Source organism: Chlamydotis macqueenii, chromosome 14, assembly GCF_036417535.1.
Source record: "Chlamydotis macqueenii isolate bChlMac1 chromosome 14, bChlMac1.mat, whole genome shotgun sequence".
Taxonomy (NCBI): domain Eukaryota; kingdom Metazoa; phylum Chordata; class Aves; order Otidiformes; family Otididae; genus Chlamydotis; species Chlamydotis macqueenii.
In genome coordinates, this window is record NC_141569.1 from 2,299,043 (window position 1) to 2,370,913 (window position 71,871).

The window sequence follows — 71,871 nt, forward strand, 5'->3', positions numbered from 1 at the left end:
TGTGCCTTGCGTGAACATTGAGCTTAAAGTTACTCTCTTTTCAACAGTGTCCGACCATCTTCTGTCATCAGTCAGAACAAATCTCTGCATTGCTGGAACACCTCATTGTGCAAATTTCAGCTGGATCAGCTGATGGACCAGCAGACACAGCACAGGCCTTACACCAGCTCCAGGATTTTATGCTGGCTTTGACATCCATGTCCAGAATGGAGTGCCACATTCAGAGGAGCCCTGACCAGCCTCTAACCTGTCAGTATTTTATTTTTTTTTTGTCAAGCCATCAAAAACTCTTGGATGAATTTGGACTGGTAGAGTGGGTTCATGTCAGATGAGTTGTCTATATCATAAAGCTGCAATGTTTTCCAGCTGGTGTTAGTTGCCCAAGCCCTGCGTTATCAGATTGTCAAACGGTGACCTTACCAAGACGTTAGCAATGCGCAGGATGCTGCAAATGAGTGAAGCTGCTGTTAGGGAAGCATCAAAGTGGCACTGGGTCTTGGATGCCGTTGCTTAGTGGATGAAGGGTCCTGCACAGCCGTGCATCCATTCCCCTTCACCTGAAAAATTCATCCTTTGCACTGGGAGGTGCGGTCGCCATGAAGGGATTTCTTTAGCCCTCTCTCAAGTCCGTTCCTCGTGGCTTCATGGGCTCAGCCGAACCCAGCTCCAAGCAGACTTGATCACTGACACCTGTGATTCATATAATTGCTACTACTCGTGTTGCGGTCTCACAGAGTGTTGTCGCTGCCTTTGATTTGACTGCCTTTGAATGTGAGCTTGGGATCCGTGAGGTCAAGGTGTCGCAATATGACAGAAAACTTCAAAGCTCTTGGAGGTAATCTATAAATGCTGATGAGTCCTGGGCTGCATCCTTAGACGGCCTGTGAAAATGGTTCTTTTTTACCATTTCATCTTCATGTTCTTTCTACAGGCATTCTGAAATGGATGATGCCTGGAGATATTTTCTTTAGCTTTTGCTAGATGTTCATCCCCCATCAACAAGAAATGTCTGATGTGTTTATTTCTGTGTGTGTGATCTTCTAATAGGTTGCTTTTACCCCTTTGAAGGAAATGCCATTGACTTTCTCAAGAGTTCATACTCCTTCCCCCCGTCCTCCTTCAGGATCTTTGTTTCTGTTTTCTGCATTGGCATAATTTCTTTCCTTCATGCCTTTTCCAAGAATTCTCACTTATGCCCCAATTTTAGCCATTCTGTAATACCTTGAGAGATTCAGAAAGAGCAAAAGTTCCCCAAACACAAAACCTTTGATATTTCCAGCCACTTCCTCCTTTCTATCTAGGTCAACATCTGTTTGGGGCATAATGCTCAGTGCGTGGTGAGCTGCCTTTCTGGTCGCCCCACGCAACCGTTCCAGTTCTCCTGGAGTCCAGCATATTATCTGCTGTGTCAGACACCACTGAGATGCCAAAATGTATTAATTACCTCAAACAGCTTACGCAGAGCTTTGATTTCATAAATATGCAGATCTTCTCGCTTTCTGTGATTTCTTCAGCATCGCGGTGGTTAGAGTGCCTTGTCCTAAGATAAGTTTTCAGTTATCTTTGCAGTCTTGGATCTGTACTTCACAGCAGTATTAAGATTGAACTATTGCCACTGAATAATGCTCACAGAGGCACCTTTCCATAATCCATATTGCATGCGAGTATAATTTGAAACACTGAAAGGTGCTGACTATTTTACTCTCATTTTCACCAGGGACTACTGGCTCAAAGCCTCTCCCTGCAAAGATGCCTCTGCTTCACATACGTGAGCTTTCTGCGGGTTACATGATAAAATGAAGCTGATAAGTTCTCTGAAAGTGGCTAATGAAAATGTCGGAGGATGGAGTACTTCAGAGATGCTCCACTATGTACTCAGAGATCTCTTCCACATGATCCTGATAAATTTATAAAACAAGTGAGGATATTTGATGCTTTGCATCCTCATGGATTTTCACACCTAGGAGCCCAGGATGGATCCGACATTCCCTTTGTGACTACACTGCTGCTCTAACCGGCCATCTCAAGTGTTTCCTTAGACTTGGAAAACTTCTTTCGCTGCATCCCAGGTTTCCCATCGCTACAAGCCCTGTCACCAGACACACCTGCATGTGCAGCCATGCCCTTGGAAGACTTTTGGCTTTCTGCCCCTTTCCTTTCCTAAATGTCAGTCCACTGGTTTCTGGAGTGGTGCTTGGATTTCCCTGTTCCTGAGACTTTTTCCATTATCTTCCAGGTGTATGTCACTGTTGTTGAGCTAGACTGTGCAACCACAGGCTTTTCTTCAAAACATCAGTCTCTCCTCAGTCTGGAGAGGTGAGCCCGTTTTGATTGACTGAGGCTGCTCTTGATGTAGCTCCCTTCTATCAGCAATGAACAGTCTGCTTTGCCTGCCTACACTTTATCTTTTTTTTTTTTTTTAAATTCTGGATAGGAATGATATGTTGTCTTAAATCCTTGCTGACTGCTTAAAATTCTCCCACATCTTTGGAGTGTTTAATTATTCTCCTTCAGGAACGGGTTTAAATTGACTGACTTCCTTTAAGGCTGTGATTTCACATGTAATGGCAGTGCTGCTTAAATTATTACAGCCTGTCTCCCTCCCTTGTGCAGCTGACTGACCTGGGAAAAGCAGCACTTCAAAACCAGCGTTTTCTCCTTCAGCTGGGTTTAATCTGGTGGACTACCTTGTCCTGGCCGCTCCCCAGCCACACAGATGCAGCAGGGCAGGGGTACGGAGCATCCTCCTGCAGCGGAGGTGCCGGTTTAGGGTGGCATAAAGTGTGGGTGGTATTTTGGCCTTGGTTTTGTCTCAAGCTCCCATCACCGGGGGGATTGCTGATGTTCATTAGCAGCTAATTGGTGCTGGCGAGCTGTGACTTTCACCCCACAGCTCCGCAGCTACTCTGGAGGCAGCAGCTGATGCTTAATTGCTAAGTCTGAGTGAAGCCGTGGGTTCACAGAGATTGCCCAAGTTCTGTTATCTGCCTTTGCTTGACAATTACGTGTGGTTTTGATTAGTAAAATTTTGATGGGTTTTACTGTTCAGTTTCTTTGATGTTTTGAGAAAGCTTTAGCTGTGCTGCTGAGCTGCTCCTGCAAAGCAAGCCAGAGCGTTACTTAGGCACAGGAAAATGGGAACTGCATCTGGACCGATGCTGCTCAGCGAGGCCGTTCGCAAAACAGGTTTTTGTTCCCGATGGTCACCATCTCAGGGAGAAATTTTGCCCAAGAACTAGTTTTAATTTGTTGATTTGTCTGATTGAATCAAATTTGACTGTAAAATGGCACATTTTTACTTCCTAATCTATTTGCATGGGTATCTTTGTGGGTAAATGTGGAAAACAGTGAGGCCACTGCTGTCTGGCTGCTAGTTAGTGTAGCTCCATGGTCCATTTTGACCCAGTAGCTCTCCCCATCCCAGTGGCTAAGAGGTTATTCATCTGGTTTAATAGACCCAAAGCTGCTGTGTGAGGATCCAGCAGCTCAAATCCAGGAGCTCCAATCATGTGAAAATGTTTTTTTTCTTTCTTTCTTTTTTTTTTTTTTTTTTTTTTTTAAAGACATTGTGAGACTGGCAAGTTCAAGACCATGGTGTTGTGACCTTACATTGTTCTCTAGTCTGAAACAAGCCTGGGTGTTAATTCTGCCAGCTTCACCTCCGGGTCCAGGCACTCCTGTTAAGGTAATTGCAGTAAATGAGCCAAAGTCTCAGCGAGCTCTGGCTGAATCACCTCCGTCTCAAAGCAGCCCTGAAACGGGGAACCCAGCACGTCAGCTGGTTGCCTCTCCTAGTGCCAAGCTGTACCACCTTGGCTGAGGTGATGTACACAGTGTTCTTCCCCCGACCAGAGGACGTGCCTGGTGCGGGACAGGAGAGTGCATCGTATGCTGCAAAACCAAAGTCATGTGAAGTGTCTTCAGGAATGAGATGTGTGGCTGATCCCTCCTCCCTGCTCATCCATCCCCTTTCCCTCTCTGCTCAGGTGACAGCCTGGTTGGGCAGTTGTCCGTTTTTTGTGGAGGGCTCTGTAAGTCAGCACAGGGCTGAGGGCACTGGCGCTGCAGGGACACAGCTTACGCAGTGGTGTGATGCTGCTTTTTCTTCAGTTCCTCACCTGGTACTTCCTAGCACTTCACTTGTTAGGGGATTTGTTTTGATTGTGCACTGAACTGATGTTTTCAAAGAGCTTGCTAGCACAGCCCCAGAACGGGTGTGTTCCTTTGGGGTGATGGTCAGCCTACAGATGGTTGTTAGGAGGAAAGTTCAACTCCCTGCATGCATTGCCTTCCCCTTGATATTTCTGATTCTTCTGTCTTATTTCCTGTATCTACAGCATTTGTGCAGAAGCTCTGTCTCTTCTCTGCATCCTGTTCAAAGAGGAAGGTTTAATCTAAAAATTTACCTTTTCCATATGGCTATTGTCCCTTTCTGTCCTATCCTCTAGATGATGGTGCTGGGATCTGACTTAATTCTGTTCTTCCATGCCTCTTGGCTTTCTCCTCCCACTGTTTTTTCAAGTGCCACTTGCTGTGGCTTGTCTTGTTTTCTTTGAAATTTGTCCCCCAGCTGCTGAATCATCTGTCCTCAGGATAATTGATGCTGTAGAGCCCTGGCACCTTACTGTTTGTGCTGATGTGGGCCAGACGTCTGCTCTGCCTTGCCTTGGCACCCCATCTACCAGCTCCTCTGCAGGGCTGTACATCCTGCTGGATGCCCCAGCCTTGGCCAAGCATCTTGTGTTGTGTGATGCTGGGCTCCTCTTCACTGTCCAAGTGAGTGTGGATGGGATGGTGGGAGCCCTTGCCTTCAGAGCCTGCAGCTATGCAGATGTTTCTGCTCGTTTTGGTTACTATGTTATCCTAAAATTCACTATTTTTTCCTGCCCTCCCAGCACCTTTGTGCAAGGCCAGGACTCACACATGCAGCTTCTCCTTGGCCAACTTTCATAACATAAACCTTGGGATTAGCTTAGCCCAGCTTCTTAAATCTGAAGCCTTGCTTTACTTCATGTCAAACTTGTGAACCCCAACTGCCAGGCACTAAACATTTAGAATTAGACTAGGGATTTTTTGATAATTGTGATTTTTCAATTTTTAATTATGAAGACTTGCAGCCTCTTTAAGCTTCTCGTTACACCGTTACACCATTACAAAACTGGCTGAGCTAAGACCTGAAAGAAGTTTGAATTCTCTTGAGCGAATACTACTTGAGATTAGCAGAGTTCAAAGAATCCAGCTTAAAAGTGTCCCACAAGTTGCAGTTGCACTACAAGTAAAGACAGACTATGATGTTTTAGGAAAAAAAAATACAAATTATTTAAAAGGCTTTCTTATCCATAGTTCTTACCGTAGCCGGGTGTGTGCTCCTGTTGCTTGGGAAAGCAGCTCTTCATTTTATGCCCATGGCTGTCCTGCTTCACAGAAACCTGTCTGATTCCTCCCCATGCTCCTGCTATCCCATAATGTGTTTTCCACAGTGTGCTTGCCCAGGCACTTCACATACACTGAATAGCTGGGGAGAAAGTGGGGACAGGCCAGTCAGCATCCCTGCTGCTCTCCAGATCAGGTGCAGAGCTGGGATTCAGCCGTGTGTGCCACAGGGTGAGAGGAGGACATGAGAACCTAAGGGGGGTTCAGGATAAGTCCTCAGGCAAGGGCTGAGGAAAACAATTTTTAGAAGAAAATGAACCCCCTCATTTTCTTCAACTTGATTTGCACTTGAAGGTACTGCACCACTGATTGGCTTGTGATACTTGGATGCCAAAAATTGTCCTGGTCTCAGAGCAGCTGTGCTCACCCAGATTTTGGAGAGGAATCTGGTACTTAATGAGGAGAGGAGGTGCACCGGTGTGTCCTCTCAGAGTAGCTCCTCCACCTTTCTCAGACCCAGACCTGTGAGGAAGAAACTCATCAGGCTGGGAAAGGAAGAATAACGCTGCTGAGATGGCTCTGATTCGCCTCTCCCTCCCAGGGCAGAGGGGATTATTTGGGAAGTGCATTAATAAACCCTTTCCCTGGCACCAGCAACTTCCACCGGCAACCAGTCTACTTAAGGGCTAACCTGGCAGAGGATCCCAAAGATGTGAACGCTCATGATTACCGGTAAGATCTTCACCCTGAGGAAATAACGTGTTTCCTTTTCAGCCCAGGCTGAAGAATCTAATTGCACTGTTCTTCCTAATTGAAATGAAAAATGGTGCCATACCAACCTATTGAAAATATTGTAGGCTTATTAATTTACTGTGGGAGCTGTACCCTGAAATGTGAATAAAATTCTGAATAAGATTGTGTGAGGTAATTCACAGGTTTTGCTTTGAAATATTTTACCTTTTTGTTTGAATTTGTTGTTGCTGGGCAGGCTGACAGTTTGAAGATGATACCTCATTTTAGATTTTACAGATCCTGTAAGTGTGAAAATGAATGAAACCTAAGAGTGTAATGTTGCATATTATTCAATTATTATCTTTCCGCTGGGTCCAGAGAGCTGCTCTAACACTGAATCTGGGATGGAGAAGCAGGAGGTAGCAGAGAGACTCAGAGGAACCACAGGGAGAAGCTCTAGCAAGGAAACGACTGACCCTGTGAAGGATGGAGTTTCTCGAGCATTAAATGGTGAAAGCCCCAGGGCCCAATCCAGGGTTTGCAAAGTAAATCCGGTTTCCATTGACTTCATTGTGCATTTGGCCCTCCGGCTGGCTGCCGAGGAAGAGCCTGGTGGACTCGTGCATGCTTTTCTCCATACTTAGCAAAGTGGTAGCCTGACCAACTCCTTGGAAGAAGGTGGCTTTGCTGTCCGTCAGGGTAGGAATGCGTGGAGTCTTCCTCCAAATCCATTGATGCTGGATGCGTGCGATTGCCCCTGGTCGTGGCCAAGGAGGCACTGTCAGAAGGGAGACCAGTTTGTGGCTTTGTAGATGGAGACTTACTTGTCAATACCAGCTGGTGCCACCCTCTCGATGTTTCTCTTGGGGCTGCTGAGGATGTTTACCAGTGTTGGGTGCAAGCTCCTTCCCCTGGTCCTGCACCCCTCGCAGCCAGCCCACCTTTTCTGCCAGAGGGACCCTCCCCACGTAGACATGGAGCCCCAGCAACACCAGCTCCATCAGGGGCTTGGGAAGAAGACCAGCACACGTGCAGAGTGATGTTGGGGCTGAAGGGTGGTTGTTTTTTTAATGATTTTTTTTTTTTCCAAGTGCTACTCTATTTTTCTTGTTCAAAACCATACTTTGCCTTAAGGAGGATGTTTGTCACTGGATATCCCTGATGCTGCTCCCCAAGGAACCAGAACTGCAGGCGGTGGAGATGAATCAAGCCTGCCAGGATAATTGTGGCAGATAAGAAAGAATTGAAGCCTCCAGCCCAGTCTGAAAGAGAGAAGACCGCTGAGGAAAGAGCTGCTAGCTCACGGCGCTGGGAGGTGTGGTGTGCATCCAGCCTGGAGAGCAGGAACCGGCATGCCCAGCCAGAATTGGGGAGGCTCTTTCCACATGCCAGCCACGCACACACCTCTGCTGACAGCACTTGCTTTACAATGACAGGAGAGAGGGAGAAAATGAGAGCTGGCTGGGACACGGACTCCACAGCGAGAGCTCAGACACAGCATGAAAACCATCAGGAACGTGAGAGGGGAGGAAGAAACATTACCTGCAGCTCCCCGTGTGACCAAGCAGCTCTCTGTGCCTCTAATAGTTTCTCCATCAATTTGCCAGGGCTACGCTTTGCCGCGCGGAGTTGCCTCGGCTGAGTGGCTGTTGCTGGATCACCTTTTGCAAAGGATTTGTGTCAATGTAAGCTGTGCTTACAGGGTCACCGTGGAAGTGCAGAAAGCAGCGTGTTGCTGGAATTTTTTTTTTATTTTCCCAGCGTTTGTTGCCAGATACAGATTGCCATGCCGTCGCTGCAGTGATGCTGTCTCTTAGGCCAGTTATTATGGAAAAACGTCAGAAATGCGTGGATTGGCTGCTTTTTGTCTGGGCTGAGGGGAAGGATGTGCTGCTGCTCCTTTTGCGTTGGGGCAGCACCTGCCACCCAGGTTTTGGACTTGGGAAACCCCTTTCTCTGCTGCTTTGCAGCCTGGCAGAGCAGCCCGTTTGTGTTAATTGGTAAATTATGGTGATATTGCCTCCTTGATGCTGAGCAGGTATGCAATGCTGTGCACCTGAGTACGACTGTGGCAGTGGGTGCCACAGGGCAGGGCGAGGCAGAAGGGGCTGTTTCCCAGGGTGGGTGAAGGTGCTTCACAGCAGGACCCTGTTTTCTTGCCTCATCCTCTCCTCTCTGCGGGCAGGAGAAGCGGAAGGATTGCAAGGTACCTCAAAGAGAAGCTGAGTGACCTGAGGTTTAAGCAAAGATCATACACTCACACACAAAAAAAAAAAAAAAAAAAAAAAAAAGAAGAAAAAAGAGAATATTAGGGAAGCTCTGGCACTGTTTTTCTTCATCTTTCACCTAGTTACAAATTGTCATTGTGCATTAGGAGGGAGACACAGTAAAGGTATTCTGCACATTTGCTCCTCAGAAGGTTGACCTGCAGCCCCTTCTCTGGCGATGCTTTCTAGTGCAAAGGTTTCCTGAGAGCAAAGTCCTGCTTGGGCATGAAGTGCAAATCCGGAGAACGTGAACTGCGAGCCTGAGGGTGCAGGCAAAGGAGTCGGGTGGCTGGGTGAAGCACTGTGTTGCTGTGCAAGGTCCTGGGATCCTGGTGATCCCGTCAGCTGAGGATGGAGGGAGTGAGGGATGTAGGGGGATGGTTCAGGTGCCTGGAAGAAGGGGTGATGGGTGCAGGGGTGATGTGGTGTGGATGGGGGGGTGGACACATCAGTGCTGGCAGATGGAAAGGCTTCCCAACAGGAGTGCTGGATTTCACAGCACTCCTGGCTGTTTCCCAGTGCCCTTCTGTGTCTCACCACTGGCTCTGATGCACAGCAGCTGTGGTACAGCCCCCTTACAGCTGTTTGCCTAAGACCTGCTCATCACCATCATCCTCCTCTCCCTGCCCCTGCCACTTTACCACTACAAAATAGCTCTCTGGGTGGTGACGTGTGCCCATCTCCTCCCCTGTGCGGGTCTGCTCATAGCTGCTGATGCTTTTCAGGCAGGAATAATGGCTCTGAGGAAGCCTGGCTCTGCTGCCAGTGCCTTTGGTTGACAAACAGTGGGGTCTGGTGATGGTGTGATACCAGGCAGAAAATGGTAATCCGAAGGTGAGCATCCAAGACAAAGTCGTTATGCTTAGATATCTGATGGAAGTCCACTGCAAAGAGGGGAAAAATCTGAGCCCCTGTGAGCATCTTAGGAGAGAGTCCAAGCACGGGGTGCCCAGCCTGCGTCGAGAGGAGGATGGAGACATTGAGCATGGTGTACCCAGTGGGCAGGAGCAGGCTGGTGGGGAAGCTTAGGAGATAACTGGGAGACTAAGGAGCATTCCAGTGTGGACACAGTACATGGCCCAGCATGTCAAAGAATCATAGAACGGTTTGGGTTGGAAGGGACCTTTAAAGGCCACCCAGTCCAACCCCCCTGCAAGGAGCAGGGACATCTCCAACCAGATCAGGTTGCTCAGAGCCTCATCCAGCCTGGCCTGGAACATTTCCAGGGATGGGGCATCCACCACCTCTCTGGGCAACCTGTTCCAGTGTTCTACAACTCGCACTGTAAAAAAATTCTTCCTAATATCCAATCTAAATCTACCTCCCTCTATTTTAAACCCATTACCCTTCATCCTGTCACAACAGGCCCTACTGAACAGCCTCTCCCCATCATTCCTGCAGCCCCCTTGACGTACTGGAAGACCACTATCAGGTCTCCCCGGAGCCTCCAGGCTGAACAGCCCCAACTCTCTCAGCCTGTCCTCACAGGAAAGGTGCTCCAGCCCTCTTATCATCTTCGTGGCCCTCCATGTTGTTAACTTGTTCATGTCTTTAAAAAAAATTTAAGCCAGCAGTGCATTTCTACTCTGCATAAGCAATTAGCATCACATGGCTGTGGTGATTTTCACCGGGCATGCACGTCCCAAAGCCAATTTAGGGTGGAAATGCTCGGTGTGTAAACACAAGGAGAATAGCCTCTGAGCTCCTGGGGGCCCTCTGTCCTTGATGTGACGTGCAATATTTACAGAGTTTGGGATTTTTTTTTTTTACACCACAGCAGGGAACCATGCAGATATTTCTGAAATCAAAGCATGATGACTACTTTGATGCCTAAAATGACCACTTCTGCTCTGCTAATATTGAGTAAATATTGACTCATGGCTACTATGAGGCCACTCCTTCACTGATGAGTGCTCAAGGCTACTTGGATAAACAATTTCTCATAAATATTCTTGTTTTAGCACATTCCTAGAATGATACGTCTATATATGTATATATTCTCATTATGGCTTTTCTTCTGTTGAGTTTGAGGTGACATTGTGTGGCACTTTGTTAGCACAGAGAAGGAATGTCCCATTGTGAGGGTCACTTGTCCAGGGCAGAGTTCAGCTGTACAGTTCTTGGTCTCTGCTTGACCTTGTGTAATTAAAAAAAAAAAGAAAATCAGAATTACTGCACTTGCATGAGGGAGAGGACGAGCATCCAGCCCAGTCCTGACCCTGCATTGTTTACTCTGACTGCTAGATCATTAATCCTACACCTGATACTACTGGTAGCCACAGCCCAGATGTTGCAGGTGATTAACACCTGGACTGCTCCCAAAATGACACTCTTCCATTGGTGGGGATGACTGCTTGCTGCCTGTGTGCCCCGTGCCAAGGACCCACTGTCACACGTGACCACAGCGTGGCAGTCCCGCCTTTCCTGCTCAAGTGGGACACTCCAGGAGCTCTCTAGCAGGTGAGGTGATGGGGAGAAGATGTGAAAATAGCATCCTGGTTTCCAAATTTTGCTCGTTGAGCTGTAACCCTAAAATGGTTTTAGTGCACCCACACCTTGGGTTAAGTGGTGTTCCTCAGGGGTCCATACTGGGACCAGTACTGCTTAATATCTTCATCAATGACATAGACAGTGGGATTGAGGGCACCCTCAGCAAGTTTGCAGATGACACTAGGCTGAGCGGTGTGGTTGACAGACCTGAGGGATGGGATGCCGTCCAGAGGGACATGGACAAGCTCGAGAAATGGGCCTATGGCAACCTCATGAGGTCCAACAGTGCCAAGTGTTGGGGCAACAGTTGCACCTGTGTTGGGGAAACCCCCAGTATCAATACAGGCTGGGAGACGAAGGGATTGAGTGCAGCCCTGTGGGAAAGGACTTGAGGGTACTGGTGGGTGAAAAGATGGACATGAGCCAGCAATGAGCGCTTGCAGCCCAGAAGGCCAACCGCATCCTGGACTGCATCCCCAGCAGTGTGGGCAGCAGGTCGAGGGAAGGGATCCTGCTCCTCTGCTCCACTCTGGTGAGACCCCCACCTGCAGCGCTGCGTCCAGCTCTGGAACCCCCAACATCAGGAGGACGTGGAGCTGTTGGAGAGGGTCCAGAGGAGGCAGATGATGAGAGAGCTGGAGCACCTCTCCTGTGAGGCCAGGCTGAGAGAGCTGGGGCTGTTCAGCCTGGAGAAGAGGAGGCTCTGGGGAGACCTTAGAGCGGCCTTCCAGTGCCTAAAGGGGGCTGCAGGAAAGATGGGGAGGAACTCTTCAGCAGGGCCTGTTGTGATAGGACAAGGGGTGGTGGTTTTAAACTAAAAGATGTTAGATTTAAACTAGATATAAGGAAGAAATTTTTTATGCTGAGGATGGTGGAACACTGGCCCAGGTTGCCCAGAGAGGCGGTGGATGCCCCATCCCTGGAAACATTCAGGGCCAGGTTGGCCGGGGCTCTGAGCAACCTGATCTGGTTGGAGATGTCCTCGCTTGTTGCAGGAGCGATTTGACTAGATGACTTTTAAAAGTCTCTTCCAACTTTTCATTCTATGATTCTAAGACAGACCTTACCAGTTTCATTCATTAACCCTGGCAGTGAGGCTTCCTGCTGCCCATTTGTGCCTCCCACTGTTGAAACAGCAACGCAGCGCATGGTTGGTCAGCTTTGGAGCAAATTGCTTGCCTTAACGCAGAGTTACTAAGCACCTGGGGACATCTCCTGCTCTTCTTGATGAAAACAGGACCATTACCTTCATTTTACTGCAATCAGTTACTCCACTTCAAAGCGGCTGGAAACATCAGCATCCTGGGCTGGCATGGCTTTACAGGCACTTTGCGTTGATATGAATGGCTCCGCGATGGTGAACTGATATCTAGGCGAGGCTGTTAAAATTATTTAGTGTAAGCTAGTAAGCACTTAGCTTACCTGAGAAGGAAGTCTTCCAGAATAGCTCTTCTGGAACAGCTCCCCACATGAACATTCAGATCTAGAATAAAGACCTGCTTAATTCTGGAATAATTACTCTAATTGTTTTCAATGACCCCTTTCTCAAATTTTGTGAAGTGTCTAAAAATTATGCGTGTCCCTGTCACCCCGATGAGATCACACTGTTTCACAAAATTCAGAGCAGATGAAGTTACGGACTCCTCCAGGCACCCTGCTTATTTTTTAATCCATTTAGAGTGTTTTGATTCCATGGTGATAAGGGCTTTATAAATGCTAATTGATAAATGAGATAGAGTTTATATTGGCTCATACAGGGCAGAAATAGTCAAATGCATACAAAATTGCTATTATTTAAATACTTGACAAGACTATCCGTTCTGAAGTCAACGCAGCAAATAAACTCTGGGAAAATACGTCCTTCGATGTGTCATCAGCGAATATGGTGAGCATCTGGGTTCGCAGGGTGGATGGTCAGGAAACCACCAAGGAATCGATAAACAGCTGTCAGATGTCTCATAGTTAGTATGGGCAGCGTCATGTGCTTTCATCTTTCCTTCTCCTTTCTTTCCTCCCTTAGAAGGATCAGGCCATCCCAGCAGCCATCCAGGGACTCACTTGAGAAGGGGAAAAACTCTGGTTCAACTCACCCTATGGACACGCTGCCATCGAAGGAGATGTCTGGGGCTTTGGCTTCGGTCACTCAAAGGTGCTTCATTTACTGCAGTAAGACAAACATGTTTCTGGGAGTTTTAGAGTACTTTTACTTCTCTGCTGGTCTTATTAATCAAAAACACATTGCCTGCTTTAATTCTCACTAAGTTAGTAGGCACCCTAGAAGGAAGCCAGCCTGCCCATGAGAGGTGTGCACTGTTCCTGAAGGAAATGAATGGCTTGTACCACCAGCTCACCAGAAACCATGTTTATAGCCAGAAAAATATGCAAAATTTATACCAACTATTGCAGTCTTCCTTGGTGCTTTAATGGAAGAGCCTGCAAAGTTTATGAAACAGATTTATGAAATGGAAAATCAGCCTCTGTCATACCTGGAGGCTCTGTCTCTGTGGTTCTGATGGTCTTTTCTCCAGATCCCTCTGGAGATTGCAGTGACCTGATCCTTGCCCGGTGAGGTACGTGATGGCTGTGCCCCAGGATAGAAGGCCTTGCAGAGCCCCAGCAGCATGCGAATGCTCCTGACACCAGCGCTGCTGGGAAGCACCAGCATCGGTACCCCTGGGAGCCTGGGAGGCGAGCAGCCTGCAGAGCCTTTGTAAAGCTTCCTTCCTTTTCCCTTTTACTGCCTAGCCAAGACTAGCTGCCTCTTAAGTCCATGTGAACAAAGGCTCCCCAACGCTGGAGCGTGTCAGCAGAAGTATACATCAGTCCCTTTTTTCCTATCTGTGGGGAACGCAGCACTCTCTGCCTTGTTGTCTCTCTCGTTCTGGTCCTGCACCAGGCGACAGACATTGGCAATTAATTGTCTTGGTCGCTTTTTTAGCTGCAGTCTCTTGCTGGAGCCACAGCATAAAAAAAAATAGAAGTTAAATTCATGTCTTAGTCCTGCCGTACAGTTCCCTTTCTCTGCGAGATCTGGTCTGAGCACCAGCCTCCAGACGTCGGGCTGGGGAGCCAGAATGGCGCTGCTGCTATTTTTGCCCAGTGCTAACATTACTCACACTAAAAAGGAGAAGCTACCTCTCACCTCACCGTAAAATCTGGCAGGATGCTCGGCACCCAGAGCCCACCCAGCCCTCCAGGGAGGATGCTCCCTGCCTTTGGCTGGGGGTAGCAAGGGTCTGACAGCAGCACAGCCAACGCGGACCAGGGTGCCTACCACAAAAAAAAAGCTGCTTTCCTGCTCAGTGGGTGTGGGTCCGCACTTCCCCGGTGCTCCACTGGCCCCACTGACAAAAGGGAGCAATGGCAGCCCCACAGCGAGGGCACAGCGTTGTCTATGGGGCCAGGCAGGGCAGTGGCGTAGGAATGGCACACTGAGGGTCGGTGTCGAGACCAACAGACAGGCAGATGGACAGAAGACCTTATATTTCCAAAAAATTAAGGGTGAAACTTTTGATTTCTCCTCCCAGTGAGTCCCTGAAGATTTAGTCCACGGTGAAGTGTGTTGCAGACACTTTATACATAAGCGTGGTAATAAAGCATGTTGTATGAGTTACAAGACATGGTGATAAACAACCTCTGGTGATCTATCCATCTAAAAGACCCCATCAGGATTTATTAGAACTTCTGTTAATCATTTATATTTGCCTTTCTGTACTTAAAAGCCTCCGAGCAGGAAGCTTTGAACAAAAAGCCACGTCGGGAAGATGGTTTATTATAAGCCCTGTAGTCGCTAGCAGCAAAGATCTACATGCATTTTAATTTCAGTGGGCATGAGTTTGCTGCAAAGAGTTTTCTGCAGCGTCTGTGTTGGTCAGGAAGGAGAAGCAGCCACCATCAGTGTGCAGGGAGAGTGTGGATGGACGACCACCGTGAACACAGCCCGCCTGCTAACGTGAAGTCCTCCAACACCTGCCGATGCTCCAGCGGCTGCATCAGAAGAAGAAGAACCAGTCATCCTCACCTGGTTTGTTTATAGAAATTGCTGAAATTGCTGCTGTTAATAGGATCTGGGGAAGAGCCACAAGCAGCAATTATCCAGGCTTACTGAAATTGACTGAAGTTGTCCAAAAATCACTAAGACAAAGAAAATCTCCCCCCCACCATTAATCCTCTTGTCATCTAGACAAGATCTCACCAAATATATTCCCATGACCATGTGGCTCTGCACTGCCACTCAAAGACTGAATGATTGCAAACAGTCCATCAAATTCCAGACTATATCCCCGCTGCCATTTTCAGAGGTCTGTATGCTGTTTGCAGTGCTGAAAGTAGAGACATGCCAGGAGAAACAGATCCACTGGGAACAGTCTTTGGCCTGGAGTCCTTCCAGCAGCACCTGAAAGGTGTGGTTTGAAGCCTCCACGCAAGTGGAGACTCATGAAGACTAATGAATTAAGAGTTAGGTTGACAAAGGAGCTACCAAATGCCCTTCCTGGAGGGAGTTTTGGTCACGATATAACTGAAGATCTCCCAGAACCATCAAATTAGGAAATATTTGTTTTGAGGAACAGGTGACATCCAAAGCAATGTTAGAGGAAAATCAGACCCTCCACTGATTTTGTCTCTTGCCATCGCAGGTGGAGAGCAGCAGGCATTGCCAATATTGATTTAGCAGGAGGGACCTCAGATGTACTTGAGAGTTTGCTTGGCAAAGATTTTTTTTCCTGTGATTTTGACATAATATGCACTCAAGTGCAAGCAATCTGCATTAGGTAGAGGTCTAGCAGCTTCCCTCCGCTCCCACACTGACAAAAGCTGATTTTTTGCAAGTGTGTGCTGGTAACCAGAGCTGATGGCTTGTAGGTGAAAACAGATGCTGCTTGGTGATACCCATGGGATCTGCTTCTGCCCACGGCATTGCATGAAGGCTAAATCCATCACAAATTCCAGGTAAGGTCTCCTCCTTTCCCAGGGCTGCTCAATATGGAAGTTCATAGAATGAGCAGCTGCACCCCATTGCACAGTGGGTGGTGGGACCTTTGTGGTCATGGTGAGTTCCAGTAGGATGTGGGGATTGCAAGAAGATGGGTGCCATTGTTTATACAGGTCTTACTCTGAGCAGGAGACCCTCGCCCTGTGACACAGCCCGGGGCTGCCACCGTGAACAAAGGGGCATTGGTGGGGCTGAGTCCAGCAAGGTGCCCCACGGCATGAGGAGTGAAGAGACTTCCTGCAGCCACTGCAGACCAGGAGGAGCTGGATGCAGGCGTGGTGACGTCCATCCTTGGTTCAGTTTGCACAGAGGTGCCAGCCGTATCGGAGGGAGAGTGCTGCTGCTTAGAGGGAGTGCAGCCAGTGCCTCCATGGGATGAAGGACCCTGTGATGTCTTCTCAAGTGCCCAGGTGTCTCCATCACCACTGGAGCAGAGAAAAGATGATCTTTGCCTGATGGGGAGGACCAGATGTGTCAGCCAAAGCCACTTGGAAACCCAACGTTTGAGTGCTCAGGATCCTTATCCCAAACAACTTTGCCATAGCTACTGCTCTGTCTTAGGAACTCATGGCCTCTGCTTGTAAGAGCTCCTTGCTTTTCTCTTCCCTGCTCCATGGGAACTGCAGCCTTCTCTGGGGTGAGTAGGCTGCCACAGCTGGCCAGATGTGCAGATCTGTGTTGTTTCTCTGCAGTTCATGCTGGCTCTCAGCATCCCAGGGGTTTCTTGGCGTGGCGTTGCATTGCAAATCTGCATTAGGAGCATGGCATTAAGGCTGCAGCTCTGTGGGAAGTGCGAGTGCTCCAGCTCCCCCAGCGATTAGCGGGTGACAGTTCTGATAAATCAACTGTTTTGCAATAAACATGTGCACTCAGCGTTAACTCTACATGTGCCCAGCTCTGGGTGAAGAGATTTAGTCACCAGGAAAAAAGACAGCCTGCAACAGGGAGATCCTGAGCACATCCCTCTGAGGAGCTGCCACATCCCTGCCACATGCCCTGGCTCATGCATGTGCACGCACACGTGTGCCTGGCCATATGATGACACCAACACGTACAATTGTCTGGTCCTTAGAGCTGCTGTGTTACTTGCCAGCCCTCCAAGCAGCCAACTGAGATGGCAGCAAGCACTCAGCAGCCGGGGTGCAGATCCATGTGCATGTGTGTGCTTGGTGCCTTCTTTGTGTCACCGACTCAGGGAGTGGTGGGCATGATTTTCTTCTCCAAAAAGATCTTTGCAGATCTTTGCTGCAGATTGGGTGGTTTAGGATGCTGGAGCTTCAAGTAATGTATGCAGGAAGCTGTGGTGCCCATTACCCATAAGCCTGTCTCAGGGCTGAGGGCCACTGCTGGCATCTCCCCGACCTCCTTGCACACAACCTCCTGTGTCTGGGGCAGGGGACCACTGCCACACCATGGGGGGAACCAAGGTGGCAACCCAGGGGCCCATAAATCACCAAGTCTCTCTGTGCATTGAGGCAACTGCTCATTTAGTGTGTGTATGTATTTGTGTATTCCTTCTGACATTTTTATTATTATGAGGTAGTTCCCCTGAAGGGGGATGAATAATGAAAATGTAGCCTTTGGATATAGCAAAGTAGGGAGGCAGAGAGTAACTACTCAGCCTAAAGACACCTCGCTGCAGCGCACATCCCCTTCCCATGCACTGTGGTCCCCAGTGCCGGCTCCCAGTGTCCCCTTGCCCAGGTTCAGCATCACACCCACCCTTCCCTCCTTCCACAAAACACCGACATGTCATGTCTGCCCTTCTCTTGCTATCCGTCCAGTGAACTCTGGTGTCTCTTCTCCTGCCTCCAGACACCACTACCAGCGCCTCTTCCAGAAAGATGCTCATGGGCGTTCTGTCTCCTCTGCTGACCCACCTGCCTGAGCACCTGATGTGCGTTGAGGACATATGGTGGGGCAAGGGGACGGCTTTGCAGGCTGCCAGTGTTTGCCAGGGGTGTGTTTTTGAGGATGAGGACTGGAGGTGCGATGCGATGTCCCACCAAGGCATCCTGTGTGGATTTCTGGGAAGCTGCAAGCCCGTGAGAGCTACGTGGCTGTGCTCACAGTCAGGGCTAGGGTGGGCACTCCTGTGGGCAGAGGCATGGGTGTAGGGTGAGTGGGGGGAGTAACTGTCCCCCATCAGCTGCTGTCGGAGGAATGTCTCCCCGGGCACTATGGATGGGAGCACGGGTGCCAGAGGCTGGGTTTGGAGATCAGAAAAAAAATCAAGTGTCGGTTTCCGTGGCAACCCTGCCACAGAGCCGGAAGCGATTGCCATGGCCGTCATCACTGCAGAGGTGTGGGAAGGCCCTGCCTGGGTAGTGGTTTCTAGACCAAATGATCTCCCCATCATTGCATGGCACCAGGTGAGAGGCTGGAGACCTGGGGACTGGAGACAGCTCTGCAGAGGAGGGGATGGGGGCTGTAGCTACCCATCCCATCCCATCCCATCCCATCCCATCCCATCCCATCCCATCCCATCCCATCCCATCCCATCCCATCCCATCCCATCCCATCTGCCAAATCTGCAGCCCAGACCCCTCCACACAGTGGGATGCTGCTTTCTTTACTGGGGCTCCCCTTTCCCCACCATGCACCTCAGGGGAAAATGTCTTGCAGGGGGATTCGAAGCCTGTGAACCTTCCCAGGGTAGCTGGGGTGGATGGAAGGGTGTGCTGTGAAATTCTGTGGCTGCAGAGATCAATAGCACAACATAAAGCCATTTATTTCACTATAAAGGGAGCATACAGTCTAGAATTAGTTACACTAAAATGTCTGTAGCAGAGCATTAATTGGGTTACTAAATATGTCACTGCGAATGTATTTTATAGGCGGCATAAATTTCTGTGTTAATAAGGAGCATTTCTAGTCCTCACTGCGGCTGCCCATCATCACACGGGCTCTGCTGGCACAGGGCTCTCCTGGCCCAGTGTGCACGGGACACTTGGCAGGTGATGCTGCTGAGCTCCTTTGGTGCCGTATCCCTGGCAAGCCTGCTCCGTGCTTGCCAGAGGTGTCCTGACGAAAACACCCTCTGTCCTCCCACAGGGAGCAGGATGGGGGAACAAGAACAGGTCCTCTTTGCAGGGGAAAGCGAGGACACACAAGGGGTCTGGAGGGGCTGTGGCATTTCCCCATGGGACTCTGCTGCTGCGCAGTAGGAAGCACAGCCAGGGATGCTGTGCGCCTGCACACACAAGATACACCAGTGCCAGGGCACTGGGCAAGGGTTGCGGTCCCCAGACACCACGGTCAGGCTTTTGGCTGCTGAGCTGAGCCCTCTGGGGACAGAGGCTGGAGGACCTAGTACCACCGAAGATTGACCCAACCCTTTAGATGCAGATAAACCAGCACAGAGTGTAGTTCTGGACCTCACACAGTTGCTTTACTCCGCTTGTCCCACTTCAGCGCTGCTCCCCCCATCCTTGTACATCTGCTGCTATCGAGTGCTTCGTTAAGCAGAGAAATTCAGCTTTCCGGTTGCTTCAGATTATTTTTGGTTCTTGCAGTGAAAAAGTTAAAAAAAAAGAAAGTTATAAGCCTTCCCAGAAATGTGAGCTCCTTCCCCTGTGCTGCCCAAGGGGCTCCTGCCGGCGCTCGCACCGGCTGTTGGGGAGTTGAGTCTCATCAGTAAGTCACCCTGCCCGTGGCTGGTGTGGGGTGGCCACAGAAGTGAAGCAATCCCGGTTTTACATGAAATATTTAACTGTCTCTAAGTTACAGCTGGCAGACATCCACTGCAAACAAACATTCATGGAAGAGCTGAACTGTCAGTAAATGCCTATGAAACGTCTGTGAAAAGGAGGGAGGAAAATACAGCTTTCAACATTAAAAATATCGCTGAAACTTGCTCCTTTCAGTTTAAATAGTCTATAAGGGCAAATCTTTGACCCTGCAGCCCTGTTTCTTGGAGCCATTTTGGACAAGCATATGTTGAAAGGGCAGTTATTGAATTGGTGACCCTTGATTTTGATTTTTTTTTTTCTTTTTGGTTGAGGCAAACGAAGACAGAAGCAAATAGACATGAGGAAAGAAAAGGGCACAGAGAAAAAGGCAAAAATATAATTTCCCGTATACTTTGGCTTAGCTGCTGAAAAATGTCAAGTCTACAAGCTGCTCTTGTTTCAGATTTGTGAGGAAAGCTTTGGCACCGGGCTGGCAGCAGCCAGCAAATTTACCATGGGATCCAAGCCAGACACTTCTCAGGGAGGGAAACGAGATGATGGGGGGAAGCACAGGAGACAACCTGTGGACGAAGAGGTGCACACAGTGAGGGGCTGGCAGCGGGGACTCCAGGTACACAATGGTTATCTTGTGCCAAGTCGGTCACCAGAGTGAAGGAGGGTACATTGCTGGGACACCGGTCTCGACCTGGAGGCTGGGCTGTTCCCAGTTCAGAAGTTCCTGCTCCCAAGCTGTGTGCATGTCTATACAGAGGATTCCTCCTTTTACTTCAGTGCTAGTGACTCAGACAAAGCTGGAGGGGGAAAAAAAAATACATTCCTAAACATTGTTATTTCGGGTTCATGAAAAACAGATTGTTCACCAGGTAACGAGAGAACAACCTGCCAGACACATGTAGAGGTCACGACGACTGTGATTCATCTCACTAATCTAGCAGGTATCTAGAGGCATTTAAAATGTCTTTGTGCTTGGCAGAGATTCCCATCCACTGCTCCCAAGCACCTTTCCAAAAACGCATGATTTCTTCACTCCTCTGTGATTGTGAGAGCTGTTCACACAAGGTAAGGAGAAAGCAGTCAAGCACTTGGCAGGTAACCATGTGCCTCACCTGAAGACGAGAGGATTTAGACAAATTTGCATCTTATATCCTCACTCTGATAGCAAAATATGAACATGTTGTCCCCCTGTGCATTTACATGCAGCAGAGCTCCATGATGGATGTCCTGTTTGTGTCTGAGTGACTACCTTCCACTTTCTTTCACCATCTCTGCAGCCTTCATGCATAGCTGGACCAGAAGCATCTCCAGGAGGCTTCTCTGGGATGCATCTCCAGAACTACATCCCAGGAGAGCAGCAAAGCTTCTTCACGTGCACTGAACATGTAGGTCTTCACCTCTGGGGTGCTGGCAGGATGTTGGGAGAAAGCAGGAGAGATGCTCAGGGAGCCTGTGGGAACCTGAGGCTGGATGAGCATAGGATGAAATGAGATCCTGTAGAGAGGCACTGGTGTGTATGTTAAATCTGGGAACTTCAGATTCAGACTGGAGTCAGTGGGTGTGGGTGGATAGGGCATGGGTGGGACATCAGTTAGTGCGTGGACTACAGAGCAGGGAGAGTGAAGGGGGGCAGGTGGGATTATGTAGGCTGCTTGGAAAGGTAGAGAAAAGACCATCGCATTCCCTTCCATATCACATGTAGTGCCTGGAGGAGTGGAGGAAAAGAAGATGACTGCCCAGACAGCACCAGCTTTCCTTGGCATCACGAACAAGTCCCATGTGGCAGGTTATCGCCTCAGCACAGAAGCAGTGAAGGGCCTGCGGGACCTTCTTCAGGACCATGTACTCCCACCACTTCCTTGGTGTGCACATGAGATTCAGGGGTGCAGGGTAACGTCATCATTCACTTTTTCACATGGGTAGAAGGGGTCTGGCCTCCTCCCATCCTCCCCTCTCCAGCAGATGATAAAGACATCCGTCCAAGAGAAGGCCTACCAACAGATCAGATGCTGAAAATACACGTTGGATGAGATCTTGGTAGGCAAGGTCTTTTGCAGATTGGGAGATGGTTGGTAGGGTTAAATGTACTGCTCTGTGCCTGCCCAGAGCACATGTTTCAGCAGAAAGACATGGAGGTGTCCTGGTAAAGTTTTGGAGAGCTGTACTGTTCCAGCCAAGCCTCTACCATCTTGGTAGGCTGGGATTTAGTCATCTGCATGGTCAAGACAGCGTTTGGAACAGATCTGACCTAAATAGGGACATCTGATTTTAGTCAGAGAAATAACATCCTCTCTGCTATTTTTTTATTAAGGAAACCAATACAGGCTAAATCCACAGAAAAAAAATGAACCAGTCCTTTCAAACTGTCTTTATCTGGAAAAGCATGGGTCTCATTTCCATTTGTATTCCAGGGAAGAGATCTTCAGCCTGAGCTTTAATGTCAACACATTGAATTAAAAGGTTTTTCATTAGTTACAAGGAAGGTGAAAATCATCTTCTGCTGAAACGTGATTTGCAGCAGTAAGCTGCAGGGAGATGATTGTGCCGTCTTACACAAGAGGTTTCTGCTCTTCCTCCATGAACGTAAACACGCAGAAGATGGAGAGCTCAGAGCTAGGGCTTGTTTTAGCAGATGTAGCTGGCAGGATGGCTTTCAGGTGTCCATCATCACCAATCTCCATCCCCCTCAAAAATGGAGGGTAAGAGTGCTCCATGTTCTTTTGTTCAGAGCTTGGCCATATCTTGAGTCTGGGGAACAGATGTATTAATGTTATTTTGGAGTTGGGAATCAGACGGGTATCATCTCAGGGGCAGGACCCAGGGGCAAGCTGGATCCAAGGTACGTTGGTCATCAGGTATCTCACACCATGCTCATTGAGTGTCAAAGGGTTGAGAAGAGATGTGCAACCAGAGCAAGTCGCTTTTTGGTATTTTGTAGAGGAAGTGCAGCTTGGGCTGAGGATGCAGAGATGTGTGTATGCATTCATTCAGCAAGCAAAAACATGTCTCTGCAGCTGCATATACTCTATTTACACAATTTTACTAGGGTGTTTTTATTTTTTATTACACTATAAAGCAAGAATAAGTGATCAGAAACAAAAGAATTTAGTTATCAGCTGCCAAAAACAAGACAGAGAGAGAAGCATTGCAATAAATTGCACGGTGCATAAAATATTCCAGCATATTAACAAAAATACTGCAGAGCAGAAAACAGGTAATGATAAAGCTGAATGTAATTACTGAAGAAAAAAAAAGTATTTTAAAATACTGGGATATTCTCTGTTGAGAAACATTGCTGATCCACAGTTTAGTTGGCTGGATGAAATAATATCTGCATTAAGGTGAGGAAAAGCAGAAGCAAGCCTGAATTTGGTGACAAATCTTACCCAGGTCACATTTGGGAAGCAGGAGTACCAAGGCCTACCTTTTCCATCAGATCACTCCGCATTTCTGCCGTACCTTCCGAACAGGCGGCTGACACCTTGTCCTGCCCAATTAAAGTGATGCACTAAATCTCTGCAAACTGGCTGCCTGCTGCAGCCCCTCTCCGCCATTGCGGCGTACCATGTAATAAGCTCCTTCATTTTTTTTCTGGCGGAGACTACGAACCCACAGCTATACACCAGAGACACAAATTCTCCAAGCATGAATGTGAAACCCTATAGGTTGCTCAGCTTAGCGCTTTGTTAACAAAACCCAGGTGAAAACTCTTTCCGATTGTCCCTTTTATCAATTTTCCTAGCCGGTATGAGATGTGGAGGCTGACATCGAAACAATGTGCTGGTTAGAGGATTCAGAGCGCGTTGACCAAGTCATTTTAGTTAATCAATTACCCATTCCCTGGTCCTAATATCTCCTTAGATCTCATTTTGCTCAGCGAAACTGCGAACTCAAGTGCTCAGCTATACAATTTATTAATGAAAATTCACTTTATAGTAATTTTAAAAATTATGGAATGGAAACTAAAGATGATTAACAGTGCCTACAAAGATTCAAAAAATGTATATAAGATTTTAGGACTTGGTTGTGAATCAGTAAATCTAATCAATGAATAAAAGTTATATCAGAATTAATAATAACATAGTGGTAACTTATTCTAATTATTGCATAACCTATTTTGGAGGGCTAATTTTTATATCAGCATGAGCTGTTGGTCTTCAATCTTTCATTAATTTCATACATAGCCTTTGATTAGTTTGCCAATCAAGCTTTATATTTGAATTAAAAGCTCTGGAACTTGGAAGTGTCAAGTCAAGCAAACGATTTCAAAACCAGGGTTTAGGAATTTACACAGTTACTTAATTACTGCAAATGCTAAGTTCATTTACAACTGCCTTTTCCTCATCATGATACTCATGGTCACGCCCTTCTCATCAGTTTTTCTCCTTATGCAGCCTTCTTTTTTTCTAAGAACTGGTGCACCAGAAAAAAAGGTCTTATAGAAAAAAAAAAAAAGAGAATAGGGACTGTGAAATAAAGGACTGGTTTGCATTGTATGTGTTCTGAAAGTCACATCAAATTTGTAGCTCAGTTCTAATTGGTGCAGCTCTTAATTAGCAAGGTACATCTTTGCCGATTTGTCTTGCAGATATGAAGAGGGACAGGTGGATCCTCTCATGGCGTGGCCGCGAGGCACTGCTGAACTGCCTCACCTTTACTTCTTTCCCTGTCGTTGTCCGTCACCAGAACTATCACACCAGGCAGGAGCACGTATGAACATAGCCGGGTCACTCCTATCTGCACACCGGGGTTTCAAGCCCAGGCATCCTTGTAATGTGCTACCTGTGACGCGACTATCTAGTGACCTTAACGCCCAGCTCCTGCCTTGTGGATATGAATATCATGAATATCAAAGCTACTGCGGTGTTTACATTGACTCAGAAAATTGATCCCATCCCACCCACAGGCCCTAGCTTGTTTTCCAAGGTACATATCCTTGTTATTAGTAATTTATAGGCAGCATTTGATATTGCAGACAGAGCGGGGCGAGAAGCAGCGGCAGGAATTGCCATCAGCACGGTGAGATGCGTACGCAGGATGCTGTTACCTGGTCAGCTCATACTGTGTAGGACCAAAATGATACCTTTCCTCTTGCACGCAGCCGTTTCTTTCTGGAACTGGCTATAGCGTTTCTGCAGAGTTGAAACGACCTGCTACTCAAGCTGCAAACTAACGTCACCAAAAAAACACTTCATTTTCTGTGGAAGGCCAGCTGTGAAACCATACCCCTAGATCCAGGCAACTTGCTGTCTCACATGCCTTCCTCACTCACAGGTGAGAGAGAAAATGGCTTCTTTGAAACAACAGACGTCTCGAGCAGGAGTGGGAGCCACCGACACAGTGGAGATGGAAGCCCAGGAGTCCAACAGTGAGCAAACCTTGTTGGGACTCTGCCCATCCTAACAGGGCTGCAAGTTGCCATGTAGCCTAGGTACAACCCGTGCAGTTCAACCCCGTGCCATCCGGCCAGTGAAAGAGTGAACCAAAACCAAAGCCACTCAGCATAGACTCAAGTGCTGCAATAATTCCCAAAGAGGCCCGCAGCCCGTGAGAGGGTCAGGGACTTGGGGTTGAGAGGAGTGAGGAGGAGTCAGCCCTCAGATGGGGCTGAAAGGGATTGAGCAGCCTCAAATTTCCCTCAGCTTTGGACCCTGAGAAGCCCATGTACTTTCCCTGTCCAGGGTCTGCCGAGCACCAGCTTGGACCCAAGTTCAGCTGTACTTTGTCCTCCATCCAAACCCCATTGGTCCCTTATCTCCCAAAGTGGGAGCTTCCAGGAGAAGAAGCAGCAGGAGGTATTTCTCAGGAGTCACACTGACATTTTAGCATCCCTGTGTGCCTGTGATGAGCTTCTGACCCAGGTCAAGACAAATTGAAGCTTCACAATTCCCTTTCTTTTGTGAAGCAGAGTTGGAAGGGTGAGAGGAGCTGGTGGCTCCATGAGATGTAAGTGTGGATATGACCGGTTTGCAGGTGCCTCTGCCCTGCGTATGTGGAGCCAGTGCCACGGCACTCTCCCACTTTCATCTTTGGGGTGTAAGTGCTGCAGCTCTGGCAGTAGCCTGAGGGCAAATTGTTCTGGAAAGTTTGAGTAAAGCAGGTTCAACTGCTTCAAAGTAGGAAGCGGATGACAAAAATATGTAATTGCCTGCTTAAGAAAACAAAAAGCAACTTTTTTTGGCAGATTGGCAAGTATGCACTTCCTACGCACTTTCTCTTCTACCCAAAACATGATTCCAGCCTTATTTTTATTTCAAGAACTGTGAATTATGAAAGGGCTCTCCCCTCCCTCTTCCTCTGCCTTTTTCTCTCTCCCTCCGACTCTTTCTCTCCCGCCCTGTTCCTAACCACTATTATGTTGGTTTATAACCTTCACAGGCAGACCCTGTTCTAATTTACTTTGTACACACGTTGCAGGGCCCGCAGGACAAGGATTGCTTTGCTGCTGCTGTGGCTTTATGAATAAATCCTTTAACAAAACAAAACCCCCCTGCAGTGCCACAGCTGGGTGACACGTTTTACTAAATCCCGCTGCCCCTCGTCCCCCACTTTTCCAAGCGCGAGGTGCTCATGCATTCGCAGAGCCAAAAGCAGGCTGCCACATCCCCGTGGCTGCCCCACAGCCCGCAGGATGCCCCTTCGCCGGGCTTTCTGTGCACCCTGAGGTGCCTGCTGCTGCCGATACCCACTGGCTGCCTGGGCGCATCTCAACCCGCAAGGCAGGGGAGGGAGGTGGGATGGTTTTGTGGGGGTTTGCAGAGCATCCGTCCCTTGGAGGAGGAGCTGTGAGAGAGAGATGCAAAGCCACGAGTGGAGCAATGTGCAAGTAAAGGCTAATCCTGGTCAACTTCACTCCTCGTCTGCATCTGCTACGGTTCATGCCAATGCCCTGGTAAGGCTGAGAGCCAGCGTAAAAGACCTGGGTGGTGGAGATAAGTGTCCCTTGGAGCTTCTGGCAGCAGAGGAGTGAGAAGAAAAGGGCTGGGCAGTCTCCATCATGTAAAAGGCACTTGATCCCACAACCCTCTTCCCATTAAGAGCATCACATGTGGCTGTGATGCCTTGAAGCCCCAGCTAGACTGGCCCAAAAGTGAGTTGAGAACTGCAGGCAGAGTGTGCCGAGGGCTTCTTGCAACTCCCCTTTGGGATCCTGGCACTGGGCAGGAGGCATTGCCCAAACACCAAGCATGGGGACTTGTAACGCACCTGAGCATGATGGGTGAATTGCCCTGGGAACATCAGCCACACACCCCCACCTCCACGGCATGCCGAGGGGCGCTTGTGTCCTGCACTTCCCTTTTTGCAATGTCAAGACTAATGTGTCTTTCCTGCTATGCCCAAGAAGAGACCAAACTGCCCCAAACCAAATTCTTCCAGGACAGGTCATGTAAGCAGGAAAATAGCTGTCCATTTAACTCTTCCTTGCAGGAGGGAGACAGGCAGGGGACTAATTTTTAATCTCCCTTCCCTCTGTCCCATCACTAATCTGCAGTGGAGGCCCTCTTGCTCGGCTCTTGTCCCCTTTGGCCACCCTCAGACACCTCACGCTGCTGAGATGTGGGGGCCCCTGCTCCAAAAAGCAACTGACAGCATCTGCTGAGTGCGTCAGCCCATGCCGGGTAGCAGGCTGGCTCTCGTCTCACCTCACCAGCCATGATTTCCAGGACGCTGGTCTAGCGCAGTGCTGAGCTTCTGCCTGCACCCCTTACTCTGGAGCCGTCTCCAGCTCTGCTACAACCAGGACTGTGCCGCGACTGTCGCAGTATCCGTCTCTGTAGCATCTCATCCCTGGCTCCAGCCCCTCGAGACATCTGTGGTCTTGGCAGAAGGAAAAGTCACCAGAGACCATGCATGGTCCCTGTGACTCCCCAGGTGGTGAAAGGGTCCCCAGCCTGACCTTTCCCAGAGGAAGTCTTGGTACTGGCATCCAGCATGGAGCATTCTGGAGACCAGGGACCCACTCTCCTAGGGCTAGTCCCCCACCAGTGGTTAGAGTCTTCCCAGGCTTCCCGACCCTGTACCAGAGCTATGTGCGCATTTAACATTGACAGGGATCCAGGGAGCTGGGATGGGACTCCCTCCATTGGGATGAGGCAGAAATACCTCCCCATGCAGGACTGGGCTACTGCTCAGAGAATAAATTCCCTACCTAAAAGCCGAGCGCTGCCACACGCACCCAACCCACCCTCCCAAGCTCTGGGCACAGAGTGAGCTTCCCAGGCCCACAGCCCATCCATCTCCTGGCACGCTCATCTCCGCAGTGCCTCTGGCAGAGCGGTAAGCTCCTGAATATTTTATGTGGTTATTAGTCGACAACATAATCTATCTGAGGGGAAGTCAGAAGTGCTGACCGAGGCGTACGGCACGGAGGCAGGGAAAGCTGGCTCCTGCAGCACCCTGCCCCGTTCTCCCAGCGTCACCGAGTGCGGTGCGGGCGCTACCGGCTGCCGTGGGCTGGTGGCTGGCCCTGGTGTGTGCTGCGCGCCCCCGGCCAAGCGTGGGCACAGCCTGCACTTCCAGGCAGCCAGATTGAATGCCTCCTTGTTTGAAGGGCTGGTGTATACAACCCTTCCCCCTGCTAATTCGTCACATATGGCGTGGGTATGGTGTGCCCATGTGTCTTGGCACAGGGGCATATGGTCTGTGCACAGCAATGCCATGGGTAGTAACACGTTAGCCACAAATACGCCGGTGATGCACGCAAGTACAGTGTCAATTGTACGAACATGAATGTGAGCACGCAGAAACTCTGCACCCAGGCCTCTCCTTCGCATGCCACCCATCCAAGTTCTGCAAGCCTGCAGCCGTCCACACCCCGGCTGCAGGCAAGCGCTCACATGCGTGCTGGAGGACCACTGGCTTGCGTTTTTTAGGGTGTAAAATACTTGTTGCACCTGAAGAAATATCTTCAGAGACAGAGGGGCTCCTGCAGAGCTCAGGAATACGTAAGAGTGGTGCTGTGCAGACACCTGAGGAGCTGCACAAGCCCAGAGAGCATCAACAGCAACAGCAACGTGTGGGGAAGAGTTGGCAGAGAGAAAGCCGAGTCATCTCTTCAGTGCACCTCCGTCCAAGGGAGGCCATTTCCAGCGCAAACAGGTAGCAGCTGGATCTAAGTAGATCTAAGACCATGATGAAAGTCATGGACATGTCACGGGAGAGCCTGAGAGGAAAATACCTGAGGAACTCTGCCCTTTTCCCACTTTGGTCCCCGGTGAGTGACTTGAAATGGGCTCTCCTGGTATAAGCCAGGCTGCTGCTGAATTCTTGTTCCCACTCCCTCCCCTGTGCTGGCACTGGTGTTCACGCAGGGAGTTGAGTCATGGTTTTTTGCTTTTTTTTTCCATCCAGATCAGCTTCTCAGGCTGGTTTCTTGCACAGCTGCAATTTCGCCTGCTGCAGTCCAAGGGCCCTGTTGGCGATGGCAGATGGGCGGCAGCAGCACCCAGTAGCTCGTCACGGTGACGTGGGATGGGTCAGCAATCAGGGGGGCTGCAGCAATCCCATCCAGTGGGCTGCAAGTGCTTGCGGAGGCAGACAGAGCTGCTGGAGCAGGGCACAGCTCTCGCCTGCCTGTTGGGAAGCAGAGGCACCTGGCAGTGCTGCCAGCCCTGGGATGCCGCAGAGCATCCCAGCTGAGACCCGGCCTCTGCTGCTGCTGAGCCACCCGGCGCGGCTGAGGATGACTGTGCCGAGCGGGTTCATCTTTATGTAAATCACATTCACTTCAGCTGGCTTCCAGGATAATCAGTATTAAAGGGAAACTATTTTCTAGTTCATTAGAGGAAAGCTGTGTCCCTGCGGCTGCTGCTGTCGGCACCTCCTTCTCCTTCCAGGAGAAATGATCTCCATGAGCACCAAACAGGAGACATTCACACTCCAAATGTCAAGTTGGGGGGAGGGGGAGAAGAAAGGTCTGTGGCTCCAAGGGCAGCCCTTCTGCCACCCTCCGAGAGGATTTGAGTGAACGGTGGTCCTTCACCCTGGGGTCCTCCCCACCAGCCCACACCCCACCCAGCCCCACCTGCCACAGCCCTGGGGTCCTTCCCTCCTTTCCCTGCTATGGGACTCCCCCGTCCTGATGACCCCCCATTCCCGTCTTCTCCCTGCACAAGCACATTGATGGTTGTGCCAACGCTTCTGCCAGAGCCTCTTCCTCTTGGATGCTCTGCAGTCAACCCAGCACTGGGACTGTTCTTCTCCCCATCTCCCAGAAAAAAAAAAAAAAAAAAAAAGCAAGTCCTTTTTGTATGGGTTATGCCTTTCCTGATCCCTCAAGGTGTGGTGACCTCCCCACCTCTGCCTTGGGGTTTTGGGGTTTCCTTGACCACAACATCCTTGTGCTCATCTCATAGCTTCTTTCTTTCTCACTCCTCATTTATTTTCTGTGGTTTAAGTCTGTCTCCATTTTACCTGAGTAGAGGCACTGCTTTCCTCTACTCCGGCCGTGTGCTCATGGCTGGAGGTAGTGAGACAGGGTAATTTGGGGCTAAAAATGGATTGTAGAGGCTGTCCAGACTGTGTTCCAAAAGAGGATGGTAAAAGACTCTCGCTCAGATAAGCCTTCAGGACAGCATCTTCTTGGCAAAAAGCTCTCCTACCCACCATAGAAAGGGGGTAAGACGTCCCCTGAGATCTGATGGAGAATCCCAAAGAAAAGCATGTCCAGCTCCTTCTGCCTTTGCGTGACCTCAGACCTGGGATTGCCATGAAGAGGGATAGTGCACGCCAGAGCTGCTGGCAGGGCAGGGAGGCTGAGTTGGGATCCTTTCCCTAAAGGCAGGGCTGCACATATTTCCGAGGTCATGGTGCTGGATTTCCTAAGGACAATAGTGCCAGCACTGAGCGCATCACGGCTCGTAACCACGGCTGGGGGATTGCTCCGAGGAGAGGCCAAGACTGACAGGTGATCCCCTAATCAGCTGTATAAGCAGAGCCCAAAGTCCCTGTTCCCACCTCTGCCAGCTAATTGCTTTTGTTACCAGCCCAACGGGGCAGAACCGGTTTTTGTTCTCCCCTGCCCTTTTTAAGCATTCACACCGTGTTTCCCAGACAGGCTGTGCAGATGTTGATGAGCTCTGATGAGCTGTTTACCCATCCTCCCAGGCACCAGACCTGGTCTCTCTGCACGCAGCAGAAGGTAGCTTGGAGAAGGCTCCTGCGCAAAGCGGTGAGTCTGTTTGAGTTTGTACCTTTTGTTCCTCCTCTCATGAAGAAAACCCTGCCGTCAATCAAGAAGAAAACTCTTTTTAGGCTGCTCCTCTCCTCAGACGAAGCCCAAAGGTGTTTTGGGGCTTGTGATCTCGGGCAGGGGCGGTGTGTGTTTGGAAAGACGGGACAAACCTGCTGCAGTTTGAGCCCACGAATGGGGCTGGTCTAACACTGCTGATGCTGGCAATGCATCTGTCACCTGTAGACTGGTTGTCTAGGAAGTCAATGAAAGGGGAGACAAAATCACCTCTGGAGTGAGATTCTTCTGACCTATCCTGGATGCTACTACACCAAGAGACAGAAATGCTCTGGCCCATGTGGGATGCTCAGCCATGGCTGGCTTGCATCCATGTTCTTCACCAAAGAAAGACTATCTGCTCCAGGGAAGCACTCACAACTCTGCTTCCAGCCTTCATCCCTCATCATCACCAACCAACAGTTGCTTTGGTGATACACAGCACGGTCCGGATGTAACGAAGCTGTTTTGCAGTCTGCTTTGGCAGCATCTCCATTTTGAGCGATGGAGGGGCTGGAAGGAACGGAGGTACAGAATGAGTCTGGTGGCAAACTGGCCTGGAGAAGCAGAAGTGTTTTTGCAAATAAGTCCAGTATAAATTGAAAATTATCTCCATATGCCCCCCTAAATGGATACAGAAGTAAAGAGGAACTTGGAAGTTGGGAAGAAGGAGCAGTCTGAAGCCTTCTCAACAATCAGAGCTGAAATTCCCTGGAAATGTGATAAAGAGCTGGACAAGATCAAAAACAGGGGTTAGCCAAAAGAAGCTAAAAAGTAGCCTCCATGCTGACAATAGTGGGGCTTGAAGTACTTGATGGTTTAACACTCTTTAGTTAACTTGGGAAGAGGGGAACAATTTAGATGTCCTGTTGAAGAGATCTGAGCAGTGCTACACTTGACTTGATGTATACGAGAGAGAGCTTCTTAACTGGCACATGTGAAACCAGGTGAAACCATAGAGGAATCTGCAGCTCATCAAGGTCTGAAGAGCCAATTTTGCAATTATGGGTGCTGAAGCTTCAGTAGGAGACTGAAATCTGATTGTAATGTGAAACAAAAATTTTAGACAGAGATGACGGGAAGACCCTGAGCTAAGCCTCTCTAAAGCAATTAGAGCTTGCTAATAGAAGAAAACTACTCTGCCTGGTCCAAAGATTTTATAGGACTGGCATGGCTTTGGCATGATGGGCATGGTGGAGAATCCAAAGTGGCACAAGAGGAGCGGCGAGACAGAAACGCACGCAGAGCCAGCACTGGGGACCAGCAGAAACACCATGCCGCGGTGCACAAACCAGGGCTGTGCCTGGAATACAGAAAAAGTACAGGACCTCAGTACATCTCCTTGCTTGGCACATGTTCGCTTGCACCAGGAGACAGCACCTCGCCCTGTCAGCCTGCAGAGAAGAGGTAATGGAAGTCCGTGAGTTCACAGTAATTTGTAGGAGTGAAGGACAGCACTGCCACGGATGATGAGACCATCCATCTGAAAGCACGGGGGATAATAAATATGTGCAAGTTGGATCCTGATGCTCCAACGAGGACGATGCCAAGGTTAAGGTTATCTGTAACCAAGAGGCAGCTCTCCAGCCCACCCAGACCTTTGTCTGGTGACACACAGCAGCACACATCTACTTTCTCCACCCATGTCCTTCTGAATCAGTCAAAACCATGCCCTCTGCTACGAGAGAGGCTGCTGCAAACCCTCTGCTCTGCCTTTGAGTGACGACTGCCCAGCAATCTCCAATACAGCTTAATTTGATAATAACCCTGAGCCAGTTTAAATACTTCAATCATGCCACCTCTTAATCATCTTCTCTCAGAACAAAATAATCCCACTTTGGTTAATCTCTTCTCCTGTGGAAATCCTGTCACTCCTTTATTGTCTAAGTGACTTTACACCACGCTCTCTCCAACACAAAAATATCTCCCTTCACATAAATTGACAAAAACAGGACATTACTCCCAGTGTGGTCTAAGTAGCTTCGTGATACTGTGTTTGCAACCCCAGTGAGCATCTCGTGAAGGGTCGACATCTCTACTGCATCCACAGAAGCATGTGGATCCAGGGCAGTATTGTTTCGTCCAGCTATCTGCTTGCGTGCCCTCTCTGATGCTCGCCCCTGGACTGGTGCGAGGCCAGCTCTTGGCTCCCCTGCATCCTCCGTGTCCGAGCCATGCGGACAGGCTGTGACATGGTGGGAACCAACTGGGATGTGGATGGTTGCAAATAGTTTAGGAAGCTGTTTGTTTTTTTTTTTTTTCTGGAGATGCTGGGTGTGCAGGCATGTGGGGTTTCACCAGGCAGGATAGACTGAGGGCAGGAGACCAGCAGTTGTCTGTGTAAGGGACAGGACATCACAGATGTGAGGAGGGAAAAGACTTCAAAGGGTGACAAACTGTGACAGCAAGAAATTTAATTACAAATTAAAAAAAAAAAAAGAAGACATTTTTACACATTCACTTCATCACCAGGATGCAGGGTTTGAGGAAGAGCAGCAAATGCCTCGCCAAAAATTCACGAAAGCTGACGTAAGTGGTGTTTCACCAAAATGTGGAAAAAACTTTGTCTGTAGAAGGGATACAGGTGAATCCACCTGAAAGGAATCTGGTACTGTTAAGCCCGTACCAGCTTCGCAGAACTAAAATATTCCTCTCAATCTTTGTTTTTTAGGAAACTTTAAAAGGTAGTAACAACAGTGTTAGCTGCTTTACTCGCACAGAAGAAATAAACAGAGAAAGGAATTTTTCTCCTCAGCTCCTGGCTGTTTGTTACCTTTTGTGTCACAATTCCTTATGCCTAGAATTAAATAAATGCAATGTATCCATATTTAACACTATTCACAGAGGCACTAAAGGAAAACATGCTGATATTTAGGTGTGAAATATTGTCTCCCGCAGCAGGAGGCTGTGATGGAGAAGCACTCAGGCACCAGGACCCGCAGTGCAGCTGATGTCTCCCATCATAACACCCTGTGCGGGTGGACAATTCTTTTCCCCAGCCACTGTCTTGTAGTTATCATTACCAGACAGGTTTTTGTTCTGCCGGTGCAATGAGGCCAAGCTTGAGCTCAAGTAATGAATAGACACCTTTTAGTTGAGTTCATTGATTTGGGAGAGACAGCATTTCATAGCCCTGATTGATCTCTTGAATATCCACAGGCACTGCAAGCTGGGCAGCGATGCTTTGAATCTGTGTCTGAGATTTATTTTCCTGACACGCTGAAGTGTGACTGAATTGTGTACTCTGGCTCAGATCTCACCACAGACGGCTTCGTGTAGACCCTCGAGACGCATGAAGCAGAAATCACCTGTTTACCATGTTACATACATGACCTCAGCAAGGTGGATGGGCAGCTGGGTTCTCTGGTAGGGCAAGGGATGGGTTTCCCTGCGTACCACCTCCATGAGCAGTGTGTTTCCACTCCTCTTATCAAGGGGTTCTCCAACAAGTATGCATGGCAAATAGGTGGAGTTCAGTCAAAGTATTGCATGAGTGACAGCCTGATCACTGATGATGGGGCTGCCAGGTCTGGGCAACTCAAGATTAGCAAAGCCTGGAGGACTCCAGATGGGGCAGTGATGTGGGGTGAGTTCAGCACGGGGCAGAGGATGTCTGGCAGGATGTCCAGAGGCAGGAGGAGGATTTCTCCTCTCTGTGGAGGGCTGGTGGCTCCTGGCTGGTGTTCTGCTGGGCCACCAGTGCTACTGGCTGCAGTGGCTGTGTGTGCTTCCCCACTCACTGAACAGTGTCCAGCAAAAGGATTGATGTGAGGGCAGAATGTCCTCCAGTGGTGTTTTCATCTATTTACTTCTCTGTTTTAAAATAAATATTTGATAACTTTTCTGGGATTAAGCCCTTTGATCAGGACCCTGCTGATTTATTTATACATGCACTTACTCTGCTGCGGCACTCTGCCACAGGAGATGGAGATGTCCTGATGGCCAAGGCACCACCACAGTCACAGATGTCTCATCTAGAGGCACCGACATGAGGGCCGGCAGCTCCCATGCCATCCCTGCACCACTCAGTTACCTCTGCTTTTGTGCCTGCATCTCTTGAGGAGACAGGAAAAGCAGCTGCAAGCAGCTGGGCAAAGGGTGATGGGGCAATTACTGCTCTGATGCCTGAGGAGATGCATCCTACTTGAGCTTCAGTCTCCAAATCTCCACTTTCTGTAGCGAGGAGTCAAAGGAAACCCAGAGAGAGAAATTGTTTAAAAAAGAAGCAGAAGGTAGAAGGAGGAAAATTAATATAATTTTCTAAGGAGATAGGACCCATTGGAGACAGATACTTCAAGTGCAATGTGCTTGTGGAGGGTGATCTCCACAATGTCAGTCATCTGGATTGCAGGAGGACAGTGTCTGTTGGTCATCTGGATTGACTGACAGACACTGTTTTTTTTAAAAGCTGCCTTGTCAGGCTGGCTGGGACTCATTGCCATGTATCTGACTGCGGGATGCCTTGAAGGGATGAGTCTTCTTCCGGAGTTGATTTAGGTTGCTGTGCCACACTGTGGAAATGAACACAGCTGTGGCTCTCTCTTCTGAGTCAAAGGAGACTCATCCGTATGCACAGGCCACTCGAGGACTCCCAGGCAAGATTATAAAGGCAGGTACCAGAGCTCCTAACAAATGTTAAGGTTGTCGGGATCAGACATGGAGAGAAATCCTCTGATTGCGGCCAGGACAGAGCCACAGAAAGAGGCTGTGCCAGCCATGAAGATTAGGAAGGGCAAACAAATTTTCATGAAGTGCAGAATTACCTATTGGAAAGCGGCATTTCGAGAAATGTCAGGTTCCCATACATGTAAGGATTGTAAATTAGGACTGTACTGCATCTCAAAAAAAAAACCAAAACCTGTACTAGCTGACCCGTGAGACATGGGCTGGTTGCAAAGTGCTTTGGTTATTCTGCCTGGCCCATGCCCTGCAGGCAGGCGGGCAGGAGGAAGACAGTGATCCCTCTGCCCTCAGCATCTCTGAACTGACCAAAAACTACAGCACGGTGCTTGTTAAGGCCTCTTTACTCAGCGGTGGTCATGCGTGGGTATGGCAGCCAAGCCTCTCCGCAGGACCCTCGGCTCCCCAGGCACCCAGCCCGAGCTGCTGCCCAGTTGCCGGTGAGCCAGGTCAGGGCTCTGATTTCCCCTGCTACTCCCAGCATGGCAGAGCTCAGCCCAGCTTCTCTCACCCACGTTTGGCAGTGGGATCATGGGGTCTGGAGCACTGGCAATGCCACATTTTTAGGTGGGAGCAGCCTCACACCAAGGTACCATAGCTGGCCAGGTGCAAAAGATGGGGGCTGTGGTGAGCGGCTGGGAGGACCAAGCTGGTTTGTTTGGGCTGGTTCACCCCCAGCATCCCATCGGGGGGCCTCAGATCGTTGGTGCTCACGCTGGAGTAGCACACGATGCCGGCTCTTCCACTCCTCACTCTGGTCCCTTCCCTCCCGGCTGACGTGAGAGGACTCACCGGGGGCCTGTTTTCATTTATTCCTCTCATTTGCGATTCAGCCTCTGTGTGAGGCTGAGGGAAAGCTTTACCAACATTCTGAGCTGAATAACGAGCTCTTCGTGTTTTGTTCGGTGCTGGCAGGTAGGCCAGCTTGGAGGGTGCTTGCGAAGAGCAGCGCCCGGGGCGCAGGGAGGATTTGTAGCAGCTCTGCTGGGCTTTCGGGTTCAAACAAAGTGATTTTCACTCTATTGGCTCTGCAAAGCCTGAGGGTAGGCAGGAGAGCCCTCCTCCTCCTGTGGACGCTGTCCCCCAAAATCCAGCTGAGCTCCTGCTTTGGCCTGGAGGATGCTTCACCCCCACCCTGGGTCCAAGGTATCATTATTATCTGATGGTTTGGGGGGGCATGGGGCATGCTGGGTGCAACTGTCTGACTCGCAGAGCACCAGCATGCATTTACAGAGAGCATCAGCAAGGGGTAAATATTTTTTCTTGAGATAAGGAAGTGTGGGAGGCCATGCAGAAACGTCTCGATGGAGACAGATGCCACCCAGGCAAGGGTGTCCATCAGGAAAGGAGGGAGCAGCCCTCCAGGACAGACAGACGGCTGCTGGACACGGGCAGCTGAGCCCTAAAGCACAGCAAGGAGGAGAGGAAAGGTAGACTGAGGGCGGCTCCGATCACGTGCCCTCAAGGGAGCTAATTTATCCTGAATTTTCACCTTTTGTTCAATTTATGAATACGTCTTGATTTCTTTGGTGCGCGAATGTGTTTGCCTGACACTTCGGATGAACACATTTCAGCCTCCCCCTCGCGCTGGCTGCCTGCTGCCTGCCAGCACACGCGATTTGCTATTCATGCCCTCTCATCGGGCGCCTTTCGCAGTGATTTCGAGAAGGGAAGGATGACTAATGCATGCCAAGCAGCAGGTAACACATTTGGAGCCCAGTTTCTGACCTGTAATCCTTGATGATAAAGCAGATGAAATACTTGGGATGGCAAACCTCTTCATGCAAACCTTGCACTTCTCTGGCTTCTGCAACTGTCAGACAAAAATCCAAGGTGGTCTCACAAACAGCAGCTAAGAAAACTGGTCTGCAGGTCCACTTTGGGGCTTTTCTTTTGATTTGGGAAGGTGTTTTTAGAGGCAGACAGTCTAACAATGGGTTAATGGCATGGCCATAATGGAAAATACTGCTGTATGCTACAGTATGTACGAGGGACACATCTGACTCTTTAGAGCTAATGATTAAAAAAAAAAATACAAGTGGAAATAGCCCTCGCCTCTGTGCCAGAGTGCCTTTGTGTTGTGCGTCACGGCTGCAGAAAGTGGCTACATAACGGCGTAATTGCCCTGTTGTAACTTTCGGCCTCTTATTGCTTCAGTTGTGCGATCACATGGGGTTTTGTCAGGGTGATGCCTGAAAGGATGCGTAGGGAGGCTCTTTCTGCAGCTCTGGGCAGCAGCAAATTTCTATTGTCCTCAATTGGACACGTACCCGGGAAGAATAGATTTCATCCTACCCAAACGTAGCACACTTACTTTTTGAATACAGAAGAGGCTTCTGACCTTGTACAATGAAAGTGGCTTATGATTAATGCTGGTTAATGGCACCTCCACTAACAAATCCAGCATTCTGTACGGGTTATTTCATGTGTCTTGTGCCCTCACCGGAGAATAATACAGATATTTCAAAGTTCCTGTAACATGAACTCTCTAAAATTGTGCTTGACTTTAAGTTAGAAATGAAATAAAATAAGTAATGGTCATTTTCTTTGGCTGGTCTTCATTACCGAACATTTTTTCCTTGACTGAAACCGAGGAATCTGGGCCACATCCATAAAGAGATTTGCTTTCAGAAAACAACTGATGCTGGTGGTATTGAGGGGACTGAAGCCACAGGCTGTTGTAAGTAAAGCCATCTTGTCAAAACGCTCTGCTCAACAGGTACTGGTAAAGCAGTGGAGCCAGGAGTGCTCCCAAGTTTTCATGTGCTGGGGGTGGGCTTGGAGAGGTTCTTGTGCAGGGAAGACGAATGATGATTTGAGACGGTGAGGTCTTGCATTCGCCCCGTGATGCTAGCCTGCTCTTGGGAACGTCTACACACCCGGTATCTTCTGAGACAGCCTGGGAGGCTTTGTCCAGCCAGCTCTTGCTGCTCGAAGGGTAAAGAATCACCACAAGCAAAAAGATCTCAAAAGAGCTGGAACATCTGTTAGAACAATTGTGTCCTAATCGGAAACCAGAGAATAAATAACCAATTAATTGTATTTCAATTTAACTTTATAATTGATTATTGCATGGTATGGCTGCAATTTGTGAGTGTTTGAGTAACGACAACATGTGTCCTTAATATTTTTAATTTAAATTATCACTGAAATGCACTCTCAGATCTGACTGTACTTCAGCGTGTTTCTATATCATATTTCTCTTTCCTCGGAGAAATGGTTATCATAATCATCAGCGCCATCATCATTTTTGCAATTGGAAACTCTTTTAGGCAGGGAAGATAATTTTCCACAGGAGTGGGTGCCCCACAGGAATAAGTCAGGACAGTATATATCTGCTACTTCAGTGTATGTGATGATAACTAGAACACATTCACAAAACATTTGGGAGACATTTCCATTTAGGTGAAAAAAAAAAACCTGTAAGAATTATTTTGTTGTGTATTATTGTTATCATTATTATTACAAATAGAGAGAAAATTCAAAACATCTGGAATCTAAAGTATCTCTGCTGCAACACCGTAGCAACAAAGCTCCGCTAATGTTGTGAAGCTCAGCAGAATTCCATACAGGAGATGAAAATTTTGTTTTAAAATGAAACTGGTTTCTCTCACGTGTATTCCCTTATTCCCACATATTCACAAGTTCCAGGATGAGTGTATCTACATAATCTATCCACAGCACTTGCTGTGACACAAGAGACAGTAGAGATGCCGGCTGTGAAATCCCCTTCCTGTCTTCTGGCTTTGTCTTAGGACGGAACATGTGCTGACTTTTGGGTGAGCCTTTGGCACCCTTGGTGTGCTAACAGTGATGTCGATCTCTTGTGCGTCCATCCTGTGCCACCTCTGTGAGTCCCTGGACATCAGCGTGGGTTTATTCCTTGCCTTTTGCCTGCCTACCCGAGTGTCTTACAGCTCCATTCCTTGTCTTTATTTCCCTACTCTTGCTTCTTCAGTGGCTTCTGCCTGGCCCTTGCTTTATAGAATCACAGAATGGTTTGGGTGGGAAGGGACCTTTAAAGTCCATCCAGTCCAACCCCCCTGCAAGGAGCAGGGACATCTCCAACCAGATCAGGTTGCTCAGAGCCCCGGCCAACCTGGCCTGGAATGTTTCCAGGGATGGGGCATCCACCGCCTCTCTGGGCAACCTGGGACAGTGCTCCACCACCCTCAGTGTAAAAATTTTTTTCCCAATATCTAATCTGAATCTACCTCCTTCTGTTTTGAAACCATTACCCCTTGTCCTGTCACAACAGGCCCTACTGAAGAGTTTTTCCCCATCTTTCCTTTAGTCAGTCTCTTGTCTAAGGGCCAACCTTGGTGAAGTACATGGAGATGTGCTGTGATCTTTGTAACCTGCTCATATGGGGGCCATCACCTCTGCAGTTCCCATGCCCCTGTTCTGCCATTCCCTCTAGTTCTTCCACGCCCCAGCACTCCCACGCAAACGCCACACATGCCCATCTCCACTTTTCCCACTAAAATCTTTACATCTTGGTACATGCTTTTGGTGGGATGCCCATCAGTCCCATTGCATTTCCTGGATCTTTATCACCAGCTGACAAGACAGACCAGGGAACGGACACAAGGGACTGAGAAGCCCGGGGTCTCAAATCACCCTGGTCATCCAAGTGATCCAGAAATTTTTTTTTTGTTTTTCCTGCTGCATTTTAGGAAATGGCTGCTGTGCTAAATCTCTCATTTCTGCAGGCAGGCACAGCTGGTTGGCTGGCTGACCTGCTGCATACGCGGGTTATTATTGTTACAATAAAAAGAAGTGGCATCCAAAGTTAGCTGTGAGGGCCTGGGGTAGACACAGCGATAATGGCTTCTGAATGCCAGAGAAGAGGCAGAGTGGTTATAAATTGAAGGAGATTACATTTGGGGAATAGGAAGGTTTGGAAGTGGGTCACCGAGATGCACAGACCGAGCACACTTTCTGGCATCCCTGTTGGGAATCCATCTAGTGACGTATTCCTGTTAATTCTTCAGTTGTGCGTTCTCACAGCCCGGCTCATCCTCAGGCGCTCCAGCCCAGATGGACCTGCCACAGCTGCCTTTCGCTCCCGGTTCCCCAGGACACCTGGAGCCGGAGCGTGCGTGTGGTGTGACAGGACCAAAGGCAGCACTGCTAATTAGCTGCTGCAAATCTGCCGTCTCCTCTGCCTTGAGTTGGACCAGCAACGGTGGCCTTGGAAAGGAGAAGGAAGAAGTGATTTCATGCACTGGTTGTGTGTCCTAGATAGTGGCTTTCTGGGAGGGGACCTGAGGAGAAAGAAGCAGCTGGAAACGTCTTGAAAATGGCTTGTTTTCCTTTAAAATTTTTGTTAGCCTTTCGGGCTGCAGTGCAAGATTGCATGAGTTAACACTGTGACCACAGGCATGGCCGTAGTCATGTCCTCCTGTTTAACTGGGGCGGAATCATGGCGCTGGGATAAACAAATTAACAACTGCAGCATTTCCCAGTGAAAGGTATCTCCACCAGCAGTTGCCAAGCTGGTAGTAATGCTGGCTGTGTTTTCACGTCATGTTTCCACACATAAGGCTTGAACTTACTGGGGCTGAGGAGGAGATGCACTGACACTGAGGACCAACTCCATTTTTATTCCGCAATTTATATCTGCATGCAGATGTGAAGCACTAATAGTGGGAAAAAAATCACTGTTTACACAAATTAAGTTGTCAACTAGTTTGTTAGGTGGGGTACAAACAAGCCACGTGCCTTGCAGGAATGCAAGACATAGTGCTATAGCTCTTGTAACAAATAATTTAATCTGTGTGTGGAGATTTGGGAGCATTTCAGCAAAACCAGTGGTGCAGAAAGGGGCTTAGGAAGACAGAGAAGCTGGACACTGGTTCAATTTATAATTAATGTGGAGGCATGTGACAGTTTTATATTTTGAGGGGCTGTTAGGTAGGATGGAAAAGTGATATAAAGTATAGGGAGAACACTACTGAATATGGTATCAAATTCTGACATCCACACTTTTATCATGGATTAAAAAAAAATAAATTAAAGAGATCTCAGAGAAGAGCTGCAAGAATGAGAAAAGGTCTGAAAAACCTGCTGTGTGATGATAGGCTTAAGGATTTCAATCTATTTAGCTCATCAGAGAGCAAGTTGAGAGGTGACTTGATCACGGCCTCTAAGTACTTCCAAGGAGGAGATTTCTGATAGCGGAGGGTCCTTTAATCCAGCAGACAAAGACAAGACTCGGTGGCTGACAGGTGGAGCTGAAGTAAGAAAAATTCAAATTGGAATTAAGACACAAACGTTTCACAGGAAAGGTAATTAACTTCTGAAACTGCTCACCTAGGGATGTGCTGAATCCATCTTTAAATGATAATTGAAGAGATTTGCTCTCATCTAAACATAAGTTATAGGCTCAACAGCATTCATCCGTATGGAAGTGGAGGGAAATACCCTCTGCCGTGTCGACATGCGTTGCCCTGCTCACTCAGACCTGGTTAGGCCTGCTCTCATGGTGAGGACATGTCTTGAGCGTGGTGCACATCCTTACCCTCTCAGGGAATACTGTTCTAGCGGGTGTGAGGATGGGGACTTCCTTCCCTAGGGACATTCAGGGAGTGCTTGTGGGTTTCCTTTTGGAGTCAAGTGTCCATCATGCGGAGTTTCTCCAATGCCTCCATCTCGGAAACTTGAGTTGTCAGACTACATGCATCTGTGGGCACCTTCTAGCCCTTATTTTTCTTGCAAGATTCTTTACTTCAGTCCTCCAGCTCACCTTGGTTTTAGATAATGTTGGTTTTGGCATCAGGGTTGTTTGACCTCTCCTCTGACTCCATCACTGAGCTCATCATGATATTGCCTCCTGCTGCCAAAGGTGCATCTTCAAACTGAAATTGGCTCAGATGCTCATCATGAGAAGAAAACTCTTAAGCAAAATCCCAATCTCAGAGGATCTCTAGTGGCATTGGCAATAACATCACAAAGAGTCATTGGTCCTGGTAGGTGTCAGGGCACTGACTGCACCAACAGCCCTTAATGATCAGCCCCACCTGGGCCCTCAACCCCTCCTTGCCCATGGCTCAGGAATTCTATTTAAAAGCAGCCCTGGGCCTTCTTTCTTTCTCTGAGTGATGTTGTAGGTGTTCCTCTCTGTAGATTTTCTGGCCCTACCTCCTGGATGGACTATGGACCTTTGCAGGACCTCAGTTCTGGCTGTGCCTCTGCACTTGTGGATGGACCCTGGACCCAGTTCATTGCTGACTATGTATGGGGCTGCTTTTGAACCCTGTAGCCAGCAGCTGGCTCTGCCTGCTGTGTTGAGATGCTATGGGGCTATGCCTGCTGGTGAGGATACTGGCTGTGCTGGGGTTACCTTCAGCTCCTGGCTCCCTTTCCCTTAGGGAGCAGTGGGCTCTTGCTGGTCCCCCTAGGAACCACCCTAGTAAGTAAGACTGAGGCAGGAAAATTTATTTTCTGAGAGTAGATTGCATGGTCTTGCACAGTAGTGCTGTTCCCATTGCAGTTTTAAGTTAATTCCCTAAGATTGCCACTGGTCAACACATGTCATAGGGTGTTGAACAGTAGGTGCAGTGCTTCCTACTAGACTGCAAAGCCCGGTTTAATGTTTGGTTATCACTGAAAAACATCTCTGAAGAGAAAAATTTCTTTCAGCAGGAGACTTGTGGAAGCTTGCTGGCTGTAAAGCTGAGAATGTCTGTGCTCATGACACCAGAGTCATGGTATGATTGGTAAACACATCAGTACAAATGAGAAAAACTTTTGGGACATCTAGAAGAGATCTTGCAAGTGCAAGCAGAACGCCCACATCATCCACCCCTAGGGACCTTCTACTGGCCTATGTCACCAATTTGAAACACTTAGGTCTTGGAGGTGATATCTGTGTTGTATTGGAGCTCTCAAAGCTGATGGCAGCAGCAGCGTGCCATGGGTTTCAGAGGGTCTAGAGCTGTGTTCCTCCACCCTTGCTAGGCAATGTTTGCATTGAGGTTTTTGGTCATGCGTTATCCCCCATCTACAGGTCCAGAAGCAGTGCTGCAGGGCATCATGAGGAGCTGCTCGGTTATTGAGCATCTCTGCAGCCCCTTAACTTCTGTCACAATCCCAAGAGACAGGATGGCTGCTCTGCTTGCCATGCTTCAAAGCAGGGAGGAAAGATGAGGAAACAGGACCAGTTCAGTACCCTGGCTTTTGTCTTTTATGTTTCTCTGAACTTGTTGGTGGGGCCAGGACCTGGGGACCATTGCCTGCCAGGCCAGCAGGAAGGCAGCACGCAGGCAGCGCGTGGGACTGCTCACACGGAAGCCAGTTAAGGTTAGAGATGGATGTTGCTGGTGCATGACAGCTTTTCATGCAGACATCTTTTCTTGTGTTTTAGTGGGAAAAAAAATGGAATATTTTGAGTGAAACAAGGAAAAGTCTGTTTTGAGACAAATCCATCTTTAGTTGAATGAAATGAAAGCTCCCCAGCTGAATTGTTCGCCCACCCACCAGCCCCACAGGCTCTGCTCAGAGCAAATCCTCAGCTGTCTCGGGTAGAAAGCGGGGTTCAGATAGCTCTTACTCCAGTGAGCTACTCCCCAAGGCAAAAAACCCAACAAATCTCCTGTAGAGCAAGGGTTGCCCGACTGTTTCAGTCAAGAGAAAAAATTACTGTAGTGTTGTCCAGAGAGATCACACTCTTGCACAGAATAATCTACTGAACCTGCAACAGAGATTTGGTGCAACAGATGTAAACCTGACTGCATGCTGAATAACTACGTATGTAGAGGGATGTGCTGGGAGGTGCGGCCAAGAAACCTGTAAAAATTATGTCTTTCAAGGGGTTTGCTGTTGCTTGTAGGATGACACAACAGCATTGGACAGGCTGTACTTAGGGGAAGGGCAGATGCATTTCTCCAGGAGCCTGTGCATAGCCCATAACATCATTAAAGTCATACATGCATTAGTAAGGATCCAAGTGCTAGGAGCCAGTGAAAAGGAAAAAAGCAAAAAAAAAAACAACCCGAACACTGGCAAATCAGACTTTCTGACACTGTAAATGAAAAGCCAAATGAAGTCTAGAAATTCATTCATCCACATTACTCATGTTAAGCCTTGAAATGTTCATACTAGCCAATGAAAATCATTGAAGAAGTGACAGCTAGGTTCTCTAGAGAAGAAAGAGCCAGTGCAGTAGGTACGGGATATGCTTTAGCGAGAAAAATTTGATGAGCTAGCCTCTAAGTCAGTGATTTCTATGACTTCATCTGTACATTAAAAATGCAAGTGAATGCCATTTGTTGTTAGCTCTGCTCCTAAGATACTAGATGGAGTCAATTCACAGTTCTTCAGTGGATAATACTTTTTTGTTTTTAGCAAAGGGTGTTGAAACAGAATGGAAAATTAAAGCAATTTTTCTGACAGCAGTGCATAAACGTTGACCATGGAATGGAAAAGCAAAAGAAAAAAACAAAAAGCAAGTACGTATCTAACCAAGTGCGTCTGCATTAGGCGGCAGTGATTTCATTACTGCTTTCATTTGAATAAAGGCAGAAGATGATGTGCCCTTGCTGTAATGGAAATGCTCTTCAAGTCCAAACTATCCATGGCCATTACAATCTGAAGACAATTGCTTTGGAAGCAGCTGTACGGAGTCAGACGCATGCCTGGGGCACCGGGCCGCTCATTCCACGGCTGGATGTGTTTTACGTAAGTGTGTGGGGCTGGATGCAGGTGGGTCCTGCTTTCCTGTAAACACCCATGTCTATGGGCATGTCGTTCTGGTCTGGAGTGCCTTAGACTTTTTTTGCTTGTCAAACAGTTCAGCGGTGTGGTCTGAGGAGGGTGCCCCTGCAGTCCTACTTGCCAGATTTTCTGGAAGTGTTTCTAAGTGCTTAAAAAGCTCGTGATAAACTAAAATCTGGCTAGAGGAAAGGCTACACTTGGGGTAACAGGTAGTACCATTGCCATCGTCACCTCTCTTGTCCCAGCTCCTGCACACCTAATGCAAGAACACCTGAGGTGTTGCTGCTGAAACTCGTCTTTGTCTCTAGTAGGCATCTCCCAGTTTTTCCTTCCCCTTTGTGCAGAGGTCAAGGGCTTCCCCACCTCTCCCTTCATTCTCCCTCCAGCTCTGGCCCACGGCAGGATGAAGTCTCCTGTGCTGTCCTGGTGCATGCTGCCACTGTCTCAGCAGGATGCCCTACACCAGTATCATCCCACTCTGCTCACCATGGATGTACTGTTTTCCCAAAAGGACCTAGGGCTTGCGTGCACGCACCTCTGCAAGGTGACAGGAGCCCTCTGAGCTCTCTCATGTGACTTTGCACCCTTTTGCAGCAGCTCAACCTAGCACGGAGCAGGTCTTGCTCCTGGAGATGTCCCTATCTCAGTTACCAGCTGTGTCCCAAGGGTCTCCTGGGCCACCACTGGTGGGATCTTAACTTCCACCCACCCAAGCTGCGGAGTGCGGATGGGCAGCAAGAGCTGATGGGAGAGGTTAGGAGGGTCCAGGGGAAAAAAAAGAGATGCAGAATGGCCAAGGTTAAGTGTGCCATCTGTCAAGGTGCCACTAGATGTCCTTATGAGAAAGGGCTTGGTGCTGCCCAGGGCCAGGTAACCACAGAGACAAAGCTGGGGGCATCTCTGTCTCGTTTGGCTCCTCCATAGCCAAATCGGCTCTGGGCAGTGAATCCTAGCTGCAGGGCCAAGCTCCACGGGAGCTGTGGGTAGGGCAAGGAGCGGCATCCCAGCAGTTGCCTGGGGATGCTGCAGCGTGTGGCTGCCCACAGCCTGTGCTGAGTCAGCCCTCGCCCCTCCTTGTAGACTCCAAGCGTTAAGGAAATACAAGGCTGCGCTGCACAGCTTCGAGAGAGGCTGCCTTGGAGAATGAGCTGGTGTGGAGGTGGAGGGCTCTCACATGGCTCAGATCCTCCTTGGAGCTGGCCCACAGCGGCCAAAGCGTGGGAATCATCAGGCAGCGGTCCTCATCGAGGCCAAGTCGCTTCAGTGCGTGAGATTGGCCTGGCATCTGGGGTTATCTTTTGCTGTCATGGCCTTTGAGGTCCTGGCGCAGGGAGCCAGCCCTTCTTGCGCTGTCAGCCCCGTTCCTCTGCCGTGCCGAGGGGGACCTGTGCCGGGAAGGCCAGCACCCTGGTCCATCTCCTGCCTGCCTCCTCCATTCTGGCAGTGTGTTGGGAGAAGGACTGAGAAGCAGGAGGTGAAACTCTGCAGCGAGGAGATTAGAGCTCTTGTGTTGTTTTTCTTTTCTTTTTTTTTTCTTTTTTTTTTTCTTCAAAGGAATGACTTTGTATTTTTGGAAATAATAGCTGCTCCGAAAATCCTGGTACAAACTCTTCCAGGCTCCAGCCTTGCTTATCACACACTGTGCTAGGGGCCCTGTTGGGAATGCAGAATTTTAACTCTTTGCCTGCTTGCCTTTTCATAGTTTTGGCAACTGACCCTCTCACCCCAACAGTCCGGCGGCTCAAATTAATCCTAGGCGATGCTCGGACTCGAGAGCAGGTCTCAGCAGGAAAGGTGAGTGGGTTACCTTGGGAAACTGGACTCAGCCTGGTGCAGAGATGCTGGACACTAAAGCTGGTGCTGTTGGGTGCTGAGCCACCGCATTTCGGCTGTGCTCAAGGTGTGACTGACACAGTCTGCAGCCTGACAACTGACAGGCGCATCTGTGATAAAGAAAGTTGCCCAAAATAGGAAGAATGGAAACAAATAATTTCCATGGCTTGGTTTGTGGGTTAACCTTCTCATCCCTTTACAGATCTCAACAGGCTTTTGATGTCTCTTGATAGTCAGGAGTAGGAGGCAGGGAGTGATGCTTAATTCAAACCGGTGGAGCAGTAATGATGTAAAGGAGGGGAGTTAGCAGCTTGCTAATTACATTTGCAGATAAATCCTAACTGGGAGAAGATGCAAACTCTAGTGTGAAGTGAAACACAAAGGAACCCGGAGGGACTGGAGCAGTGGGTAGAAAGCAACAATGCAAACCAGCTCTGATGAGTACATGAGAACATGAGTTCCTGTATTGTGGGGAAAATAACCCCTAAGCCAAACTCGGTGGGAATGAAACACCTGGAGAGCGATAGCCTTGGGCAGAAAGCTCTCAGCCTACCAGGTAGGAGTTTGTAGTCCCTGCTATTGTGCGTTGCAGACCCGGAGGAATTGTGTGGTAGGGGCAGGAAGAGGCCCCTGTTCCTTGCCTGAATCCCAAGAAGGATGCAGTTCAGATAATGCGTGCTGTGCTGTGTCCCGGAGACCTTGAGAAATGTGATGGAAAGCAGTGAGCCCAGCAGAGAGATGAGGACAGGACTTGTAGCGGGACTGCCGAGCCCTTGGCATGGTGGGGGGTTGGACTGAGAAAGAAAAAGGAAGAATTGGAGGGAGTAAGTAGGATGGGACAGAAGGGGTGACAGAACAGGAGGCTGGAGGAAGGGAGAGAGACGGAAATGCCTCACAGCAGACATCGTGCTTCATTATTTTTAGGTAATCCTCGCAGCTGCGGTGTGCTGTGTGATGACCACCCGAAGAAGTGGGGTGGGTTTCGGCAGCAGCCCTCAGAGCCTGCTCCTGCTGCGACTCTGCTGTGCTGCAGGAGCCCAGCACAGAGCAGGGACCCCCCCAAAGCAGGGTCCCCCCTCAGCCTCAGTCCTCCCCGCTCCTTATGACTGTGGGACCTTGCTGGGGGACATGACTAGGATAGGAGGGACACTGAGTGCAGCAAGGGAAGAGGGCACCAGCTTGATGGCACAGGGAACAGCCTGATTTTGTTACCTCGTGCTCTGCCAAAGCCAAAACCTCCAACTCATCACCTGGGCTGTGTTAGCTTGGAGATGGGTCACAGCCTTTGCTGGTGCCCAGGATGTGAAGTCAGGTGGCTGGTCCACTCCCCAGCCTCTTTTCTAGGCTCATGCATTTTTCATGTACTATATCCACCCTGTGAAAACCCAGTATTGCCTTCTGCTTCTTGCTGAGCCTGTGCTGTGAGTGGAGCACTCTTTGGAAGTGCCTCTGTGTCGGTCCACCTAAACTTGTCCTTCTGGGACCCTGACCCTGCTGCTCTGACCAGTTATCTTAACACCCTGTCCTTCCAACGAGACCAGAGAAACTCTGGGTGAAGAAGATGGTGAGCACGGGGATGCTCAGCAGCTCTGACCGTGCTGGTGTGAGGCAGGAGATCGATCACGTCCATTTCCCACTGTGGCCCCGTCACGCCGGGGATGGATGGATCCTCGGTCCGGGTGCGATGGGGCAATGCCTATGCACGGAGCTGGGGTGCTGGATCTCGTGCGGCGCTGGAGGAGCAGATTTCCTATTCATACGGGGTAATCGGCTGAGGGAGAGAGGTATGCTGCCTGTCAGCTCATTACAGCAGGAAGAGAAGCCGGTGTTTCAGGAGCCCTCAGCTCCCTCCTCTGCTCCTGTAATTGTGAAATCCGTTTGCTGGCGGTCCTCCTGGGACGAAGCTGCAGGGATAGCAAGGGCTTAGCGTGCAGTGATGTGCTTGCTGAAACCGCTCCCCTCCCGAGGCTGCACCGTCTACTTTAGCCTGCCATTACCTGAATCCTTGGCTGGCTGCACTTAACAGCAGCAAGAGTTCAGGTCTTGCTACAGAAATAAATGGGATCCCAAGGGACTTCTCATGACAGAGCCCTCCAGGTCATGATGTGCCCCAAGCAGGCTAGGAGAACGGGTGGAAAAGCTTGCCATGTCTACATGGGGAAGAGCTCCCTCAGGCCTGCCTTGGGCATTGTGGGCAATGCAGGAGCTGTTGTGAAAACTATAACGCAGCAGAGAAATGGTGTACTGGTCCCACTGAAACCAGACAAACCGTCTGAGGAGAGAGGGGTGGGCAGATATTTAGTGAGAGAATTCACAAGATTGCTAGCGTGTGTGAGCCAATACCTTTAGAAAGGGAATAGCAGCAGGAAACAAGTGGCAAGTATGGACTGAACAGAGGGTGGCCCTGGAGAGATAAGGCCCTGCAGGTCTCCCATTTTCTGCCCAGTGGTTACTGGGGGGGTCCTAGCTCCTCTGAAGGAAGGGGGGACCCATATTCATGGGGTCCCTCAGTGCAAAGGGCACTGCTAACTCCGAATCTCTGCAGTGGGGCACAAGTGATGAGGGTGGGTCCCTTTTCACCGCAGCAGCCTGCATGCCATGCAGGATTTGCAACCAGCTGCAGCCGCCTCTAGAACCTGAGTGAGGTCTGGTCATGCACAGGGGTCCCTGGGATCTGCCATCCAGTCCCTGTGGGATTTCCTTCTCCACGTTATTTGCCCTTGTGCCAGGTCTCTTCTCTCCTTAGTATATAAGAGCTGTGTAACTGAGAACAGGTCTTGCCTTGCTTGGAGTGTGAAACAACTGGGGTTTGTCCCCAGGGCCTTTGCACTGTGCTGGGTGGAAGGGCTGCATGCATCTGCACAGGCTTTGGGACATTCTGTGTGTGAAGGACTCGTGTCTCAAGCAGGACCCCTTCTTTCACCAAGCAGGTCCTCACGTCAGCAAAAACAAGGAGTACCATTTCATCTCTTTTTCCCACTTTTTTTTTTTTTTAACCTTCTGAGACTTCAGTGACACACTATACATCTGCTGTGCTGTGTTGGAGGAGGTCTCAGTTTTCTTCAGAGCTTATGTCAGGAGCTCTAGCACCCACGTGAAGCTCTCTGGGGATTTTGTCATTTCCAGCCACGGTAGCTTGAAGTGAGTGCTGGAGTTGTAAGCTCCCGGTGCTGCTGGTGAACCCTGACGCAATCTCAGAGCTAACTGAGCTCTGTGTCCTGCAGCCAAAATAATTCAGGCTCTGCAACTCGAAGCACAGAGCAATTCACAGGATAACCCACTTGCAGGGCAAAGGATGAAGTGCTACATCCTGAATATGAGCAGTGAAATTACCCGTGCCACCTCTGTCAATGCCACTGAATCCTTCTGAAATGAATTCCTGAGAAGAAATGAGCCTGTTATATGAAGAGATTTGCTGAACACCGTGAACTTGCCTTTCCTAGCCATGTGCTGACCTTGCTCCGAGGTCAAATAAGACCAATGTGGGTTCAACGGCAAGCACTGCCCAACGTGCCTTCTCTCTCTGCTTACAAAATGAGGTCCAAGTCCATTCCTGGGGAAATGGCATGAGGTTACAGCAGGTCCGCTTAGCTTTCCACAGGGCAGAAGCTAATCAGTCCCACCGTGCCTAGAGAAGGCATGGGTGTCAATGCATGCCTGTAGGAGGGTGCTGCCCCCCAAAAAGGCAGCTGGGATCGGGGCCAGGATGGCTGCCCGAGTGCGGAAGAGCTGTTCCATCAGCCTGGAAGCTGGGGTGGGAGAAGAAACGCACATCCACAGCACAGGACCAAGAGGGTCTTCCGTGGGGTCACCTCTCCAGCAAAGTCTGTCTCCATCCATCCATCCATCCGTCTTGGAGAGCAGCTGGTCTCCACACGCTGTCTACATGCCGGGGAGAGGGAAGGGTTTCTTCCCTTCAAAAGAGAACACGAGATACAAGATGTATTGTAGGATCCGGACATTTCACGTTTGCTGTTTCCTAGCTGCTCTTCTGTCTGGTGCCCATGTCCTTGCATGGGTCGTTTCCCAGTTACATCTTCTAATCGTGTTTTAGGGAAGGTGGTCAGGCATGACCAGCCTCGGAGTCCCAGTACCTTTGCACACTGGGATCTCCCAGGAGCACTTGGCAGAAGGTAACCTGTTACATCCCTCGCCTTGCATGGTGTATCCTTCTGGTGGTGGTCCCTTCTGCGGTGGGGACAGGTTGCCGGGGGATGCCCAAGGAGGCCCCCAAAGCCTGCAGCCCCTGAGGACCATAAGGAGGAAGCAGGAGCTTTGGAGTGGGAACCCAATGCCCCTGTGTTGGCTGTAAGTAGAGCAGAACAGGAGGAGCCACCTCTGAGGACACAGTGGCCAAGAGGACACCTGAGCAGAAAGCCTTTTTGTTTCCCTGCTGCTCAACTCTCTGACTTTGGGGGCTCCCTGCTTACGAAGGGAAGCCTTATTAAAGTAAACCCCAGCTCTTGAGTTAAGAAATCCCTCAGAAGGGGCAAGGGGAGGTGTATGGAATATGTCTAGGGAGATCACCCCAAGCTCTCGTGGTCTCTCAGTGCCTATGCCAGGAGCTGAGAGGCAGGGAGCTCAGCAAAATCTTCAGATCTTGCTGGTTCTGGGGAAGGGAGCACACAGTAACAATTTGGTCGGGTTCCCCACTGCTGAGAGTGCTCTTAGATGTTATGATTTCTTAATATACTCCCTCCGCTTGAACACGCCAGGTGTTGGAGTTTCATAAATTTGCATCTTTGCAATAGCTGCTTGATTCCCCAACAGGATCAAAGCTGATCTTTCCTGGAGAGGCAGCCTGTCTATTCAAAGCATTTTCATGTGACAACTTAAAATGGGCTCCGTGACAGGGATGTGGATCTTCAGCGGCCACCACCCAGAAATCCGTGCTGCTGTTTTGCACTGCTTTGTGTATTCTTCACAATTTTGCACTCTGGGGCTTCCTGATCTGCCGGCTACCCACCTGCGTGCCCCCGGTGCCAAGTGACCCGGACGGGGGCATGAGCACACCAGCGCTTGAAAGGGAAACCTTTTAGCTGATTCTTTATTCACAGAACTTTTCACCCCAGACTCTCAAAATCTATTAGAAAAGACATTTTTCTCAGGTGAATAAAAATATCTCAGTGCCTTAATGAGACTATTAAACTCAGTTTCACCTGCTTTGACTAGTGCCATGAGGTCTCATATTAGAACAAACATCTTTTGTGCAATTACTGGGGGGAAGAAAAAAAAAAAACCAACCCAGCTCTTTCCCTGACAGGTTCTGTGTTACCTTGTTCTTGAAATTCCCTTCATTGTTCGTCATGTTAAGCAGGGACATCTAATTGTTGATGGAGCAGTTCCCAGCTCTTAGGCTGCATAGCTGGGACAATCCTTTACGTCGCAGCTTGCACACCATCCTTCTTGTGAATACCTAAGAGCAAGCCCAGAAACAGAGGATTCCCACCTTTCGGCAGTAAAACATTAGTATTTCCACGTATGACTTGCACAGTTCTGGTGTCCAGGGGGAAGATCTCACCTACTCACCACAGCTTCCAGCGAATTCCTCCATACCCTCTACCTATCGCTGTGACTTCTTTCGACACCGACTTTAAGTCACTCAGCGAGTTCTCGAGCACAAAGCAGCACCACACACAATGCTGTATGGGCTAAGGATTTCATGATGATGAGCAGACACGAATAAGAAGACGGTGTGTATGTGGATTCCGGCTCTGGTCTTTATTTCAGATGGCTGTTGGTCAGCTGCGGCTGGGATGGGTCTATCAGCATCCCTTTCCCTTCAGCTGGTCACAGTGGGATGTGCTCCCAAAAGCAGGAGTCAGGGGGTAACCTGCCAGTTAGCATCTTTGAATCGAATCCTCAGGCTAGCTGGAAGTTATGGCTGGGGTCAGGAGCTAAGGGTAGCCCAAACGCCAACACAAGCAGAAGCGTGTCTCAACACGCCTCTATGCTGCTGTGCTCGGGGATGTGATATTCAAGTAACGCTTCAATTTCCCAGACAAGCTCAGTTTTAGCAAAAGCTGCTGTGGTGAAGGTGCTGGAAAACAGAAGAGTAATTAATAACTTAGTTATATTTACTCTGCACATCTCCGTTTCTCCACTTTTCTTAGGGTAGTGTTTCTAGGTGTAGGAATGGGTGATCTTGACCAGGTCTACACCTGTGCTGTTTTTCCCTTGGATAAAGTAGCTCGCTGGGAACATGGGAATATACCTGGGAGAGTCACCTTCCAGAGATGCTGGAAACAGCATGTACCAGACGTGACGATGCTAGTGACAAAAACCATCTGGGTGAGTAGAAATCTGTAGAGACAGAGGCACTTTGCAGAGTCCAAAATTGACAGCATCGAGGGCTTTGCTGAGCTGACTCCCTGCCTGAGAGTCAGCTGCTCTTTCCAGAGGACCTCTACATGCTGGTTGGCTTTGGTGACAATATCTGCAGAGCTGTTACTGACAACCACTTGGCCAATTTCCCCAGGGATTTCATCCTACTCAGGGTCAGGGCAGATTTCCCTCTCCGAGCTGCAGTGTTCAAGCCCATCTTGAAAGCTGGCAGCCTGCAGGCGCTGTGCCTGGGCTGGCACTGCGGATTGATGGCAGGAGATGTGTTAGAAACCAGCTGAAGAGCAAAAAGCCCTTTGCTGGAAAGGGGGTCGAGCCCACCGGGACCGAAACCACCAGAGTGGGCACAGTGAGGGTCTGCTGGCCGCTTCTCGCCTCTCCCATGGACTGTCTCCAGAGGAGTTCCTGAAGGATTGATAGCACTGGGTGCCTTTCCAAGACCGAACCCCCATCCCTCAGAAGGCGTTAGACATTGTCTGGCATGACACTCTGCTCTCTGGCACTGACCAGGGCAACCTGCTGACTGCAAATCTGCCGGGTCCACGGGCAAATTATCTGCGCATCAGCACACTTAAGAGAAATTAATTTCCCTGCAGGAGCAAGGAAGAAAGTCTCTTCCAAATCAGAGTTCGGCTCATGGTGGCTGTTATGAAACGCAGTGATGATGTCTCCTGTGCCACGCAGAGAGCATCTCGCCTGGATCTGCAGACAAGCAGCAGGCAGGAAAGTCACAACACACGACGGGAAGAGACTCCGGTAGATGGCTTTGGAAGTTGGTTACAGAGGACTGGGAGCCCCGAAGATGCTCGAGCTTTCCCTCTGCAGTCAGCGTGGGGAGACAGAAGTGCTGCAGAGGAGCAGCGATGGGGAGAATGGGGTCAGAGGTGCATGGATGCGGATGGAAGTATTTTTAATAAATCTGATATAATCTAATTAGCGGCAGCTGACTGAAGAACAAACGCGCCACTGCTAAGGAAGGAGAAAAAATTAACCCCAAAATCCTGCTAGCCTTTGTGCTGGCCTGAAGGGTTAAGGGCAAAGGAAATGGTTACAGAAAGGGAAGGAAGGTACGTGAAGGTGAACATGAAGTGGAACAAAATGTAATGTGGCTTTACCAGAAGATCAAGTGAGGTAAACCTGCTGTCTCGATTTGGGAAGATAGCTGTTGTTTTTTTTTAAATGGAAAGGAAAGGCAATAGAGTTCATCTGCCTGAATTTCAGCACAGCACCTGACGTGGCACCGTATGAAAGCTTATTTGTGCCTCTGGAGAAGATGGGCTCAGTCAGGTGAAAAAGACCCCAGGGAGGCGTGCTGGGCAGTTACCCTTATTTAAGTTCCTTATTTAAAGGAACAGTTTTGTTACTGCTGTGGGGATGTTCAGGGAAAAGGTGGTGTCCCTCATGCCTTGGGCTGGCACAGCCCCAGCTGATGGGATGGGGGAGGCAGGCATGGGAAAGGTCCTTTCCATCAGCCGTGCTCCTGCTCTCTGCCAGCTCAGGTTGGGAGCAGAGCCCCTCCGGGTGCTTCTCCCTCTCCTTCTGCCCCCCGAGAGTGGGTGCGGATGGGGTGGAAGGGGTGCTCAGCGGCAGGCAGCAAACCAGCTTCTGCCCCTTCTCTTTTCTTCAAGGAAGCCCGTAGAGACTAGCCAAGAACGCCATGAAAGCCACCTTCAAGAGGCAAAGAAACCTCCTGAAGAGGAGAGCAGCACCTGCTCCCAGCTCCCTGCGGCGAGGCAGGGAACATCACGCATGAGCCCGTCCGCGAGCTGTTCCCCCCCAGTGCCACCCCCGGGCTGCTCGCTGCTTGTATTTGAGTCTGAATGCACGTTTCTCCAGCTCACTGAATCAGCTGGGGCTGGACCAGAGCTGGGAAGTGTTTTATATGTGCAGAAATGGAAAGGGAATGAATGCTACTTCTCCTCTGAAGTCTGAGATTGGGGAATGATTTGCTGGGGGTTTGTAATAGTTTTTTTTTTATAAAAATTTGCCTGAATAGGCTTTCAGTGGAAAGAAAAGGGAAAGACTCTGAAAGCAGAAGATAAGGTTATGTCCTAATAGCATTTTTTTTTTTTACTAGACAAAGACAAAATTAAAAAAGGGAAAAGAAAAAGAAAAAAACAGGGTTGCCTGGTAGCCAGGAACCGCTCTGGTTGCCATTGTGGGGCCACATAGCTTTCGGGGCAGGAATTTATCCCACACTGGTATCCCTTGTATCTCTGAAGAGGAAGTCCTGGGGCAGCGTTGAAGACACCTGGGACCTGATCCCTCTGCAGATGTCCTCCTGAACGAGAGCCTGCCTCCCATATGTACTCTGTAAACATTTATGCAAGTCCACCTGCTCCGAGCCTTCCTGGATAAGCCCTGGGCTTTTGCCAGGATGCTGATGGCACCATGGCTCTTGGGACCAAAACCTGCTTCCCGCTGTCACACTCCGTGCCCTGCAATACAGTTGATTTTCTCAATTTTCCCACAGTCTGAGTGAGCTTTAGATCCAGCTGAGTCCAGGGGCAGGAAAAAATGGGTGCCACCCTCTTAACTGCAAACTCTCTGGTTTTGATGACGACTGAGGACCGCATGTGCCTCTGTTTCCCTGGCTCATTTCTTCTCACCCAGGGCTGGGAGCCATGAGCAATTGCAGGCAGCAGCCTGGCTCCTGGAGCAAACCCTACCCAAAAGGCTGTCCCGCCAACATGCTGGGACCCGGCCCTGGGGGGGTTATCTCCCAGAAATGGCAGCTCCCTGGAGCAGGGATCAGAGGAGTCATGGGGGGAAGCTGCCAAAGCAGGAGGCGTGAAGCAGGGAGCAGAGCAAGCAGAGAAAACTCAAGAGTGTTGCCTCCCCATCACTGGCCAGACTTTGCAAAGTTTGGTGTGATCAATGTCCTCAAAATGGGCATTTCTGATGGCTGTCACCTGTGTCCTGTTCTGATTTTCTATTTGCCGAGCTGGGACCAGATTGCTGGTTACAACTCGAAGGATGCTTGCATGAGCTTCGCTGAGCTGCGACCGCAGGAAGATGTCCTGCTGTCGTCCTCCCCCATGAGCTGCCTTGGACACTGTGCGATACGGCGCTGTCTCTGCTGACCCGGTGAAAAGACAAACCTTGTTTTGCCTGTTACCCATGCAAACCTTGTCCACTTGGCTCTCCTGAGCACTCTGAGAGGCACTGGGCTGGGGGGAGCACAAAATTTCCCCTTTCCGGAGCAGCGAGCTGTGAGGCTGGCTCAGCCACCCGCGGGACGGGGGGGGTGACTTTCAGCTTTCATGTCACAAGTCTGGTAAGAAGCTGTAATGAACGAGCCACAAAGGCCACTAATTGCTAACGACCGTCCTTGACTGCCCAACGGCAGGGTTGTGGGCAGGAAGGTGAGCAAAGGCTCTGCAGGGTGCTGGTCTCGCTGGCATCCACTCATGAGGCATTTCTATAGGAGCCCAGCGAGGACCTGGGGCCCTGGCACAGAGAAAACAGCCCGTGATGGCACGGGACTGTCTGCGAACGTGCTCAGCCCTCTTCTGCATCACTGCCGTGTCAGGTCACCGTCAGGTCAGCAGAGGCATTTTGGGGAAGGAGCATCAAGCAGCCGGAACTGCAAGTGGCAACTCGATCCTGTGGAACGAGAAAGACATTGCACTCTTTCCTGTCCTGCGTCCGTGTTGGATATACTCACTGGCTGTGTTGGATGGGATGCTGTTGCTCATCTCCTGGCTAGCAGCAGGATTTCCAGGGACATTGACTCACTCCTGGAGTGGCTGGATCACAGCAAATCCGCTATGCTCCCGCGGTGCCTGTTGTCCCAGGAGCCCTCTGCGGCCCATGAGTGCCATTCCTCTTCCCCAGAGGCAATCCCAGCAGTTTAATTTCTCTTATAAATACCATAATGCACCTTCACTTTTGGCATTTACCCTGGGCTTTCTGCCTCTCCTCTCATGAGATCCCCAGTAAACTCCGGCTGGTTTCAAAGAGCTTTCTGCTTAGCTGGGATTGGCTGATCCTCATCCACCTTTCCAGAAAGGTCTGTCCCAGACCAGGGCTGACGCAAGTCACACTTACCATGCGGGGTAGTCCAGCCTGGTGGGGGGATGCCTCCCAAAACCTGCAGGTCCCAGGGATTGCAAGGAGGGCTGGGGTGGGAACCAAACACCTGAGAAAGCCCCTGTGTTGGTGGTGAGCAGCCCAGTACAGGAGGACACAGCGGGTGAAGGGAGAGGACAGACAAAAAGACTTTTTCTTTCCCTGCCAGACCCTGCAACTTCTGGGGTTCTCTGCTTAAAAACTGAAGCTTTACCCCCTGACATGAAATTGGAACTCAGCGTTTGAGTTTGGAAGTCCCTCAAGGATGACAGATTTCTGCAAAGGCTGTGGGGCTGGCTGGGCAGCAGAGCAGCTGGTGAGGCGACCCATGGAGCAGATCGCAGCATGTGTGCTCTGCTGATGGACACAGCAGCTCCTCCGAGGTTTCACGGAGCTGCGAGGTCATAGCTCTCACTTTCCAGTGAGGAAACGCCAGTTTGCATTTCTCTCTGTGCTTGGAAGACTTCTTGGCCCGGGGGAAGACCGGGATTAGCTAAGAACCTGCTTTTTCAAGAGCGGCCACTATTTTTTTTTCCTGGTCACTCGAGTCCAGGGCAGGGTTGATTTTTCTGGGGAAGCTCTCCTGTCTACTGCTCTTAAAAGAATGAATCATCCCTCATCTGAGCAGTCCCAGGAGAGCGTGCATGGGAATGCTCATGGTATGGGTACTTCCTTTTGCTCCCTGCAATGTCGGGAGGAAGCTTGTAGGCTGTGGGAGCTTTCCATAGGGAGCGAATCTTTGCCTGGCTCTGGTGACTGGGATGGAGAAGATGCGAACACAGGGATGCTGCCAAGGATGCAGTCAGGAGCTGCCACCTCCTTTCTCCTACGTCGAAAGCAAAAATGACCAATCTCCCCACCTCATTCCTAATGCAGAAAAAGCCTCTCCGATATTAATAAGAATCTAATTATACATTTATTGTTCCATGAATTAATTACATCACAAGTAGAGTTACCTTTTACACAGCCATTAAACTTCAGGAAGGCCTCTTTATACCACTCCATGGATAATTTAATTAGCATACTAATGTCTTATTAGCTATAAACCCAAAGCTGGTTTAGAATCACTTAAATTAAAACTCAAAAGCCTTCAGCCACCCTGTAACCCCTCTGCCTGAGCGGTGGGCAGAGGATGGGAGCAGGGGCAAGTGATGGGCTTTGCCCTGTCACGGGCAGAGCCTCCCGGGCAGCTTCCCCAGCTGGTGCCGGCGGGATGCAGTGCTGCCTGCCCCTGCCTACACTGCACCTACGGGGCTGAAATTGCAGGCAAGGAGCCCCTCAGCTCCCCTCTTAATTCTCATTTTATTCCCTGTTAGCGATCACTGGTATTTGCATTAATTGGGCTAGTCTAGAAGAGCCGTGATAATCCATTACGGATGGACAATTTCCAGCACGGGGATTAAAGCTGCAGAGGGGAAGCTAGGAGCTGGGACAGGAGCATCTGTGACACCCGAGGGGGTCCTGTTCCCGGTTCAGGGCTCCCGGGGTTTGCAGCGTTGGTGCCACCTTCCCCACAGGCTTTCAGCAAAGGGAACCCCAGAGCTGGTGATAGGGCTGGCTCCCAAAGCATCCACCCACTGGGCTCCCGCTGTCTGGACACCCTAATGTCCCCGCTGTCCCCCACCTCCCAGGGGTGTCAGGACTCTCCATTAAAACACTGTGAGGTCAACGTTGCGGCTGTGCCGGGATTCGCGCATGGATCCAGGATTACATTGCTGTGTTTCACATGATCCCAAACATTCCACTCACACTGTGGTCAGGACTGGCACTTCTGTACATTCTTAAATATTGCACTTTATGTGTTAAACCCTTTTTAAAATGACCCCCTTCTGCCATTCAATTAATGAGTGTAACTTTTTTTTTTTTCCCCAGATCTTCTTAGCTAATAAATAGCTTAATTTGGAGGTTTGAAAATTGACTCAGAGACAGAGTATAACTAAATCGAAGAGCAAGACTACTGCTCGAATGTAATAATCTGAAAATAATTGATTAATTTGCATGATCCTTCATAATTGCTTCAATTTACACCCAAGAGGCCACTGTCATCAATAGATGAATAAGACATAATTTTTAAAGTCCCAATAACACATGGAATAGAATTTAGAAAATTCACTCATTCTGAAGCATGAGGCGGGCTCGTGCGCATGATCAGCTCAGCAACACTTCCAGCTCACTGCGGGGAGAGCGCTCGTTGTTAGAGAAATCGTGCGGTAATTTAATTCACTCGTTAAGAATGTAATTATATTCATCATCCTTGGGAAAGAAGAGGATCAAACCCTGTCACAGCGACGCTAACCTTTAGACGGAGAGATTTCAACAAAATCAGGAAGCTGGCCGACAGCATCAAGAGTCAAAAGTAAAGAGATTAAAATTCTAAAATTTGACATGGATGCTCTTTAAGGAGTGACATAGCAAAACAGCTACCTTCTGCAAGGTACTTAACCACATGCTCAACTTTAATTGCCATTAATGAGATTTCAGCATATGCTTAGCCATACTGGGACCTGGCAATACCGCAGGGGCTCGAACCGCCTGCGCGGGTCTGAGCAGCGAGCGCGAGAGGCAGGCAGGTAAATGGCAGGGTTCAGGAAGGTGTTCGGGCCACACAATGATCCTTCAGAAAATGGAGATCCAACCTTCGCAAGGTCAATAAACAGGGGCAGAAAATACAGCATGAAAGAGGGGAAACAGGAAGCCGGCAAGAAAGAGCAAGACTTGGCAGGAATGGAAACAAACAATAGATAATTCAAGTCTGCCAGGAACAGGAAAGCCTGCAAAGGAACAAGACAGGTCTGCTGGCTCCCCAGGAGTTAAAGGGAACAATTAAGGAAGATGAGGACACAGCTGAGAAGCGAAATTATTTCATTTCGTAAGTTCTCACCTCAGGGGATGTTGGGAGAAATCTGCTCTTGACTTGCTCTGTTCTGGTAATAAAGGTGAGTTGCTATTAAGGATTAAGGTATCAAATGAAGAGGCATTGGTGCAAATAGATAATTTAAAAAATATTAAGTCACTGGGTCTAAGTGGGACATTCAGAGGTTTAGAAGAACCCTAATAATGCAGTGGCTGAGCTGCAACATTATTCCTCTCGCTGCCAAAGCAAGCACGGCGTTGGAAGGCTGGAAGGCAGCAGCAATTGCTGTATTTTATAAAGAAATGCTGAGAAATCTGAAAACTGCTGCCTGATGAGCCTTGTGTGGGTACCAAGGGTGAGGGGGTCAGTGTACGTGGGATGGTAAAGCTCCCACTGGCTGCAATGCATCCTCGTGATGCTGAGGGCAGATGGGCATGAGAGGATCCATCTCACCTTGGATTGTTCTTTGCGAACTCCTTTTGCCCCATCCCGGTCCCTTTCTCTTCGCAGGACTTCAGGATCACAGAGATCAGGTGGCAGCGGCTTAGGAAATGTCTCGGTCTTGCACCTTCTGCCTGGCATTCCTTCAGATATTTCCCCACTGGAGAATGAAAACTAGCTAAAGGGGAAATATAGAAAACGTATTGAGCCAGAAAAATTATTCAGGTTTAAGGCTGCCTGCTCAACCCTTTGTGCACATATATTACGGCACAGTACATGATACAATTCAATTCCCCTCAAGTCTGCTTCCTAAAAAACAGCTTTCTGTGCCTTCAGATAACATTTTCTTCCAGCCTAAGGCAGGCACCTGAGAAAGGCTGGATGGGATCCGGCTGGGTGATACCCAGAGGACCCCTCCAGCCTGAATCACCCTGTGACCATACGAGTTTTCCTCCGAAGGTCTCTGGCTGTAGAGGAAGCCCGGACGTCCAGAGATGCAGCCAGCTAGTGAGATGATTACAAACATATTCCAGGTGATTGCTTTCCCTGAGACCACTGCATCTTTCCAGCTTGTGACAATTCCCCACAGGGTGCTGCCACCCGCCTAACCCTGAATCTAGGGGTACAGACATTTGAGGAGTTCGAAAGAAGTTTCTTTGGTGATAAGCCAACAACATACTTTAGAGGTCCTGTGCATTTCCTTGAAGTGTTTTATGCAAAGAGAGGTTTCTGGCTTAGCGGGATCCCTCCGCTGACGCAGCTCAGCAGTTGCTCCAGTTTAGACGATGTCTTTCCTGAGACACAACCAGCATGGAAACTCCACCCAAACATGAAACCTTGTTATAAAATCACAGCACTGGAAAAAAAAAGGGTGTTTTAGGAACCTTGGGCACCTCTTCCCCTCAACTGTCCTTTGAACTACTGTGGCATCAAATGTGGAGCTTTACAGCCTGAGGACACTACAGTTCTCCTCAGCAATGTGCTAAGGTACGGAAATGCAAACACGGTGCTGGGGAAACCCTCACCGTGATTTGTGGTGACATATGCTGTAGAGGCATAATCGGGGCTGGAGCACTACAGTGACTTTTTAGAATCCGTGTTCAGCTACACTGGTATTTAGAGGTGTGATAAATTTGTCTTATGCTTTTCTCCTTGCTAAGGCAGGGAAGGGGTACGGCGCTTGGGAGTCATAAAATCTCCTTGCTGCGAGGACTCCTGCCTTAAGTCTGCTCCCTGTCCTGTGCCTGAGCAGGAAAACTGGCTTGCTGCACCTGCCTGCATTTCCTTTAGGTGCTGCAGCCATGAGATAGATAGAAAAAAAATTATAAAAGATGAAAAATCAAGAGGAAAACAAACAGTATTTGTGACTATATACAGGGTCAGTGGCAGTAAAAACTGGTCTTTGGAGAAAATCATCTGAGATGACTCCAAGATCTTTCAAAGCATTGCAGTGCCTCTAGGTATTTTTGCCATTCCTGTATTTTTCTTGTTAAATGTGTAGTTTATAATATTTCTATCTTAGTGCTTTACTGGGGACCATAAACACCTGATGAAAAGCATTTTCAGACTACCTGGGATGCTCTGGAAAGCATGCGAGCAGTAATAGACCACAGGAACATCTGCATCCTGACAGCGTGTGAGTTTATCTGAGCAGAGCTGCATCCATGTGCTGCTTCCAATTTTATTTTCAATGTTTTTTCAAAGAAGAAGAAAAATGTCTTATGTTTCCTGGGTGACTGGAGGAAGGTTTTACTGTGCCAGGCATCTCTAATCTCCCTGTGCAAGATTTCCTCGGTGGCAGACAGAGAGCAGCAGTCTGGCTAGACACGGAAAAGTGGATAAGGTCTGGAAATGATGCTTTACAGAAATGTGGGGTTTCATCACGTTCTACTAACAATATCAGCTCACCTTCGATAGGAATCACAGGATTTATGATCATGAAAGTGATTGATGGGCTTGGGATCTTGGTGATCTCAGCCCTGCTCCTGCACGGCGACAAATAAGCAATGTCCCCAAATCCCTCCCCCCTTCCAGAGAGACACGCATCTCCATCCTGCCCTCCTGGAGAAGTCCCAACTGCTTTGTGTCGACAGCACTCATGCTTTTCAGGGGAGCTAAACTAGAGGGAGGTTGGCTGCTGCTTGGAGGGCAGCCTTGCGAAGACATGGAGTGGCAAGATGGTGAGACCAAGGGCACCGTTGCCGAGACGAGAGCCAGGTGTCAAGGAGGAAGGAGCAGGCAGTGCGAGCAGTGATGCAGGGTGAGGCGCTGCGGATCTCCAGCCGTCAGCACCCACCTGGCGCAGGCACAAACCGGTTGAGCTCAAGACCTGGCTGTCAATGCACGCGAACAAGGCAGGCAGCAGTGACAGCCCGTGTGTGGCTGCTTCAAGAAATTCAAATTGGATTGCCAAACTTTTCACCCTTACAGGAGCCTACCAGCTTACAGCTGCCCCCTCCGCAGCAGGAAGCTGCTTCCATTTAGAGCCGAATGAAGAGTGGAAGGAAAAAAAAAATCATGAATATTAATTTGACTTCAACTGAATTTCAATTAGGCTGTGTTCAGTCTCCACAAATATTTGAGCAGTGCTACTGCAAATATGGTGAAAAAGCAAATCTGTAACTTTAACACACAAATATTCACAAAAGATAAATTCTGAGCTGCGTGCTCACAATTCATGCCTGCTTGACTTGAATTCTGCAGCCACGTGCTGTTGCGTCCGTGCCCGGGTTGGGTGGTGTATAAGGAGCTGCCATATGAAACAAACACACCAGCTTAATGTAGCCTGTTAGGTCTGGGTGAGAGCATTAAATCAGGACACACATTCTGGCATGTGCAAGCTGGTATGCCAAGGTGAGCCCTGCTCCTAACGCGGTGAGCTGCTGTGTCTTTCCTGGCTGCCAGCCCAATGGAGGGATGGTCATGGGGCAGAAACGGGATGGATCCAACAGTGATGAAACCCATGGATGGGGCTGCAAGGGCGGGGTAGGAGGCAGCAGTCAGAAACAACACGTAGGAGCATTAGGTCATCGAGAGTGAGAAATACCCAACTTGCTCTACGTCCCACCTACGTTTCAGCGTCATTGATTTCAGCTCACGTAGCATCAAGTTACGGAGGTCCAGGAGAATTTTCTCTGCACTTCCACTGTGTACACTGGCTGCACATCCCCATGAAACCAAAAGTGGGCTAAGCACTGGCAACCAAAGGAAGCTCCACCTGACTTTGTGAGGACCAGAGTTAGATCAGGACCAAGGGATGGAGAAATCCTACCCACTGAGCAACATGAGCACTCCCAAGTGAAGGATGCCTCAATAATGGAAACATCATCCTTGTCACAGGTGGGTTTGGACGCCTCACACTGCACAGGTGTTGACAATTTAGAAGGGTTTTAGAAGAAAAATAGATAAATGGGCAGGGCCTAGGTTCTGCTGCCTTGATGGTGAAGAGGTGGGGACAGAGAAAAGCCGCCCAAAGACTGAGCATGTGAATGCCAGAGTGGTAGGGGAACTCATCAGCAGTACAAAGGGCTTAAGTGAAGAACAACAGTATGAAGGATAATGAGTACGAAGCTCAGGAAGCGCAGATGGAAAGGCACTGACTACCCACCAGCGACACTGGTTCGGTTGGCACCGTGAATGGTCACAGCCAAGCAGCAGGTAGGCAAACAATAGATCATATAAATTTGCTGTAAAAGAGGTTGGTTGGCTCTCAGATGCTGCACCTAGTCCACTGCTCTTCCCTGCCCCTGATTACACTCAGCTGGCGTACAAAGCCTGGAGCATCCAGGGACTGGGGCAGTAGGATTTACCTGTCAGCTGGGAAAAGCCTTTCCTTGGGGATCCGATCATGGCATTCCCTACAGAGTGGGGAGTACTTTTTCCCTACCTTTAGAAGCCTACACTGTACCCTACTTAACTTCTGAGGCTGTTTTTAAGGGAGTCTGGAGAGAAACGGGCACCTCACAGCATGGCTGGTTCGTTTTGTCCTAGAGTTGATATTTCAAATGCATCAGATGAGTTGCACCCTATGTTTCAATATCTTTTCATCAGCTGTAAAAGGAGACCAGATGAGTAACTCAAGTGTAAACATCTCTAATGTAAAAATTTCCACTTAGAAATCCCCCTCTGTGTCCTTCACCTACCTCTTTTTCCTGTGAATAACTCCTTTTTCTGTACACCGGCCAAGCCTTTCGGGTGAATGATATTCAAACAACAGGCAGCTGCCCTGCTGCTCCCATTGAGTCCCATTGTGAAGCTGGTGAACTGATTGATTGTTTGGTTTCTTGAGAACCTGATGTTGTTTCTGCCTTTTCACGGGGTGGCTGAAATGTTTAAGCAGGAGAAAGGAACAATAGCAACAGAAAATAAACTGAGGAGAATTGTGAGAAATTAAGTCTATACAGCAAATGATTAATAGTGCATTTCCTGAGACACGCTGCAAACAATAACCGCTGGTGCTGGGATCTGTGGAGATTTGGAGACTGGCGATGCTTTCACGGACTCCTTGAATAAAATGAACTGTGGGTATGGGGGATCCCTTTCACTGCGCATTGAACGTGGGGCCTTGACGCACAAGTGCAGTCTGGGAGACCGAGTGAAGAGCCTCAAGATGCCCATTAAAAGACCAGGCTAACAAAGGCAGCCTTCACACGGTAACAGGGCGCGTGAAAAAGCAATGAGTTTTGTGCAAAAGGGCTTCACTTTTCCAAAAGGGCTTCACGTTTCCAAGCGTGTAGACGACAACTGGTTGTCCTGATCCTGCAACTTTTTCCCTGTGAATGGCACATATCCCTGCGTCCTCCTCCCTCTTCTTCTTCCTCTCCTTTTTGAACAGTGGTTGGGGTGGATTCTTTCGTTTCTGTCACATGGTCTGACGCTGCCCATGGAATTCATTTCCATTCCCCTGGTAGACTCAAAAAATTTGCAATAAGTCAAAGAAATTAAATTTTAAGCTCACTATTGAAGGATAATGAATCTGAAATATGTGATCTTTTGTAAAATTATATTCTTTCAAATGCTTAGATTCGGGGAACGCTATCTCATAAGGGAAGTACACAAAAAAAACTGCAATCAAAATGACCTATACAAAACATAAAGAAGAGTTAATAGGATTGCTCTGAATTCTAAAGGGGGTGGTGCAGAACAGCACAAGTGGGCCTTGCAGTGGGGCATTTATAATCTCCAATTCCATTAACAAATTTTAATATAGTCTTTGAGGGTAGAAAGTGGTCGTTAATAAAACTTTAAATTAAAGCATGCTAGCTGTCGGATTAGATCATTAAAATTGCAGGGTACTGGCGGCTGACTGGCTCTGCAGAAGAGACAGCACTGCTAAACCTACATTGTCGAGACCATGAAATAATTCCAAAGCAAACAGGAAAAAGGAATAAAACAATTTTATATGTGTGAATTATGATTCTATATCATGTTTAATGAAGAGAAAAATGTAATCGTATTTCATCAGCTCTCAGTGTAATCAGTGTTTCTGAACACCGGGGACCAGACGTGGAGGGAAAAGTGTAAGCACGGTGCGTGAGCAGCCGGTCGTGCAGATGGACAGCAGGACAAGTGCGGCTTTTAGACTGGAGAAGATCGTTGCCCTGGGTCAGGGCAAAGGGTGTGTTTTTTTCTCCTGCAGTCCAAGGATAAGACAGGACCTGAAATGTCCTTGGGAAGCCACATCCCTCCGTGGGAGAGTTTCCTTATCAGAAAGGCAGTTTTTACTTCCAGAAATGGTTATTGCCTGGGGATCTGGGCAGCTGCGGGATGAGCACACTTCTTTTGGAAATACTTTCTTAAAAGGTTTAGGAATGATCCTGCAAGTGGGTCCTGGAAAACAGATTTGATGATAGATGAGCATGCAGTACTACTTGAGGCTTCACAGCAATTTTTTTTTTTGAGGACAGATATCTATCTATAGGAAACCTTTTGCTCCTGTTTATATTTTGCAAGTCATGCAAGACTGAAGAGAACTGGGCCGGTTCTGCTGTGCCTGACACTGAAAAAAAGCCCAGTTTTCCCCAAAAGATGTGACTAAAGGTATCAAGTGTTTCTGACTGACTGGTGTTCCCTGTCATCAGCCTCCTGAAGGCTGTTTCTCTAGATGAGGGGCCACTGACAGAGCCCTCTTGCATCTACTGGTGGTGGTGGTGAGGGCTTGGGGAAGGAAGAAGTAGAGCCAGCACTGCAGGGAGCTCATCTGGTTGTCCCAGCACTACCCCACTGCCTTTAGGTTCAAATAGGACTGGAGGTAAGAACTAGAGCTTGGCTGACATCTAGGTGAATCATGGGCTTTATATCAAAAAACTTTCTGGTTGCGCAGTATCTTCCTCACCATTGCGCAGCTCAAGAAATAGAGAAACCACAGGGCAGAGCAAGGACATAGTCCGGACCTGGATAGACACAAGTCTTCAAGCTGTGCAGCTCAAGCAAACCAGTTTGGTCCCTCCATTACCAGCCTCAAGAAATAAGAAATTAAGAAAGAAGAAATGAAATTACTCCCACTAAGTCATTTAGATGTGTCTTACTAATTAGCACCACCACTTATGGGAGACATTGCAGTTTTCCTCTGCTGGGACAGGTGCAGGGAGTGGACAAGCAGCTCAGGATGGGTGACAACCAGTGACATTTTGAGGGATGGAGCCAGAGTTGCTCTGAGTTTCTTGAAAGTTGGGAGCAAAGGAAAAGCATGTTCAGGTTCACAGAAATTGCAAACAGCAAATCCATTCCTTGAACACAGCCCCTAGCTCTTCATAGGAATTGCTTGTGAACGCATTTGCCTTTCTATGAATTATTCATTGTCTTAAATGATTGGGCAGATGATTTATGCGAACGCTCCTTGGCCTATTGGGAGATCTTTGCTTGTACAAACAGCCATGCTGGATGTGTCCGATTGGCGCACATGAAGGCTTACATGAGCATTTGTGACATTTTCCCTTCCTTCAAGCTTTTAAGTAAACAAAGTGTCCTCGTATGAAAGTCTAACTGGTGTCAGTGTGAATCTGTGCATGTATGAAAAATGAATACTTCTATTTAGTCCATGCAAAACATTCTTTTGATGTCGAAGCTCACTGGTGAACGGTTTCTTCACACGCAATCTTCTTTCTTCTTGAAATAGACTTCTAGACAGAATGTGAGCTTTGGTTATTTTACTCTGACGGGTTATTTCTAATTGTGTCTCTCCGGAAAAAAAAAGAAGAAAGGAAGGAATTGCACACTGCCAAACACAGGGGAGCCGAGTGCTACCTCTGCATCCCGAAGAGAAATGAGGGCTTTGGAACTCAGCGCTGAGTGGGGCTGGCAACGGTCTCTCCTGCCTGGCCTCCGGAGATGGGACAGCAAAGGTGGCCTCTCGTCGTGCATCCTTTCAGGGCTCGACAGCACAGGCTTTCATCTGTTCCTCTGAGTTTTTGTCTATAGACCTAGCTCCTGTAGCATGTTTATGTTTGAATAATTCTGGTCTTTATAAAAAAAAATAGATTTTTTTTTTCTCTTTGCCTTATGTGTAGGAGAAAAGTAAAGATTTCCTTTGCTGTGCTTCTCAGTGGCATTCTCCGACGTTGTATTGGGTTTGGGCTTGAAGCAGATTGCTGCAGCATTTCTGCTAAGGCCAGAAGGGCTACAGCTCTGCTTTGGGTGATGAATAGAGAAGAGCACTTGAGCTGCACTTTCTGAGCTAGAAGACTCCTAATTTTAGGCACAATGACCAGTAAGTGGGTTCTGCTTTGACTTCACCTTGGACACTCATCGAAGAGTCCAGATTCACCACCATGAGGACAGCAAAACAATAGTACTGGGACAGGCCTGCAAAGCCTGGTGTTCTGCCTGAAGCAGTGGCCAGCAACACGCTCTGCAGTGAAGTGTATGAAAACCAGTCCAGCACTGGGCGCTTCTGGCACAGCAGCATCTGGCAGTTCGTGGAGCACCATGAGCTGCTGGTTGCTGTCAGACTGCTGTGTCTATGCCGCTGACAGACCTCTCCACCTTGAACATACCACATGTCTTTTGACATGTACAAATCCCTGCCTAGAAAAAGTGCTTCCAAGTCATCATCATCTTCCCGATACTTTCATTTCTTATTGTAATGCCAGAAAGAGGGAGTCACATCACCAACTCCAATTTTCTTTCTCCAGAACACTTGGGTTAGACTTCCACGGTCTATCTAAGCTGAATAACTTTGGTCTGTTTAGTATCTCAGCATCAGGAACATCACCGGGTCAGCCTTTTCACTTTTTTGTTTGTTTGTTTGTTTTTCATACTCTGTCCTTTATGTGAGGCAGGCTCAGACACACACTGAGTGTTCAAAATATAGATGGACTGTGGATCTCCATGCTGGATACCATCACAATTCCTGTACTGTTATCTCTCTCTTGAGCGATGCCAAACGTCCTCCTTGCTTTTTGCCTAGGCACAGGTCTGAGCAGCTTTCCCTGGGTGCCTCCCACGGTGCTCTATGAGCCCTTTGATGAGCAGTGGTAGCTAATTCAGAGCTAATAGTTGTCTGTTTAAACTTGGCTGCCGTTCTGGATTTTTTTTCACCTTCACTGACACTACCTTACATTTATTTACACTGAATTTCATCTTTTGTTTTATTGTCAGTAACTCAGTCTCAGAAGATCCTCCAGAGCTTTTCACTGTCAGTGTTGGATTTCATGATCCTGAATAATTTTGTCGCATAGGCAAACACTGTCACTTCATTATTCACCACTTTTCCAGATCATTGATGAGTATCACAAAGTACAGATCCCAGGACAGGCCTCCAAGGGCCTCAGTGACTGGTCTTTGGCCAACATGAACACCAGTCAGTTATCCTTCCCTTGTTTTTAACCACTTATATGTCTGTGGAGGAGCTTCCTCTCATACTCCATCACATCACAGTGTCTCCGAGTGCCTTTTTTGAGAGACCTTGAATGTAACTTTTGGAAAATGCAATTTAACTACAGCAGCCAGATAATCCTTGCCTGGGCCTGTCTTGACACCTTCAAAGAAATCTAATAGATTTATGAGATATGACTTCCCCTTGAGAAGTCGTGTTGACTCTTCCCCAATATATCCAGACCTACCTAGGTTCCTGTTAATTCTGTTGTATATTACAGTTTCTTCTGATTTGCCTGTCACAGAAAGCACACTTACTTGTCTCCAGTTCCTTATGCCCTTTTTAAAGGAAAATTATGTCATATTTTCTGCCTCCCGCACTGCTTAATGCCGTGTCAGAGGAGAGTGGAGGAAAGCTGGAATGATATTTTATCTTGCGGCCTCATGAGAAATAAGAGCTACCTCAGCAGCCCCTCAATCAGGTTATGCAAGCGAATCAGTGCAGCTTGCCAAACCCCAAGTTAGCACCCACTTAGACACAGATTTACACCTTCACGTTCATCTGAGCAGGTCAAGATGCAGCAAGGGCAAGGACAGGATTTGCCCTGATCAGCTCAAAGGCACCAGTCCACATCTGCGCTTGGAACAGATGTAAGAGAAGTGCATTGACACGTGCATTGGCATTGCCTGTCTCAAACTTGACCGCTTGCCCTGATCAAGACAAGTCTATAGCTGAGATGCCAGGCACATCCTCATGTGGATCGTTTCACTACTTGCCAGACAGGATTTACGAAGAACTGCACCCAAGAAGTTGCAGGAGGTCCTTAATGGTTTCTTCTTTAACCAGAACATGCCACTGTGTTTTTATTATCAGCATCCCAACACGTCTTCCCCACCTCCCCAACAGTGCAGAATAATCGTGGTGGTCCAGACCACTGGCCCTTCTATTCTGAAGTCCTGTCTTTAGTAGTTGTTGTAACTCCAGTAATCTCCCTTGTGTCAGTAGAATGTTTTCTCTCCCTCAGCAGCTCTTGTTCAATATCAGAGATCTTTAGTCTAAGACACAGTGCTCTGGACTTCTGGCCTAGCTAACGGGAGGGTTGCAGAGATGCTCTTTAGCCTTTGGGCTGCTCAGTGTCCTCAGGCATGCTGCAGAAGATGGTTCCTGAAGCACGTTGCACCCATCCCGGGCTGGCTTTGACCGCATTCCATGCACAACTTGAAACACTCATTTGAGCAAGATTTTGAAGGTTTTGGTACATGGTAAATGAGACCTGGCCTGCTCCTTGCAACCTGCCTCTGCATTTGTCTTGAGGTTCTGGAGTGGACATACCATGCCACAGAAGACCTTGGTCACCCCTCCTTTGAAGTGGGAAGACTGGGATGGTCTGGCATCAGGACCTACACTGGTGGAGACAGCACTGTTGTGATCTTGGAAGAAAGGGGGCACCTCCTAAATGCACCCCCGTCGCAGATCCCTGCCACATCTACATCAGATTTGACAGCCACAGTGCCAGCTCCCTGGCTCCAGCCATAATGAATTTCTTCATCATTCTTCACCCGTCATAAACTCACTTTCAGATCATCCTTGTAACATTTTTCAGCTTTTTCAGACACTTCTGTCTGCATTGGTTGTTGTACTCTTTACATAATCCCTATCAGCAAAACCAATGCTCTCAGCTGAGCTGCCCATTAGCAGATCAAGGTTAATTACTTGTGGTTTCGTTTCCAAAGCCACCAGTCTCTAAGTAATGTTGAGTTAAAGTGTGTATCAGTACTAAGTGATAGACCTTGCTTTTGGTCCCAGATCCCCCCTCTCACTCCAGGTCTGCTTTCCCTCAGCTGCCTGTTCCAAGCTGCTGCTCTTTTCCTTTTTCTCAGGCTGTGGAGGAACTCATATTTTCCTTTCTTTCTTTCTTTTTTTTTTTTTTTTTTTTTGAGGCTTAGATACCTTTCGTGGAGTTGCCGCAAGCCCCACCTGCATGTTCCTATGTGTACCCATCCACCACCCGGCACCGCTGGATAAGCAGGCAGGAGGCACATCGCCTCTGTGTGCCGAAACCCACGGCCCAACCACGCCTGGTAGGAAAGGCTGGGAAAAGAAGAAGCTATTATTCTAGTGTCTTATCCCAGCCTGACTTTCCCTAAATAATGAGACTGGTGCTTTAAGCACTGTTTTTTCCCAGCACTGTTTTATTTTCTGATATCGGTATTGAGATTTCTGCCCAGCTGCTGCCCCCACGCAGAGCATCTCAGACGTGAGAATAAAGATTTGCCAGCAGCAGGCTCTTCCTGTGACAAAGCATGGAGTGTTTTGCAGCTGGGATGAGAGGCAAGGGAGAAGCCGGGAT